This window comes from Pholcus phalangioides, unplaced genomic scaffold (assembly GCF_987345545.1).
Source record: "Pholcus phalangioides strain wild (caught in Gottingen) unplaced genomic scaffold, Ppha-v1.0 ptg000009l_1, whole genome shotgun sequence".
NCBI lineage: Eukaryota > Metazoa > Arthropoda > Arachnida > Araneae > Pholcidae > Pholcus > Pholcus phalangioides.
The window spans coordinates 10,592,000-10,664,088 of record NW_028301602.1 but is presented as its reverse complement, the minus strand read 5'-3'; the positions used below and the strand labels follow the sequence as shown (position 1 = coordinate 10,664,088).

Below are 72,089 nucleotides of genomic sequence, written 5' to 3'. Positions count from 1 at the left end.
ATTTACGGGGAAAAAAAAGAGATGATTAAGGAGAAAAATAAATCGATAAGCTTTACTCGTCATTAGTTACAAAAATAAATAAATAGATAATACATAGGAAAAAAAGCAATTGCTTTATGTGTTCGAAGCCCCATCTCCATTCTCAGCCTTTCTCAATTCCTGTTAATGCCATTGTACGTTGTTCCAGAAAAGAGAGAGAGAGATTGGCTGGCAGCTCTCTAATCGAAAAGGCGTCAATCGACACGAGATGGCGCGAGAGCCATCAACGATAAATGGTGCTCTCTCTCTCTTGTTATTTTTTTTTTTTGTTAGCTCTCTTTCTCCATTGTGTGTTTTTGTGTATTGGAACCCAACGAGCACATTCTATAAGCACCGGACGCTCTTAATCAATGCCAGAGAAGACCAAAAAGGGTATTAATTTCACATATTTGCTTAACACGGATGTTCACGCAGAATACCGTAAAGAGAGAGAGAGAGAGAGAGAAGTCAATAATGGGGGATCGGATAGAAAATAAATGAGCACCCTGCTTTTAGGTCAGCCTCGGAAAAGCGTGGATCCAAAGAGTGTGGGGGAAAGATGGGGGTGATGTCTCCCTCCCAAGAGTAGAATAAATATGGAGGAAATTTGTTTGTCCGTAAAATACGGGATGATCCAATGCACCTACGAATCGAGTCGCTTCTCCGACACGTTCCCTGGATCCCCCTGCCCGTATTCAATTCGCAGATGAAGGTGCCTGCCTTCACTGCATACGTAGCTGGAGACAGGACCGTCTTACGAGCATGTCCTAGGCCCTCGGGCAAAGTGATTTCAGGAGGAAACTACCCTGGCGAGACATGTTTATTTTCGAAAATTTTATCCAGATCTCATTTCCACGAGCCTCCCCCACCAGGGCCGTAACTTAAGGGGGGGGGGCAGGGGAGCAACTGCCCCGGGTGTCAAAGTTTAAAGGAGCGGCAGTTTTAGGTGGGAACGAAGAACACCATTACAAAATTATCGAATTTTAAAGTTGTAGGGGCGGCAAAACAATGTTTGCCCGGGCGGCAAAAATCCTAGTTACGGCCCTGAGGCCACTCCCCCTCTGCACCCCGGGGCAACCCATGCGTTAGCGTTAACACAATGGCTGAATATCGACCTCGCAGCTGAAGATGCCTGGCTTCACTCCATTCGAAGCTGAAGATGTCTACCTCGTCTGCATTCATGCCCGCATTCACTATATTCACAGCTGGAGTGCCTACCTCAACTCTGCTCGAAGATGTCTGCCTCCAGTCCATTCACAGCTGCATGTGTCTGCCTCCGCTCTATTCGCAGCTGAAGATATCTGCCTCAGTTTAATCCGCAACTTAATAAGCCTGATTCCACTTCATTCACAGCTGAAGATGTCTGCCTTGGAAGTCTGGGAGGGGGCAAGGTTATTATTGCTGGGGGGCACGATGATAATGATGCCAATTGATATATACACATTAGATCTGCCCACTTTACTTTTGACGCGTGCTGCCCCCCCCCCCCCGTATCTCCGCTCATGCTTCCCAAGAGCCGAATAATATGGAAAAATTTGTCTATCCCGAAAAATATGGGGATATTCAATCCTGCCCTCGGACTGTTTCCTGAAATACCAGAGCCACAACTACAGAACAGCAGGAGCCCTAGTGCCCCGGGCAACAAACCAGAGTGGGCGCCGAACTCCCCTCTCTTTAACACTACTTCGATTTTACACGGGGTTGCTGCATTATTGGTGATCAAGTCTATTGGTGCGACGACTCTGTAGTCTAACACACACACACACACACACGCTCTAAAATCGAAAGGGTCACGTCACTGTAGTTTTAAAATGTGTCGTGGGCATGGCCCCCCACATCCTGGAGCAGGGCCGCTAAGATCGGATCATTTGTGTTCCTCCAGACCATACTTTCTCGGGCCCCGTTATAATGAATTGATAACGTGAAAAAACAAAATATGATGGAAATTGTTCCGGGCCCCAACCCTGGTTCCCTGTCAGCCCCCCTCCCCTGTGAGGGCCGTGGTTGTGGCGTGGCCAACTTATGTGATCTGTATATGTGCCGCGGGCTACTTATGTGATCTGGAAATATACTGCGGACTATTTTATTGAAAATAGGATAGCCGCTGTTGTGGTCGAGTGGTCGTATCGAGGGAATCGCATTGCGAGCCATCTAAGGTATATATGTATATATGAATTGACGTCATCATCATCGTGCCCCCAGCAATAATGACCGTGCCCCCCCCCCCCAGACCTTCAAGTCTATCTCCGCCTATAGCAACAGTCTTAGAATGGTACAAATATTCAATTATTGCACTTCATTTCTGAAATGTAGGTGGCAGCTCTGAAAAATCAGACACAACACTATATACACGCAATCAGACTGTCAGCACGCGCACGCACGCACGCACGCACTATTCCGGCACAACTCACTCGGAAGTAAATTGCACATGGCGATAGATCTCCGTTGCACTCGGTTTGGAAGAAAGAAAGAATATATGATGTGCCCCGAGTCACTTCAATGATCTTTCGATGTTTCGCGGGTCACGTAAGTTTTCTGTAAATGTGCCGTAGGTCACTTGAATGATTCGGTGATGTGTTGCGGACCACTTAATTCAAGTAAGAATGTGAAGCGGGCCACTCAAGTGATCTGGAACAGCGCCCTAGATCAGTAAAGTGATCTGTAAATGCGTAGAGGGCCATTTGAGGTCTGATGACGTGGCCCGCAACCTCAAAATATATAATTAAATGAAAATTAAAAATAAATGGTGATATATATTCAACAAAACAACATACTATACGTGCAAAGGAAAAAAATAAATTGATTGAAAAAATGGTTTAATAATGGTAAGGGGGAAAAATTGAAAAATCGAATAAATTAAATATATTTTAATTTCATTTTTAATTTATAAAATAAAATTAATCAAGTATCCTCTTTAGTTCTACTTAAATAATGCTTACTGTAAAATTTATGAATGTAGACTAAATTTAAATGAAATGTAAAAATTTCATTTGAAATTGACTAATTAACTTCATAACAAATAATCTACATGATAACTATTTAAATATCTATTCTTTGGGTGTGTATATTAATAAAAGATAAATTTAAAGAAAAGACATAAATTAATAATTAATGACATGAATAAATTCTTTGTGACGGATGGTAAAAGAAATGTTTATAATTAAATTTATAATATTTGTTTGCAATATTTTATTTATTGAAGAACCATTAAATTTTTATAAAAATACTTAAAACATTCAGGAATAATAGACAAAAAGTTAAATATAAAATAAAAATTCATAAATTTAATATTCTCAAAAATTATTATTTTTTCGTGTTTTTTTCTAAATTCTAAAAAAAGGATAAATATGTATATATTTGAAAAAGTGTTATCATTAACTTGAAAAAACTACAATAAAAAACCATTTAGCAACACGTAATTATTTAAAAGTCTACCTTTTTCGAAAATATTTGTTCTCATTCATTTTTTTTCCTAAAAAAATGGTTTTTTTTTGGAATTTATTATTATTTTTATTTATTCATTCATTATATTATTTATTGTAATTTTTTAATGAAACTTTTATAAAGCTTGATTTAGGATTTTTTTTACTCATTTTTATTTTTTGCGTTAAAAATTAATTTTTTTATAAAATTGATTTTATTAAACAAAGTATTTATTGATCTTAGAAGTTTACCTATTATTTTAAAATTATTTGCATTTGATTTCAAGACTTTCGAAATAACTTTTTTGTGTGTGTGTGTGTTAAATTCAGAATTTTTTAAAGAAGCAAAAAAAATTCCCTTAAGGGAGCTTTTGGTATCAACGATGCATTTTTCAAAAAAAGTATTTTCTAATTTCGTTTTTTTTTTGTACTTATGCTAATTAGATACATTTTTGTTAGATTTGGAATTTTTTTTAGAATCGTTCTATTTGCGTTTGTTTTTAAATAAATTGAATTATTTTGTGATTTTTTTTATATACCGTATCTCCCCCGTGGATTCTTTGATGTTAGTCTAAATGTTTGAATTTATTTTCAATGCATTTTACATAGAATTGTTTGTGGGAAGGTTTGGTGTTTAGAAAGTGTTTGTAGAAAAAATAAAATGTAATAAAGTTGTGGATAAAGAGGTGAAATATTTAATGGTATACGAAGTATGTCAGAAAAAAAAACCCCTGTTTATTTCGAAATTGAAGTAAAATACAATATTAAGGAAACATTTGCAAAGGCAATGTAATAATTACAGTAGGCTGTTGTTGATCCGGCACATATAAGATAAGGGTGTGCCGGATTATCGAAATCACCGGATTATTGGAAGTCAATTGAAAAATCCCATTTAACAGAAGTATATTTACAGGGAAGCTCACCGGGCTATATATAGACCAGAGATTCAAATTGGGGGGGGGGGGTGAAATTATGGAATTTGTGTCAAAAAAATTACTGAAATGGGTGAAAGGTAGCAAAATGCGGACAGCCCGCAGGCGGTATAAACACCACCCTTGCGTAGAGAGTTAGGAACCAGGTCCGTGAGTGACCAAAAGAGTCACCTAGAGCAGTGTGTCTCAACCGCTGGGCCGCGTCCCAGTAGCTGGCCCTGGCATTAGTCGAACCGTGTGCCGTTTAATTTTTTCCCATTCATTTCCCATTAGTCGTGTTTATACCGGGTCTTCCACTCGAATACAATACTCAACTGGCCTGCGAGCTTATAAAGGTTGAGAACCACTGACCTAGAGAGTTTGCATGCATGTGAGTGATCAAAAGAGTTTGTACGCATGCGAGTGATCAAAAGAGTTTGTACGCATGCGAGTGATCAAAAGAGTTTGTACGCATGTGAGTGATCAAAAGAGTTTGTACGCATGTGAGAGATCAAAAGAGTGACTTAGAAAGGAAAGGAACGGGTCAGTGAATGATCAAGTAACTTAAAGAGTTTCACAAGCATGTGAGTGACCTAGAGAGCAAGGACCAGGTCAGTGAGCGATCAAAAAAGTGACCTGGAGTATTTGCAGGCATGTGAGTGACATAGAGAGTTAGCAAGCATTCCAGTGACTGAAAGAGTGACATACAGAGTAAGGCACCAGGTCGGTTAGCGATCAAAAGAGTAACCTAAAGAATCTGCAAACATGTGAATGACTAAAAGTGTTATTGATAGTATTTATACAAGCTGTGCCAGTAACCAAAAGAATGACATACAGAGCGAGACACCAGGCAGATGAGCAATCAAAAGAATGACCTAGAGCGCGTGCAAGTATATGAATGATCAAAAGATTGACTTGGAGACGGGCGGAGACAACATGGGCTATTGCCCAGGCCAGCAAATTCGAGGAATGAATGGTACAAAAAATTAGGCTAGAATGGAAGAAGGGTGGCAAAATTTGTATGGCCCACGAAACGGGCAGCAAAACGATAAGTAAATGCGCCTCTGCCATTTAAATGATATAAATTTCTGTGTACAAACATACAGTGACGTGTTTTCTTTTCCTATGCTCCAAGAAAAGCCGCCTAAAAAAATGCCGGATAAACGCACGGCCGGATTATCGAGAGTCTACTTTGATTGCAGAAATAATAAATATAAATCGAAATTTTCATGCATAACCACCACACTAAAAGAAATGTTAGCGCGCCTTTATAACGCCAGAAATTTCTCTTCTCAATTAAATGAAAATTCACTAAGATAATATCGGTGTCAAAAATTTCTTATTTTTTGCCACTTCAAGTATTTCATGGCATACTTTCAGATCATCTAAGTGGTCCATATTCTCCAAAAGGTTGAGCACCCTTAGATTAAAGCAGTGTTTCCCAAAAGTGGGCGATGGAAAGGTCAAGGTGGCCGATAGAAGCTACGGGTATAACGTAGGATCTTATAGGTACGCTTGAGTTGGGGGGCGATGAGAGAAAAAATTTCTTTGAAGAAAGAGGGGTGATGGAACAAAACGTTTTTGGGAAACTATGGATTAAAGCAAGGGTGCTCAACGTTTTGTAGAGTGTGGGCGACTTCATTGTGTTGGAAACATGTTGCGGGCTATACAATTGTGTAATCTGGAAGTGCGCCACGATTCACGTAAGGGACCTAAAAAGTGCCATGGACTAATTATGTGATCTGTAAGTGGGTTAGGAGCCACTCTCAAGTGATCTGGAACAATGCCGATGGCAGCTTGGGCTATTTGTAAAAGAACCGCGAGCCACGTTAGTGAATATATACAGTATATGCTGTATATTCACTTTCACTTTATACGCATCTAAACTATATCAAAAATACATTGAACATTGAAGGACCGGACACACCCCTCTTCCCATCTCAAGGAAACATCGAAGCGTTCCCGAAAGATGGGTGCATCCGGAATTTTATTAAATATGTATATGTGTATATATATCTATATAAATTTGTATAATAGAATGACAAGTCCAATTACAGGAGTATAAATCAACGGAATAATTATGATAAATCATGATCTAAAAATTGAAATATCAAAAATACAGCAACCCAATAAGAGCAATAAAAAGCAATAATTATGATCAAATATAAATATACTGCCCATAAAAAATTGCCATTTCCACATCTAAGTATGGATAGGCTCTCGATTCATCCCACCATGTCTGTCGTAGGCCTTTTTAAACGCATCAATTGTGTTATAATTCACGACCCCCCCCCCCCCCCCCCCCACCGAAGATAAGCCATTCCATTTACTCACAACCCTATTAGAAGAAAAACTCCCTGTGTCACCACAACCTATAAAAACAAAATTGCCCCTTACCAATCAATACTGGTATCCCGTTGTCGAAGCAGTTGATTGACGATACATTAATAGCTCATGGTTCATTCTATATCCATCCCGTTGATAAATTTTAAATACTTCAATCATATCCCCCCCCCCTCCCCCCCCGACACCTCGCGATGTTCATGTAAAAGTTAAAAAAAAAAATCAAGTCACTCTTCAGTTAAATCTCTCCCGTGTGCCATCAAGAGCATGCGTAGCTCTTCTCTTCACCTCCTCGATCAAGTCAATGTCCCTCTTCAAGTATGGTCTCCAAAACCCTACGGCATACTCCAATCCAGGACGAACTAAACCCCGGAAAAGTTGAAGGATCACTTTGGGAAGAACGAGAAGAGACCTTATATTGAGAATGAAACAGAGCGTTCTCTTTGATTTTTTGACCACCGCTGAACAATGTTCTGAAAACCTCAGCCGCTCGTCAATAAGAATTCTCAGATCGGTGATCCTAGTAGCACATCCGGAATACCAACACCACCACCACCACTAAACTTGAAACAATGTCGAAATAGGCGTTTAATCATAGGCACCGGAACTTAGGGGCTGAGGAAAGTTGAGCCCTCCCCCCCCCCAATAAATTTTATAAAGGGGCTGTGAACCCCCCCCCCTCTCCCCCAATGATTTCTGAAAAAACAATGCAGTGCACCTTTCTCCTCCTGCGTACGCGCTTGAGTCCCGTATATACGGGACGACCATCAATTTTCAGCCCCTCCAATGTTTTCTTCCCGTCGGCGCCCCCGGCATTTACGGCAGTAAATATTTTTTTTTTAAAAAAACGGCATTTTTATAAAAATTCTTGAAGATAGGCAAAAAAAAAAAGGAACTTATGGAATTCCGCCTGAACTTCCTGGCTCTGGTCATCATCGTCGCTATCCGCAATTTCAGAAGAATCCCCCCTCAAATAGTACCTGCGATGTCGGAAATGATGGCGAGCGGAGGCGGCTGCGGAGGGAATGAGAAAGTTTTTGAGCCATTCATACTTTCTCAGCCACAATAATCCGCCTTTATTTGTTTCTATGCTTGTTTTCGGGAATATATCTCTCCTCTCTAGTATATACTGTGTATATTCTCTCTCTCTCTATAATATTTTAACAAGGCTTTTTCTACGCGGTAGGTATCGAGTTCAATCTTCTTTTATTTTTTGTGCGTCTGCGTACGAACCACAAGTGATGTGTGAAAAGAGGAAGAAGAAGAAGAAGACGGAGAGGTGGTTTTTGGTGGTTTGTGTGTGCTGCTCGTGTGGGTATTGTATTATCTGGAGCCATCACACTTGTCACCCCCGGCTGTGAATAACGAGCACAATGGCGCCGCCATCGGTCGAATCGGCTTTTCCTTCTCGTCTATCCTCTCTTTTCTGCCATCATGATATTCCTAGTTCTTTTTTTGGAGATTTTTTTCTATTTTTTTTAGGCGGCGACAAGCGGTAGGAATATGAGAAAACCAAGAAAAGAACGCCATATACATACTTATACACACACACAGAGAGAGAGAGAGAGAAACAACCACACTGTTTTGTGAATGAGGATTAGCGGATTGTTAGAGGAAAAAAAAAGATTATCGGTACCACTTTGTGAAACATGAGATTTCCCTTGAACACGCGACGCCATTTTGACCAGTCCTCTTGGATTCTCCCGAAGAAATAAAATTTCATTGATGCACGTAATTGAAAATTCTCCCCCCCCCCCGCCTCCACCGAGAGTCGTGGGTCGTATTCGGACGTGGACGCTAGATGTAGCTGGCGTGGGTGGCAAAAATGGCCGTACCATCACGAAAATTGACCATAAATGAAACGCTTATACACATTAAAAAATATATAGGTGTAGGTTGAAGTCAGTGCCATCACTAGATACGTTTTGTTGAGGCAAATCCAGCGATACCCCCCATTCAAGAGAATCGAGCTTCAAGTTTATGAACCAGGTCGATCGTTTTGTACCGTAACAAGATGTAAAAGACATTCATGTCCAAACTTACAACAAACTATTGACTTTTTTTAGACTTTTTCTCAGCCCATATATCAAGGAGACAAGTATTCTCTGGATGTTATGCCGAGGTGAACTCGGAAAGAAAAGTCATTTGGTCTGCTCTGGAACTCGAACCCAGGCTCTCTTGCAAACATGTTACCATCTACACCACTGGAGACATGACCAAACCTTCTTTATTTCACGCACTGTAGAGTGAGGCACTGAAGTAGAGACATTAGTGGCCTCGCTTAACTTCAGCAAGTAGCTACCAGGTGGGACGGTAGAGAGAGAGAGAGAGAGAGAGAGAGGCAGCTTTTTCTTAGCGCAATATATATTAGGAATATATATACAAAGAAACAGATATTTTCCAGGTCCTTGTTTGTAAAAAATTGCAGCGGACCAGGGCCGTACAGTGGCCTACAACGACATGGGGGGGGGCATATCCTTCATCGGAGACACTGAAGTACATCATTCCATACGTAGTTACTGGCTTACGCGGGGGCCGCTGTGGTGGCCGAATGGTCATAGTGACTGACTCGCGTCGCGAGGTCCCGGGTTCGAACCCCACCGTCGACATAATGGTGGTCGGCTGAAGTTGGTTTTCTGTGGTTCCCAACGTCGAGGCGCGAATGCGAGCCACACAGAGCAACAGGCCTACAAACAGTATAAATATGTAATTCAATCATAACCATCACTCACTTCACTTCTGAAATATGGCAGCACTGAAAAATTAAACACAGCACTACATATACGCTCAAGACTATGTTGTGTTAGGTACATACACAGTTACACTTCCGGTACAACTCACTAGGTGGTAAATCACCTATAGATGGTGACAGACTTGCGTTGTGCTCGGTTTGAAAGAAAGAAAGAAAGCTTATATGGGGGGTGGGCCCTGAGAACATGCACCGTCTGCCCCCCCCCCCAAAATAAGGGCAAATGGGGCTCCAGCCCTGGACCGGGGAAAAAAAGATTCTCATAATTTTTTTACTCTATAAATCCACTATAGATGGGGCCTGTGAAAATCCCAACCTAGGGGGGCCCCTACTCTGGGATGTGAGGATGGGGCATGTCTGAAATGTCGAGGACCCATCGAAGTTATCCTGGGAAAGACTGACCACTGACCAGTTCCGGAAATTTCAGCAGAACGGAGGCGACTCTAGTATTGTAATTATGCTCATATTTATTCTCTGGATTAATAAAATTAATTAAATAAATACTTTAATGTAAGAAATCAATAAATTTTCTACGTGGAAAAATTCTAAAAGAAAGAACAGCATTTCCAACATAAAAATTTGAAAAAATTTCGGCCCACTATAGAAATGTTATTTAAATACATATAAAATATATTTTTTTTTATAATTAAATGTTTTTTAGATTTTTTTTTTGATACAATTAAAAAAACAACAGCAAAATATGTGTAACATTGAAAAAAAAGGCACTATCATTAAGTTAAAAGAAACATCTATAAAACTATATTGTTAAAAATTATGCAAATAATAATTATTTCTCAAGTACAGTATTATGCCATTTTGTCCTTCCCATGCCTAAGATTTCATTTGTAATATTATATTGTATTTATAATACATAAAGCATGATTCATTTTAACTAATTTTTCACTTCCTTATTCACAAAATGCAAAGGGTTTATTTCATATAACAATATTGAATCGTCGAAAAAAGAAAACTTGTATGCATTCAACGTTAACGAGAGAAAGAAAAAAAAAAACCAGGTATTTCATAGAAAAGAATGAATTTATTTCTATTATTCTTTTTAATTAATAGAATTTCTATTTGGATTTCTTTTAAAATAAAAACAAAAAACACAATGGAGTTTGTTTGAAATGGCGATCATTCGTGCTTACGGTAATATGTGTAATTTACTATTCAACTCGTGGTTAATGATGATGGTGATTTAAGCTGGAAGTCACTCACATACACACAGAAATTCTGTGCGCATTTTAAAATTCCAACCACGTTAAAAGGAGAAATAACAGAAAAAAAAGAATTGCATATAAACGAAAACGACATTAGCTCTCGCTTTTTTTTCTGTTTCTTCTATTGCTCGCTCTGCTCATTATTCCGAGCACAGAACCGAGAAACGTCCCGAAATCGTCGGATTTCCCGCGTACGCGAGTCACAAACTGACAGCTTAACTTTTTTTTTTCTATGTTATTTTGGTTTTTTTTGTTTTTGTAAAATTTATATTTATTTTTCCACGACGTGCTTTTTCTTTTTTTTTCCCTAATGATAAAAGGTAAGGATGGAATGGAATAAAAGAAAAATTAGAATGCTGCTGTCTTGTACATATTCATGAATCTGATATACAGTACGTCAAGATTTTTGTTGTTGTTTTTGTTGAAATTTTTCGAATGAATATTGTTCGAGCGTTTTCCATCTTCGTTTGTTGTCAGCGAAAGGATTGAAAAAATAGTGACTGTGTGAGTGGATTTTTTTTTTCTTTCCTTGTAAGGAGGATTTGTTGATTTGTGTGATTGAAGAAGAATTGATGAATAGGCCAGACTATAAATTGATGGGACCCCGGGCAAAATGAGGAATGGCAGGGGGCCTCTCGACTGTGGTCGAGGAAATTACATCAGCAAATATAGTGCATGTTGTTTGTAAACATATAAAAAAAGGATATGCAGTATTCTAAATGAGAAATGTAATGTAAAATTCTTCACAATATATGAATATATTCTTCACAATGAAATATCTTACAATAAGTTATACTTTGCCGCCTGGCAGTCGTGTGGTTAGGGAACTAGCTTCTCACTGTGCAGGTCTGGGTTCGAATCCCGGTTCGGACATGGATGTTTACTAACACTAACAAATTCCCTGGACGGGTCATGCTGATCCCTTGGGAATACGTGAAGATCATGTTGTTATTATAAAAAAATCCTTTTTCACACTCTCATATATGAGCAAAATCATTGATAACGCCATCAAAATATAATTTGTAAGTTATCTCAGCTTTAATACAGATGACAGCTTTTCTTGTAAAAGACTTGAGCGAACTGATGTTTTTATCCTCTTTGATAAGAAGAATGATCTTTCTCTAGAACAGTTTGATATTGGTGACGGTGTCAATGATGATTCAATGCTGTCTCAACATTGTGGAAACGCCTTTTCTAAACCTCTAGCGTTATTTAACATTTGTGGCATTGTGTCTCCAACCTCAACCAAGGAACCAAGGATGCAAAAAAATTGTTGCAGTTTGGATGAAAAAGTGTTTGTAAGATCAGATGCATAAAGTTTGACAATTTGCAAATACGCATAATCTTCATGAAGATATGAGGATTTTATATTGATCAAACATGCAAACTTTCTTGCCATCGTTTTATAAATCATTTTATAGTCAAAAAGATGTGAAATTGTGTGAGGAATCGAGCAAAGACAGTGACGAAACATTTTTGTCGTGGAGTTAATATCACACTAGGTGCATTATACATGCTGTGTAAAGTCTATTATTAACTAGTGTTATATTAAAATTGATTATTTAATAGGATTTGTGTTAACAATGAACACTTTGTAAGTAATATGATGTGATTTACGGAAAATTCTTTGATTTTTCCAAAAGTTTACCAAATAAAATTTATAGAAAATTTAAGTAAAATACCAACTGTTATGGATGGGTGGGGGGGGGGGCACCCGTGGACTCTAAAACATGGGGACCCTGGGCAAATACCTCTGCTGAAATCGGGTCTTGGATGAATAGTTTCTTGGATTTGTTGAGAATGATTTCGTGCATTTGAGAAAAATTGTACTCTCGAAGATCGTAAAAGGTATCAACGAAAAGAGGAAATGCGTACTCTTATGATGTATAATTATCTTTTATTTATTTATTTATACAATATTGTTGGCTCCAAGGCCTATACAAGAGGACGCGGTAGATTACACATGTACTTTGAAACATTAGACAAGAAATCGGAGATCGTGAGGGAGTTAACAATAGTAGAGGGGAGAGTTTGTTTCATTCAACTATGGTATTGGGAAAGAAACTGAATTTAAAACAATCTGTAGAGGAAAAAAATGGTTTTAATTTTTTGTGGTGGTCAAGTCTATTGGAAACATAGGAAGGGCTAGACAAAATACCGGACGTATCGAAATTTAAATTACCATGAATAATTTTGTAAATCAGCTTTCTCTATCTATTAAAAAGTAATTCTTTCGGAATTGATTTCTTCTTCTGGAATAATCTGAAACGTTGTAAAAAAGACCGTTCACATAAGATTAAAAAATATTTTAAATACGATAAGGATGTTTCTAATGCTGTGCGACAAGAATGTCTGGAATATGGCAAAAATGAACTTTACAAGAATTTCGTTAGAGTTCGCAAGAATGCTTGCTCTCTAGCTAACAAGAGTAGGCCGGCCCACTGTTAACTTTGCAAGAACACTTTGAAAAATGAGAATGCTGAAAAAAAAGACGAGGATGCTCTGAAAAATATGGCGAGAAAGCTCTTTAATAAGGCTAAGAAAGACAAGCATGATCTGAAATGGGACAAAGAATGCTTGGAATAAGACTAGGAAAGACGAGCAAGTTTTTAATGGATCTTATTTCAGAGTAATATCATCATTTGAAGTCTTATTTCAGAGCATTCTTGTCTTTTTTTTCTTCTTTTTTTTCAGCATTCTCATTTCAGAATGAGTATGAAGTACGACAAGAAAGCTCTGAAATAAAATTAGAAAAGACGCGAATGCTCTAAAGTAGCGGTTCTCAACCGGTGCTCCGTGGAGCCCTTGGGGCTCCTTCTGCACTCTTCAGGGGCTCCGCGGCTGCTCGAGGAAATTTAAAAAAAAAGCCAGTAAAATTTTCAAAATAGTTATAAATATTTTTAAATAGTAAAAATAAATCAGTAACTTTAATGAATAATTAAAAAATGGGCGTACGGGGCTCCGCCATAGAATTTTTTTACTAAAAAGGGCTCCCCGAGTCAAAAAGGTTAAGAACCCCTTCTCTAAAGTATGACAAGAAAGCTCTACAGTAAGAATAAAACAGACGAAGAATGCTCTGAAATGAGACTAGGAAAGACAATAATGCTCTGAAGTAAAATTGGAAGAGACGATGTGCTACGAATCAAGACAAGAATGCCGTCAGATACCACATTAATCTTCTCAAACACGACAAGAACATGATAAAAATGCTTTCCAAACATCACAGAAAATGACTAAAATGTCATGAAAAACATCTTCAAATATTGCAAAAAGAAATTATTTTGAAGATCATTTAGATCAGTTCCCGAGCTTTTTATTCCATCGCCTCCTTCTTCAAAAATTTTTCTCATCGCCCCTCCTCCGCAATTCAAGTAAACCCATAGGATCCCATGTTAAATCTGTAGCTTCTATCGCCCCCCCCCCCGCCCTGGAGCATTCCATCGCCCACCAGGGAGCGATATTGTCTACTTTGGGAAACACTGATTTAGTTGCTGCTAGATGATTCAACTACTTAAAAAAGAAAAGACGGTAGAGCTCTCGTCCTGCAAACGAGAGACCGGGGGTTCGAGTCCCCGTGGGGGCAGAGATGAATTTTCTTCCTTGTAATCATCATCTCCACAAATAACCAGTCTTTCGATGAATCTTGTACTAACAAGTGTAGAGGCCATTTCTATATGCTTAGAAAAAGTCTCGAGAAATGTTAAAAAATTGCTGTTAACATAATCATAAAAATATCCATAAAAAAATCTTAAAATTGTTTTTAATTTCTGAATTTTTTTTATTTCAATTATTGTTAATACATTATTCAAAAAAAAAAATCTAAATTTCTTCTGAGGTAATTACTATTATATTTGTGACCAATACTAGTTCGTAAAGTTCAATGGCGTGTAATAATCCATCATGATTCTACCGGATCTGTAAATGCTTATTCTGATCGATTTTTTGATGATTGCTTTTTTTTCAATCTCCAATCAAAAAGCAGGAGAATGATTGGTTCATGACTTGATTAGGGGCGTGGCGATCAAGTCCAATATATATATATATATATATATATAGCCAACGAAAATAAACAAATAAATAAATAATTTCTTTTCCATTTCGGAATGATAACTAGAACTCCGATGTTGATAACATCAATACCGTATAGTGTAATTATCATTTTTCTTCATCTATCTTAGGGGTTCTTAACCTATGGCTCGCAGGGGCTTCCGAGATGGGTCGTACAGATTCACTTACACAGTCAGGGTTTCTTGCGCTACCGGTCACGACACTATCCTGATTCTCGGGACTTTCCGAAATGGGTCGTTCATATTCATTAATAGCCAGGGGCTATTGGGCTATGGGTCAACTAAACTTAATTCCCAGGAGTTTCCGAGATGGGTCCAGGGCCGCAACTAGGGGGGAGGGGGGAGCAGGCGAGTCTCGTGCCCCGGGCGCTAGACCCGAGGGAGCGCAAATTTCATTCTGAAACCTCTCTTTCAACATTTCAAGGGGACGTCTAAGTGGGCGCTTGCCCCGGATGACCAAGCATCTAGTTGCGGCCCTGGATGGGTTATACAAATCCACTTACAGTCAGGGATTCTCAAGCTATGGGTCACGATCCAAACTTGATTCACAGGAGCTTCCATGATAGGTCGTAGAAATACAATCGCAGCCAGAGATTCTTGAGCTATGGGTCACGACCCAAACTTGATTCACCGGAGCTTCCATGATAGGTCGTCGAAATACAATCGCAGCCAGAGATTCTTGAGGTATCGGTCACGACCCAAACTTAATTCGCAGGGGCTTCCGAGATGGGTCGTTCAAATTCATTAATAGCTAGGGACCATTGAGTTATGGGTCACGACCCAAACTTGATTCACAGGAGCGGAGCTTCCATAATAGGTCGTAGAAATACAATCGCAGCCAGAGACTCTTGAGCTATCGGTCACGACCCAAACTTAATTCGCAGGGGCTTCCGAGATGGGTCGTTCAAATTCATTAATAGCCAGGGACCATTGAGCTATGGGTAACGACCCAAACTTGATTCACAGGAGCTTCCATGATAGGCCGTAGAAATACACTCACAGCCAGAGATTCTTTGAACTATGAGTCCCGACCCAAACTTGATTCGCTTCCCATTTTTTCTCCTTCCAGCTTAAGTCGCACGAACGCACGATTACAGTCTATTATACGTAAATGCACTTGCATCACAGATTTCACTAATTCCGGAGAACAAATCCATGGGTCACAAAGATGATCTTGGTGTTGATTTGGGTCGAGGCTGAAAAAGGTTTAAAATCCCCTGACCTATCTTCTTCGCGTATTTTTATTCGAAAAAAAAATAATTGGTAATTTTCATGTCAAGTTCAGGATGATTCAAGTAAAAATGAAAAAAAAATGTACAACCCAAAAATCAAAGTTTCTCCATCTTTTTTTTTTTTTAATTCTGAATTCTCATAATGTACATACAATAATATACAATATATTTTTTTTATGTACACATTACAACACACACAAATAGTATTTCTGAACACAATACAATATTGCTCACAAAGTACAAACGAACGAACGAACTAGTAGTATACATGTAAAATAAAATTGATCTCGTCATTTTCCCGTTTACCTGTCGATACCAACAAAACAAATGTACAGGAAAAAAAAAAGGAGGAAAACATACATTTATATCCAGTGACTAGCTGACATACGTACTTTTTTTTATGTATTATGTACACGATTCCATATAGAAAAAACACAAATTTCCATAAACCCTATTTTTATTCTTGACTTCCTTCCCCAAATAAAAGGTATCCTAATGGTATAACACAGGGGTCTTCAACGCATGGCCCGCAGGCCCACATTTGGCCCTCGGGGCTTTGTTTGTCGTGGCCCGCCGATCATTTCAGAAAATATTCGAAATCATTGGGAAATATTTAATTCCAGAATAAATGAAAGAAAAAGTTATAGAAAATAAAGGAAAAAAATAATTTTCTGGAATAAATGAAAGAAATAATTCTAGAATAAATGAAAATAAATCCAGAATAAATGAAAAATAAATCTAGAATAAAGAAAAATAATTCCAGAATTGATGAAAATTTAGAATCACTTGAGAGGGAACAATAATAAAATTTTTGAAACAAATAATTTCAGAATTAGTGAAAAAAATAACTTACAAATCAATGAAATAATTTCCTACTTTCCGATAGAAATTATTTCCCAATCAATAAAAGAATAATTTTCATAATTATTGAAAGAAATGATTCCAAGGTATATTGGGGAGCAAATAATTTTTTTTTTCAGAATTACCGAAATAAGCAATTTCAGAATCATTTAAAATGATTTCAGATTAGAATTAATCCCAGAATTAAGTAATTTAATCAGTAATTAATCAAAAACTTTTTCAGAATTAGTGTTAAAAAATGTTCTCGGAACTAATCAAAATAAAAGTCTTCAATTATTTGTATCCCTGTTTAACTCGGGACCCCAATTGGCCCCTTCTATTAAGATAAATTTACTAAATTACACGAGTTGGTGGCCCGCGGGCTCCGTGGGAAGTTTCAGTTTTTGGCCCGCCTCGTCTGAAAGGTTGAAGACCCCTGGTTACAACCAAATAACATATGTATATAAGCACAGAAAAGAGACACGATGACTTTTACCCCGTTTTCCTAAAAATATCGATAGTCTTCTGGTGTATTTAATTAGCTTAAAAGGCGACAAACTAAACGGTTATTTAGAAAGTGAATTACTTTGATTAATTGTACCTCGAGTACGTGCCGATATCAGGCTGCGAAAGAGAGGCATGTACCTTATTTATTAATGCTAGTATCCTTACTCGCCGCAAAACGCCTATGTGGTGGTGGTGATGATGATTTGCATGGGGGTTAATTAATTTTGATCTAAGACTCTTTTTTAAGATTCTCTTTTTTGAAATATCTGATTCCTCCTTGATTCCAATTTCTAATTAATTTTGTAAGTAAATTGAATAAACATAGAGATGAGTGTTTCCTTTAAATTAATTTACGAATAGATGGAGAGAGGATCGATATACAGCGTTTGAATGAGCCTCGGTCTTACTTACGTTAATGAGGCTATAATAGTGATGTGTATGGAGAAAGTATGGAAGAAAATCTCATGGAAGATTCTCGGAATTTTTTGTGATTTTTTTTTTTTTTTAACTGGATTTGATAGCTTGGATTTTAAATCCTAGGAATCGATTTGTTTTTATTAATTACAGTATAAAGCAGGGATGCACAACCTTTTCAGTCAGCGGGCCAGAAGCTTGCATGTATAGGATTGACCCATATTATATACAGTGGATTCCGTTTAAAACGTTTTTCAAAAAAAAAAAAAAAAAAAAAACTATCATGAAAAACGTTGTAAGTAAGAAAACGTTTTAAACGGGAAATCTTAATAACAATTTTTTATAGTGGGACCACGCAATAAAAGTCGTACTAAGCGGGAAAACGTTATAAGCGGAATACGTCCCAAATTTTTTTTTAGAATGTCCCGTTTTTCCACCGTATTCTCAAAGAGGCTTGCTTCATGTACACTCTTTTCACTGAAATTAATAATTAAGATTATTTTCAAGACTTATAAATTATATTATGATAATTATGACTAATTGTCACATGAACATACAGTGTCACCTCGGCTTATGAATTTTTCGCCTAACGAAAATGTTTTTCATGATTTTTCTGCTAAGGAGTACGGATTCGGCTAACGAACATTCCCACTGATATCGATGCACATACAAACCCAACACAGCCATGTTGTGAGCTGAATTATCACGCCAATCATCATCATAATTACTGTCACTCGAGCCCGATTAACCATGTCCCCCTCGGAATTTTTATGGCCCCAGGCAGAGAATCACTGGTGTACATAGTATAAAATAAAAATATTTCTTCAGTATAATATCTCCTCTTCCTGTAAATTCTTGTTTATTCTGTTTTGAAGCTGTTCATTTTAGCCTTCGGTCAGTTTTTTTTTATAACGTTCCTTAGTGTTTTAAAAAACTTATCTTAAAATTTTGGGTAGTAGATTACGTGAAACCAATTAAACGATTTCCCATAGAAACCTATAGGAAATTGCGTTTCGGCTAACGAAAATTTCAGGTAACGAATGCAACTCCAGAACGAATTATCTTCGTTAGCCGAGGCATCACTGTATTTATGTCACATATTTGTCACACACATGCTTTTTCTTGGTGAATTACATTTTAATTATTGCGAATTTCAGTAGCTCTTATTTCCCCGTGTTGTCATTCGGTTTTTTTTCTGCAATTTTGACAATTGTTGGCAACTTTACGAAACTTTTTCTATTTTTTTTTAGCTGTAATTGGTATTTTTACTTGCACCTGACATTTTTTTTTTCTATAATTGACAACATAACTTGTTTTTGACAACTTTTTGGCTATAATCAGTAACTTTACTTATCTGTGACAATTTTTTTCCGCTATAATTTGCAATTTTACTCGGCATTGAAAATGTTTTTGGCGATAATTGGCGATGCTTCGTATGGATTCCGGTTTCCCGGATTTTTATGAAGGGAATATGGTCAACCCAAGTATTTATCGTGACGAGATTGATACTTTTTTTTTTCTCGAGAACATCTTTTGCGGGCCGGATGAAACCGCTTGGCGGGTAGCATTTGGCCCGCGGGCCAGAGGTTGTGCACCCCTGGTATAAAGGAACTAGTTATTTTTTTCCCGATGGAAAAAAAAACCCCAGAATTTTTGGGTATTTTTTTTACGTAAAAAATTGTTTTTTTTAATACAAAAAGAAAAGGATCATCAAACTTTGGTTTCAGTGGCCGGTATTTTCACGGGGCTGCTGTTCTCCAGGCCAGGAGACGACGATGAACCAGTCGTGACGACGGTGTTCTCGTTAATGGTCGGAGGTGACGACCCACCGTTGCTGTTGTTACTGCTATTGAGTTTATAAAACGCCGAGTTTCTCGAACCAGGAGACACGATCGAATAAGGTGAGAATCGCTGTTGCATTTTAGGATTTTTTGGTGAGTGGGGACTAAGTGACTCGGACCTGTCGTGGTGAGATGGCAGGTCCAAGACGGGATGTCCGTGCGACAAATGGGCGTGCAGCTGACGCATGGCCTCCAGTTGCCTCTCCTGTAGAGCGACGTGGTGGTGGCTGGTGGTCGTCGTCGGGATTAGGGGATTTGCCGGAGGAACTAGAAACGGGAAATGTCCGACGAAGCTGGAATACAACGCCGCTGCTGGTGGATAAGGCAATGGCATGAACTTGTGCAAGTCGGTCGCGGCACCATTGCCGTTCATTTCGGCGATCATCCTTTCTTGTAGGAGACGGTCTGCTATCGGGCGGACGGGATCGTACATCGAGGCTCCTGGGGATCCGACCGGTGAACCTGGCGAACCCCTCGTCAGTCTTAGCTCGGATTGACGCGAAGGATCTGGAACTAGGACTTGGTGATGGTGATGTCGGCCGTTCAACATGTTCGTCGAAGACTCAGCGTTGTCTGTAAAACCCAAAACACATATATAATCGATTACCGCTGGGATATAGTTATACAATACCTACATGACAGGATACTAATTAAACTAAATCATAGCATAAATTAATTTTTACTTCCTGTTTTAACCCTTTTTAACGGCATAAAAGCAATCACTGAACCAGAGGTTCTCAATCTGAGTTGTGACACAAACATTGGTCACAGGGTCTTCCAAGATGGGTCGTTCAAATCTACTAACAGCCAGAGATTCTTAAGATATGGGTAACGACTCAAGTCCACTAACACTCAGGTATTCTTGAGGTATGTAACCAACGACCATAGGTAATTAGGTAATTACCAACGTATGTAGGTAACGATCCAAACGTGATTCGCAGGGGCTTCCTAGAGGAGTCATACAAATCCACTTATAGTCCTGTTATAATTGTACTTATGGTTTGCACGTCCCTGGTTTTACTAATTTCGAAGAAAACAAGCAAACAAAAACAGTCCCACGGGTCACGAAACAGATCTTGTTGATTTTGGTTGGCGGGGAAAAAAAGCCAAGAACCTCAACACGTCCCCTCTGTAAAATGTCATACATCTCTTTTTTTATGAAGTAGGCTTTCTTCCAATCTTCAGCGGGTGCAAAGTAAGGGCGGAGGGAGATCAGAAAATATGTTGCATTGAGAAATCATCTTCGCAAAATATCTGAACTTGCCATTATTAAAATAAAAGGTTTTAAGAATGCGAGATATCTCGTAAGTGCCGGTGAGAAGGTTCAGATACGTATTTTGCCTAATGATATTTTTTTTCAATGCTGCCGGAATAATATGAAATTATATTTGAGGCAATCAATTTCATATCGAAAGTGTCAGTATAAAATTTGACCATAAGATCAATTTCATTCAAGTTCTAGAAAATTTTTTTTTATCAGCGGTTCTACGAAAAAGAGGGATCTGATCTTTAAGAGATAATGCTGAGAAAGCTTATGCTATATCAAGATACCCTGTTGAAGATCACGAGCAGGAAAATGATTACAAAGAAACAAGGACATCACTAGAAAATAATCACCCAAGGTTTTCAAGTCAACTCTTTGTTGCAGGCAGGCCTATAATTTCTAAATGACGCGAAGAATTTGGAAAATATGTATAAAAAAGTGACGTTTAAAGGCTATCGGCCTATTGCCCAATCTCTATTCCGAAAGTTACACCCCTCATAATGATACAGTACCCTATTTTAATTTGCATTAAGGCAGAAATTTGGCAACGCCTCGATCCTGCGTAATTCCGAAAAAAGATGTTTTTTCATGGCTGCCTTAGTATGTATGTATTTCAGTATGACTAGATAGGCAGGAACATTAGTTGCAGAGAGGGCAATAATTATTCAAATATATAGACTCTTACCGTTATCAGGAGTGTCCACATCGATGTTCTCGTTGTCACTGCTGTCGTCACCGTCCTCAGCACGACAGCTGTCGTCCGGAGGAGATGCTGTAAGAGATTCTTCTTGGTAGCCACCGGATCCAAACATGGAATTCTGTCTTCTGAACAAAAGAGAGCATGTTGAAATAAACTAACCAAAATTAGGTATCTCTTCAGAGAAATATAACATTAATCAGGGCCGTAACTAGGATTTTTTTCGCCCCTAAAACTTTAAAATTTGATAATTTTGTAATGGTGTTCTTTGCTCCCACCTAAAATTGCCACCCCCCCCCCCCCAAATTTTTCCGCACGGGGCAGATGTCCCCTCCTGTCCCCCCCCCCCTCTAGTTAAGGCCCTGCATTAATCCCGTTCCATATTTGGAAAAATATTATGATGCAGAAATAGCACATAGAAATACCACATAGCTCACCTCTTATCTTTGCGTGCAGCTCCTGTATCTCGGAACCCTTTAGCGAATGGGTTATTATCTATTTTCAACCGGGTTATCTAAAATTTGTGAAGAAAAAACAAGGTTAGTAGTTACACCACCTATAATGAATGCTAAATATATTTGAAAGGGAAAAAATATACATATATACATTAAGGATAGAGAGGAATGGAGAGGGCTTAACTAGATCATTTTTAAAAGCTAAAATATTTCTCTAAGAATATTTCAAATATTGTCTTTTTAATTGTTTGATATTCAACTTAGAGATGTGAGGGAAAAATATATTTTCGGAAAATGAGAATAGTCTCTCGGATGTAAAAAATTGGAGAATATTCTTTTTCCTTTTAAATAATGAAAAATAAAAACTAATTTTGTTTATATTACGCAATATACAAGTATAATTAAGTTTTCATTGCCTGAATCATTCCTGAAAATCATTGCCTGAAAAGTAATCATTTTTGGCATAATTACTTCATAATAACACCTTTTAGTGTTAAAAAAAAAATTGTTACGAAGATTTTAGTAACCTTTTGAATTCAAAACCTTAAAAAAATTACTTTAAAATTCGATAGATTTTCATAAATAAGTTCAAAGCAAAAAATTAAAATCAAAGTTAATTGGTAAAGCAAGCTATTTTTATAATTATCTTCATTCTAACAAGATTTACAGAACTGTTATTTTCTTCAAAGAACGTATAGATTCTGTATGTGCCGTATTTCCTTACAAGTTGTTAGATTGAGCCACGCTGGTTATGTTTTCTTACATTTTTTTACATACAGCTTCAAGAATGATTTCCTCTTCATTTTTCAGGAGCGAAGTTAATAGAAGCTTTTTAAGCTTTTATCGATTTAAAAAAAAAAATGCATCGCCAACCATACCGATTGTCAGTTTGACAGATTCCAATACGCAATTAGACAGCAAATCGTGAATGTTTTAGACATGCGGTAAAAATATATCTTAATCTAAAATTTAAGAATTAATTTCTATTGTGAATAATTTGTCAGAGTGCCCATTGAGAACAATTCTGTGCCCTATGAGAATGGTGATATACTGTATATCAACTTAGATGTTTGTAGTCATTTTTACTTGTAAAAAAATCAAACAAAATATAATTTTTTCAATAATGTTATCAATTTACTATTTATTGTTTTTTAAAACTTATTCCTAAACAGATAGCATTTTTTATTAGCATTTTTTAGGCTTTCATTTGCAACTTGAATCCTTAAGATGAAGTTATTTATTTTAGCCCTTCCGGATAATATTATCCTCGAATAATTCTTCTTAATGGCGATTTTCAAAAGATTATAGCCGAGAATTTTACATCTCTAATTCAAGTTAAAGAAAACGCTGTTGGATCCCTTGAAACAAGAATTAGAATTGTTTGTAAAAAATTATTCTATATGTTTTTTGTTCGGTTTAACTAAATAGTTCAAGGATGGGTTGGAAATTGTTTTTTGTCACGCAATTTGTAACTACGGTTTTTTGACAATTCACGCGAATGCTAACTAAATATCTCAAACTTCTCTCCCAAGATTTAATCCACGATTGAAAAATTTGAGAATTCGGTGAATCGAGAGAAACAGTTCTCCAAAAACCCAGACCAAATCAATTGAGGAGATTCTGTGAACCCAGACACCGAATTGTTGTGTGTGTGTGTGAGGATTCTAAGAATCAAGATTTGAAGGCTTTTTAAAAACTCCGACTTATAGGCCTACTAAACAGTTTGAGGCGAAGCTGTGGTCACTGAGTGGAATCTGGGGGACCAAATCACACGAAATGTGAGAAAATTGCTGATGCATATTAAATCAGTTGGTTAGCTTAAGTACTGATTATTTTTGTTCCTACTTGAACAGCAGCTCATCCCCCCCCCCCCTCCACAAAAAAAAGTGTCATGGCTACAATATTTCGTTTAAGGACTTCGTTAGTCCAAACCAAACAACTAACCGAAGATTCTATGAGTTCACACCCAAACAGTTTTAAAATGGAATGGATATTCAAAAAATACAGTACTTATAAAGGGTTTGGTAGATTTTAATCAGATAAATCTATGAAGATTCCTTGTCGTATGTTCCCATCGGACCCCGATTTAATGCCACCATTTATTTCGAAGAACTCTGGTGATATAACGAGTTCGGCGTTATATCGAATCACAGTTGAATAAATGTAATCCCTATAAATGGAAGATTTATTCACTGAAAACTTCTGGCAATAAATTGGGGGCGATATAACGGGGTTCGACGTTTTAAAAAGGCTCTGCAATAAGAAATCGAAGTGTAAGTATTACTTAGGGATCCGAAAACTGAATATCTGAGAAATTTTACGATACCAGAACGTTGTCTTTTCTCATAACACAGACCAAAAATTTTTTTCTCTTAAGAAACTCGTGAATTTAAAATACAATATTCAATATGCAGAACGCAGAGAGAGAAAGAGAGAGAGAGAGATTTCTAATAAATATGAATGAGAAAAATCATTCAATTAAAAAAATATCCTGATATGCATTATTTTAATGATATTTAATGGGTCAAATTCACATTTAAGATATCGTTTCTTCGTCGACTTAAACATGAGCATTAATTGCGTTTTATGATAATTGCAAACTAAAATGACCTTTTCTTCTTAATAAAGCCCTTATTAAATTTATTATCTCTTAATTTGTGCTCTTCGAAGATCTATTATATAAATTTTTCCTCTCGGGGCCATTTGATAATAATTGCATTCGGATTCATTATTACAACAATATTAACTTTCAATCAATATCAAAAACTTTCACTAGAAATGAAATAAATCTCTAAATTTTAATAGTATTAATGACTCGAAATAAATATTATACTTTCAAGTATTTTACTCTAAAAATTGATATTCATTAGAAAATTACCCTAATGTTTATTTAAATTTCGTCCTCTGCTCCTCCCCTCTTTAAATTAAATTACTTTTATATGTAAATTTTTTTAGAAGATAATTGAACATCTCCATTAGGCGGAAAAAATGAGGGAGAGGAGAAAATAAAATATTTTGAGTAATGAGAAGCATATTTGCTATTAATTATAAAACCATCTCATCAAAATAATAAATTTGTTATAAGAGATAAATTCCTTTCTCGAAAACGATAATTATTATTCATATTAAAACAAATAACTCTCTGTGTGGATTGTGTTATATATATATTTCAATTAAATAATTTTTTTTCTTAAGTTAGTAATATAAATATGTCATAATAAATAAGTAAAGTTCATTTTTATGGGTATTTGAAGATAATTAAAATTTCCACTTAAAAAAAAATATATATTTTTGGATAAAGATTTATGGGTTGAATAATTTTATGATCTAATGTGGAAATTTTTAAATAATTTATTGACAGTGAGGTAAATGGAGTAGGCCTATATTAATTAATGGATTTTACTTACTTTTTCGTTTTGGTAGGCAGTTACAGCGATGAATTCGGTTTCCTTGAAGACGTAAGTGCGGAAAGTTGAATAAGGAAGCTTGAGGATATCGTTTGCCCTCACCAGGTGGAAACGTGGCTGGTACATGTGCATTGAGTTCAATATTGTCTGCAATCAAATACATACCATATAATATATCTGATGAAAAATGCTGTATACTATAACTAACATAATACTGTATACTATAACTAACATAATACTGTATACTATAACTAACATAATACTGTATACTATAACTAACATAATACTGTATACTATAACTAACATAATACTGTATACTATAACTAACATAATACTGTATACTATAACTAACATAATACTGTATACTATAACTAACATAATACTGTATACTATAACTAACATAATACTGTATACTATAACTAACATAATACTGTATACTATAACTAACATAATACTGTATACTATAACTAACATAATACTGTATACTATACTGTATACTAAAAATACGTAATACGAAAAATACCAAGTGAAAATTAATTTTTTTAATAACGTAAACTTAAGTGAACGGCGAATTAAAAAATTTTCGTGGATCACTATTCGAATCTTTCCTTAAAGTTGAATTTTCTTGATGAATTTTTGTCATTCTTGATGGAAAATTGAAATAAAATTTCAGTCATTCATTGTCTCAATTTGAGAGAGAGAGAGAGAGAGTCATTAATTAGTTAAATATTTTTTAACTGATAAATGTTAATATTTTTTTTAACGAACTGAAATTTAATTTCATTTTTATTCAACATAAATTTTGCTTCTTTTATTCAATCGATTTTTTTTTATTCAGACAAAATTTGAATCTTTTTTATTGAATCACAATTTGAATTTTGTTTATAAAATCGCAATTGAATTTTTTCAAGAAAATCGATTGAATTTTATTTATCGAATCACACAATTTAACTTTTAATGAAAATCAAAATTAAAACTTCTTTATCGAAATTTAATTTGCATCTCTTTATCGAAAATCGAAGTTTAATTTTCTTTATCATATCAAAATTTTACTTCTTTGTTAAAATGTTATTTCTCTTATCGAATAAACATTTCATTTTGTTTATCAAATAAATATATGATTTTTTTCATCCAATCGAAATGGAAATTTTTTTTTCATAGAATCGAAATTAGAATTTTTTACCAAATCGAAATTTTGATTAGTTTTTATCGAATTGATCATTTCCATCAAGTATAACTTGAGTTTTTGATGAATTAAAACATGATTTGCTTAAGAATGTGAATTTGAATGTATTTATATGAACTTTAGTTTAAATTTTTGATTCAAATAGAAGGTGATAATATAAGGTGATTTCGAAAGTTTTGTCAAAAGAATTCAAAGTTACTCCTTTTCAGGAATCTAATTTTTTATTCTTCCAATTCACAAATACGAGTCTGCTTTTGATAAATTGGTATCATTTAGTATTTTGAAATGAATATTAATTACTCATTTATCCCGGAATGTATAATGTTTTTTATACAGCACTTGTTTGTAATTATTTACTTGCCACTGTAATTCTAAACCATTTGGAATTTTTATACACTGTACATAGAATGCACAGGCACACAATAATGTTTACTTCCCCCATAGCACAAAATACAAAAATTTTACATGTAAAAGAAACGTTACAGCTTAAAATACACACATGAGAAAAAGAGGGGGGGGGGGGAGAGGAATTGTTAAAAATCACTCATCGCTATCATTATACACAGTAAATTCACTCACCACTCGCCCCCGCCATTGCTTCAAGTGGGTTTCGAACCCCCATGTGCGTGTGTGTGGGCTCGATTCGTGCACGTTCGGACAGAGGTCACACGATCGTGAACTCATGCTCCGGGCTAAGGCCGATTATTTCTTACCAAACATTATTCCCCCGTAATGTTCACGTAATAAAATAGAAAAAAAAAAAGTAATATTTTTTCTCGAAAATTGTAATTTTAGTAATTATAGCCTTTATATATATTGTGTAAGAGAAAAAAAAGATTGCTATCATCGACTTATCATGGTGAGTTCCTGGTGGGATAAATATAATGTCTTCCTGGAAATATTTTGTACAAAGGCGAGAGATAACAATATTTTACTTTACTCATAAATGATCGTTTGAAATTCCATATTGTTCATGTCTTATCAATTATTATTCGATGAAAACTAAAGGGAAAAACTAAGGATTCTAAGTTCTATACCATAAAATACACTTATTGCCATAAATTAGTATTTTTTCCCCCGAATAAGATCCAATCGGAGAGAGAGAGAGATAAATTATTTTACTTTTAAAATTACATCGCAATTGCGTCAATAAACCGAATCTTTAGGATAACATTGCATTTTAGACTACATGTAAATGTTTTTTGCATAAAATATTTACTCCCAAAACTATCAAAATGATAGGTCATATGAAAAAACATTACCTCGGATTTATAAACAGACACACATTCGGAAACATACCCTTGCCTGCCTCCTCAAGGACGGGGGGGGGGCCCTTGGAATGGGGCCTTAACAACTGACCGGGCCCCTAGATTGAAATTTTTAGCTCACTTTAAATTGATTTTTTACGAAAATTTATAATAGAAGAAAATATCAAGGAAACAAATATTTTCTGGGTGTTATGCCGAGGTGAACTCGGAAAGAAAAGTCGTCCTGTTTCTAAGCCAGGACTCGAACCCAGGATCTCTCGCATTCCAGGGAGGAATGCTACCATCTACACCACTGACGTCACAGCCCTGCCTTCCTTATTGTATGCTTTTTCTTTCCAAGTCCACCTCGACATAACAACCGGAAAATATCCCTTGAATATTTCCTTGACATCTTGGGCTTGAGAAAAAAGTCATCGGTCTATTAAAAATATAGTTAATCAATTCCTACGCCTACTAGGCTAGTGTACTACCGATAGCCAATTTCAAAGTCTTAACAGCGCATTATCAGCCCTCCATTAAAAAGATTCTCTGGGGTTCCCACCAACCAGACTTAAATTGCAACCCAGCTCAGTTTACAAAATACATGTATTGTATGATGTATTAGAAACTATTTTGTTTTGCACATGGTCTCGTTAAAATGAGCCCCCTCCCTCATTCATCCGAGGCCCACGCGTTAAGCAGCTCTGGTGCATGCTGGAATATATACAATCGAATCCCGTTATAACGAACTCCAGCAGACGGGAGAAATCACTTCGTTATAACAAAATTTCGTTATACAGGAATTCCAGGTTTTTGCATTTCTTCCTATGTAAAATTATTTGGGGGCATTTTTTAACCAACGGAGTTGCATGCTACATCGCTAGCAGTACCGCGCAAAGTGCACACCCTGCCTTGGACATCTGTAACGCCATCGATAACATCTGATCGTTAGATTTTTACGTCCTGAACTTGCAACAGAAAGTGGGGCACGGTAGTCCAGGTCGATAAGATACTCGCCTAAAGTACCAAAGGATGTTTAGAGGTGTTGCGAGTTCGATACCCGGTTCGTCCTTGTCAGAAAACTTTCCTGACACAGGGATACAACAAAAACGGCGACATGACCACAGAAAAAAAATTGCTACCGCAGGGTGTCCCCCATCAAGGGGCTGGCTCACCAACCTGTCGATGAGTATAAAAAACAAGCCTGCCGTTCGGAATCGGCAATAAATTGTAGGTCCCGGTCTAATTAGCCCTCGTGTGCAGAAAATGATCGTGGTGCGGCAAAAATGATCAAATGAACAACAGAGAATTTCATCAGTATAAAGCAACAAACTTTCATTCGTAGCGTCATATATCCCCCATATCGGTAATTTATTGAACAATCCTTTACCTGAAAAATCGTTTCTTCGTGATACAAAATTCATAGTTGTTTTGCTCACTGATCCCTTTTCCACAGCGTCACCATTTATAACCACCCAGCACTTGCTCATCACCGATTCAGTCCTTTGAATTTAAATTTCCCCTTAAAAATGGCTATGATTTTTCTATCACCATGAAAAATCACTCCCGAAATCCAATGAAAAATGACCATTAGAACTAACAACCCACAAAAAAAAACACGAAACAGGAATTTATTAAGCATCGTCACACACACAGAATGCTTTATTCAACATGTGTATATTATCATCATCATCATCGATAATCTATAACATACTATACATCCATTTATTAATGGACACTGAATAAATATAACCCCCCCCCCCACCTTCTCCTAACTCCCACCAAGTAGAACACGACCATCGAAAGACAGTTAAAAACCATTACTCAAAATAACGATTTATTGCCAGTAGAGGAAAAGATAATAATAACCATATATATATAAAAAAATGAAATTATCACCTTCATCTACGTGTTCAGGTATTCGATGTTATGGTAAGCGAATGAATATAAGAAATCATCATCATCGCATCACCACCACGTGTGTGTGTGTGTGTATACTATACATCATCAACACTGAACACACGGTGATGATAGTGATGATGGGGGGGGGATAAACGATAGATAAAACATGCCATTGACAAACATATCACATGGGTAAACTACTTGTGACAGGAGGGGGGGGGGGTGCCCGGAAAAAAAAAACACTCTCAATTCGTTGAGAAACGACGTAATGACACACGTTGTGCAGAGGTAGCAATTTCCATTTTAACACTACTCGACGGGTATCAATTTCTTTTTTCCATTCTATCTAGAGGATAAGGTAATAGTCCCTGACAGATGCCCCCACTACTAGAGACTATATTATATACTTCATCGTTGAGTATTACCCCCCCCCCCCCTATCTCTCCCCCCGAAAAAAATTACCCATCGCCCCTCTTCTTAGAATAAGGGTTGGGTCCCGTTTTTTTTTTTTTTTGGTGTGTGTGTTTTTTGATGCTCTCTCCCCTCCACCATTTTGTGTGTTTTGCCAGCAGTGACACGACTTAAGTAAGCTGGAGAGTTGAGAAATAGTTCTCTTTTCTTTCTTATAATAATAATCTGGCCATCCATCCATCCGCCCTTTCGAAAAAGACTTGACTGACTTCTTGCCTTGTAGCTCATTACGCTTAAACAAAGAAGCCCCGGGCTAAGTTACTAACTCGGCAATTACGCCCGAGTGTCTCGAGAGTCAGCTTCACCTTCTCTTTTTTTTCCCCCCCTTAACCACCTGCCCCTTCTTTACCCATTTGGGTAAAAAAGACGTGAGCGAATAATAAGAAAAGTACGTAGTCTATTTTTCTTTCCAGACGATCTCTTGAGACGTTACCACAATCCCGTTTATTTATTTATTTGTTTGTTTTATACGTATTCGTTGCGATTGGGATTTTATTCGCTTTATTTATTTATTTTTATTTCTGAGGCGATAGATGATGGTTATGATCGTTATTGAGATTTTGAATACGGCAGCTTTTGTTATTTTTCTGGTGTCGATCAAATGGAACAGAAAAGAAACAAGACGCTGGGAGTTTAGTATTTGATCTCACAGGACTGGAATTTTGCTTCCCCCCCCCCCACAAATAACACTAGTCTACGTGGTTTTCCCCCTAACATGGAAAAAATTTATCTGTTCCTAATTAATTTTTGGGTGTTGATTCCAAATGTTACCTAAGAAAATGGCCATCACGTCTAGTATTTTTTTTGGTATATGGACGGCTTTTATATAAAAGAAACCGACGCCATTAAATCAAAACTGAAAAAAAGAAGATGTTTTAAATTATCTTCGATTCAATTATTTCTTTAGTTTGGTAGTTGGTTCAAGTGCACACAGGCGGCATCAAAGCATATATGTCATTTGCATAGGTGCCAATTCACAGAGACGTTACCGCAATTTATGTGGTAACGTCTTTATTATTAACGTTTCAATTATTAAGCGCAACAAATTTTTCAGCTAGTTTTTGGACCCTCAAAACCATAGGTTTTAGTTATATATTTCCTTCCTTACATACATTAAAAAATGTCTTTTTTAGAGCCCATTTTAGGCCTTTTTAGAGCTTTGTTGCCTGCCCATTTTGACCATTTTTAGTGCCTAAACTTCCGGGTTCTAGTGATTGGTTTTAGCAGAAAGAAGAAAACATCATACGTAAGAGAAAAATTAATTATTTTTTTATAAAATACTGGAGAAATTAGTATAAATTTCATTTTGTGTTTGCGCATGTACACTATGGATATTATATGTATGTGTATGAGGAAAAAAAAATTTTGTTTTCTATTTTATGTATAACGATGTATGGATATGATAAAATAACTATAGTAATGAATGCATTATAGTTTGCTATTACGGATATACCAATTATCTTTATTTTCAAGATGTGTAACCTTTTCACATAGTGTAGGTCTATATGTATTTCAAAAAATGACCATCATGCATGCAGAGAAAACAGTACGTGATGCAGATTTTTTGCATTCATATTTGAATTCAGCACCCCCCATAATTGGTCCTAAAAAACTTATTTCGCTCGTGTTAGGAAAAAAAGTTAAAAATTGTTGAACACAGTGTATTTGATTTAAATATTTAAGTTAATTTATGTAGGGTGAAAAGTAAAAAAAAAAAAATGAATCCCGAAATTCTCGGAATTCTACTACGTGCAGCCGAAAATTTTAAATTTTACTTGTTTCACCGAAATGCATCACGGAATTTCCTTCTAGTCTCAGACAAAATAAATAATTCCAGGTGCCACCAGAATCCAGGTACAGAATTCAGCTGAAGTTCCTCACCTGACATATATTCTAATCTTTTGTGGAATGTAAAAATTTTGGCCGGACATGTATTTTTTTTTCACCCTATGGCCGACGTTAGCATATAAAATAATGATTCGCGGACATGTATTATTTTAAGTTGGGCATGTACATTTCTGGTCATTTGTTCAGCCCTGGAGAAGAAGTCCATACATAATACAGGGCTTGATAAATCCCATTCTCCCAGTCACTATGACTACTAGAAATTCGGCTTTGGCACCTAAAAATGTTTATATGTTGTGGCTGAAGGAGTATGAATTTTATATGTAATTGAGCTTAAGAGAGAGAGAGAGAGAGAGAAAGAGTCGAAGAGAGAAACCCAAAGTATAACCCATCTTAGAAAAAGATCATTAAGTTCTGGGAAAATCGCAAAAAAAAACCACACACACACACACGCACACACATATATGTATGTGTATGTATATATATATATATATATATATGGGGGGAGGCTCAATTTATTTATTTTTTTCGTCAGGAAAGAAACGCTTTGGCTCCTAAGAAAGAAAACTCGCCGGTGACTATATTTCGCTTGTAATATAATAGGCCCATGAGGTTTCCAGGACCTCTTAAATGTAATGAAGGAAAATCACAAGTAATTGATAGAAATCTGGCTGAACCTGTGAAATTTTCCCAAGAAACACTATTTAAGCTGAACTTGAATGCAACTGATTTTTTTGTGAAGCATGCAAATGTGAATATAATGAAATTAAATTCACAGTAAACATATTTCTGTCAACCAAGTGAGAAATTCAGTGAGATTTTTCATCTGAACCTAGCGTGATATTTCATCGATATTTAGAATTATATGATGCTTCGGCTGAAACTAGATCAAGAATTCTCAAGTAGAAGAATTCCGGGATTTTTCGAGGGAGCCTTATGGAATTTCGTCGCTTTCCAGCTGAAACTAGTGGAATATCTCTGCGGAATGCCAAAATACTAAGTAGGCCAAATACTGGGAGGTTGGGGTACATCACTGAAAATTCAAACCCTTGCATTTTGAGGACAAAGCCCCAATTCTTTAACCATCTCATTTCGTCAGATTTCCAGCACTTGACCATAATGCTACACAACTACATACAAAAAATCGTTAAAAAAATTTTAGATTCTGGCGAAACACGTATAATCTCTATATATAAATCCATCATTTCCACCGAATTAATTGTCTACAATCATTGTTTCACTCTACACAAAACATCACACAGAACAAATTCGTATAAAAACCATCTGCGAGCCCCCCCCCCCCCTTCCCTCCACCTAAAATAAAAAACAAAGAATCATTAAATAAAAAGTTGTCTTTAAAAGCTGGGAAATGAAAAGGAAAGGTGACAAAATCGAATAGGGCAGAGCATAATTGGACAGGTTGTCACAATTCACTTCTCGGCCAACTTAACAATTGTCACCGGGGCAGTAGAAGAGCCCGTAAAAAATAGAGGGACTGGATATTTATTGGTAAGGGAAGCCGCCGACAACATACAAACGACATCCTTTTTTTTTTTTACCTCTGACCCACGGTGAAGTCATTTGTGCCGCAAATTCTCTTTTCCAACATCTTATCAGCAATATTCCGCTAAAAAAAGGTGGGATTTCACTTGACCTTATCATTCGAAGTCTTTGGCTTTGGCAGCTCGTTATCTAAACCTAAAACGAGTCTGGGGGGGTTGGTTAACTAGCAAGAAGATTTCAATCTGAAAATGCAGGAGGAGGAGGAGGAGGGGGGGGGACACGTATGAGTACAGTCAGACTCGGTTATAACGACAAGTTGGCTATAGAGTCAGCGGTCCAAGCCGATTTCCTTAGAGCAGTGGTTCTCAACCGATGCTCTGCGGAGCACTTGGGGTCCGCGTGAACTCTCCAGGGGCTCCGCGGCCACTCGAGGAAAATATAAAAAACTGTAAATTTGAAAAAAATAATTATAAATGTTTTTTTAATTATAACAGTAAATCAGTAACTTTGATGGAGAAATAAAAAATATGTCTAGGGCTCCGCCATAGACATTATGTTCTAGAAAGGGCTCCGCGAGCCAAAAAAAGGTTGAGAACCGCTGCCTTAGAGAATAATATAAATGAACCTTGCTTGTTACGTCGTTGAAAATGTCACAAACTCGGATATAACGACACATTTCTCGTCGTCTTTATTCCATATTTATGGTATTTTCCCAAGAAACTATGAGCTAGAATTAAAGCTCATCGTATATAGGTAATGTCTTTCTGTTCTATCGATGCCTCAAAGGATTCATTAGAAGTTTGACGCTCTGACTTCCTCCTCATCGACATGACTCGTATACGGGACATTACTGTAGGCTTATTTTCCGTAATTTTGCAATTCCTGGTGTGTTCTTCCTTTTTCTTCATAAATTTTTTTATGTTTTTTGCCCGTTTTTATCAACGAAGATTACTTCAATATTTCATCTTTACCAATTAAAATTCTTTACTATTATTAATCTTTCTTACATAATGTATGAAAATTGTGTGGAAAATGTGTGTGTGAATATGACTGTACATATTACTGAATTATAATTTATTTGTTAAATTTTTCCCCCCTTGCCATGAAATACATTTTAAATTGCTGCACGCTTGATAGATTTGTATTTCTCACCAAGGATTAGTTTTGAGGAATATCTGGTGATTTCACCAGGAATTGGCGAATTTTTTTTGGTGAGAAGTTGTACGGTATCTCGTACAACACAATTTTCCGTATTTCTCATCATCAAATATCGTCATCTCTAAAGAATATGAAATGACTTCATGCACAGTATTTGATCGCGCCTGATTACATTTTTAAAAGTTCTAGAAAACTTAAATATCGGTTATAACGACAAAACTCACGGAATCATCGATGTCGCTCTAGCCAAGTTGACTCAGTTACAACGACATTGAGGAACGAATGAGCATGCCAAAGCGTCAGACATGCGTAAGTTGTTTTTTTTCCTTCAAGAGCCAGACGTTGCCTCACCTCAATGTGATTGGGTCCTATTTTATGATATTATTGGAGGGGGGGGGGGGCTTAGAAACAGAAGCAAAAGTTGGGAAAATGTGTCATTATATCCGATATCGTTACGTTTTCATCGACGTTAAAAGCAAGGTTTATTAACATTATTCTCTATGAGAATCGGCCCGGACAGACAATTACTGACGCTATATCCGAGTCGTTGTTTCAACCAAGGTCGTTATAACAAAGTTCGGCTGTATTTAAAATGGACGGCATGCACCAACTGATGATGGATTCCAAACCGAATCCCAGTTTGTCACATTTGTGTAATATTCAGGTGAGAAAAACAGAATTGGAGAAGAGTTATTATTCTCTTAAAAAACCAGACTCGAAAGCGTAATCCTAATGCTAAAGGGGGGGGGGGAAAGGGGGGTTTATGTAATGCATGTTAATGAGCTTGATTCTAAAAACTGATACGCGAGGATGATATAATAACAATAAAAAAATAGGAATATGCATTATTATTTTTTGTCAAGTGCAAGGTTATGTTTTATAAGCTCTTTGTCTGTTCGCGACCATGACGTGTTTTGTCTGTGGTTACTTTGGTGACGCTGAGCATGCGCGTTATGGACCCAGGGCAATAAATTTCCTGCCCAATCAGATATAGTCACGCTCGGATACGCATGCGCGGGGGGAAGTTCCATCTACGGAATACGAATGACTGTCTAATGAATGTGATGTTGGTAGACAATAAAAGAATTACATAAATGTATAAAGACTATAACTTTTTTTTTTTTTCAAATGCATTTGTCTTTTATTTTTAATGGGCATTTCCGTGATTACGTAACATCAACACCATCAGTTGTTCTTAACGAAGGAGGATCCACGGACCCCCGTGGTGGTCCTGAAAGAGATTTTAGGGGGGGAGTCCGTGAGCTTTGAATACTGTTTTATATTACACATTATGTGCTGAAGAATATGCGGGAAAGAGGTCCGTAGCCTTCATCTTATTGGCAGGGGCGTCCCTGGACTTTGTCCTTAGCACAAAAAGTCCGCGGAAAAAAAAAGAAAAAAAAAGAACTATCACGAGAACTGAAACGTTGGGAAGTTCTGTGTAAGAAATTCAACGTAGGAAAGGGGCCTCGCTAAACGCTTTATTATTATAAATTATTATGTGAAGGGGTCTGTGGCTTTCTTCTTACACGTTCGCGACTATAGTAAATCTACTGGGGTCACTCTGAACAAGGCCGCAACTAGATGTTCGGTTAGCCGGGCAAGTACACATCTTGGCTATCCCTTGTTATGTTGAAGGAGAGGTTCGGTATCCGAGGCACTAGACCCGTCTGCTCCCCCCCCCCCCCCCAGTTGTGACTCTGTCTCAGAAGTACGCATTCTTTGTTTCAATTATTTTGTCTTTACATTTGCTGTATCCGAATTTGTGTTTCGTTGAGATTCTTAGTTAAGTAATCTGACCAACAAAGCCGTAGATACAATATTTAAAGCCTCTGATATAGACAGAGACTTTCAGAAGCAATGCCACATTCTCTCAAAATAGCACGTGACCCACTAGTGGTCACACACGCGCAGTAAGAAAATACAGTGTGGGGGTGGGCCACAAACGTGTTCATACATAAAGGGGTCCGTGGAACACAGAAGTTTGAGAACTCCAGATCTACATAGCCCTACACGTGGAGATTGATGGGGCTCTATCTCGGGAAGGCGGAGGAAGAGGAGGGGGTGGGGAGTTCTAGGAATTAACATCATTATTTAATTTTTTTCATAAAATAAAATTACTAGAATAAGGCACGTAAAAGATTCTGGCCTGTATGTCAGCGTATTATTACAACCAAATTGTCAAACAATGAGGCGCGATTCCTTGAGAAGACAAAAAGTAATAAGAAGGAGGAGTGAGACTTACGAATTTCGAAAAATATTATTACTACTGTTACTTAACCACATATGCACCTCGTCCATATTCCTCTGCAGAACTACTAACGAATTGGTACAAGTTGGGAATGGGCGTGTACGGGAACCTAACGTGAAGTTTGTTTCTGCGTAATGCTTGTTATAGTGCTGGCATAAATTTTTTGAACTATCAGTGAAGTGTACTCATAGGTTGAAAACTTGTACTGTTGTAGGCCTGTTGCTCTCTGTGGCAAGGTTTTTTAACCGGGAGATCAGCTCACGTTCGCACCTCGAAACTTCTGCCAAAAGTAGAAAGATTTTTTTAGTATGTCTTGATAGGATAGGGATTCGATTGTATGTTTCAGGTGCTCAGTGGTGATTAGTGAAAATTTTGGAAGCTCGGTGGAGATGAAGGTGAACTTCGGAAGCTCAGTGGAGATAAGTGCAAATTTTGAGAGCTCAAGAAAGTCACGTGCATAGTTTGAAAGTTTGGAGGAGCTGCTATTGGAAAAAGTTCAAATATAACCGTGGTAACAAATTATTCCCGCTGACCCCTAGCACTCCGGTGAAATGCTCAGTTCTTGTCTTGGTTATTGCGGTTCCCCAACTTCGAGGCGCGAATGCAAGTCAATCTCTCCGTTAAAGTCTCGCCGCAGAGAGCAACAGACCTACAACGTTACAAAATTATTCATTCATTACACTTCAATCACTATGAGTTGAGAAAAAACTCATAGTTAAAAAAAATGATTGAAGATGGCAGCACTACACATAACAAGCAGTACACAGAAGCAAACTTCACGGAAGGTTCACTATACGTGCACACACATTCCAACATGTACCCATTCGTTAGAAGTTCCGCAGAGGAATATGGACGAGGTGCATGTCTGGTTTAGTAGTAGTAATAGTAGTCTTAGTTATTCCCAACCTATTATCGTTGAATTCATATCAATTGCAGTTTCGAAATCGAGATTATTTTGGTAAAATATTTAAATTAAGACACTACTTACAAAGCTGTGCTTGTTTGATATGTTGTTGGTGATCTTGAGCTTGTGAAAGGACACGACTTTCTGCATCCACTGCTCTCCCGTCGAAGGAGAATCCGGATGAATGTACATTCTTTTTGGCATTTCCGGGTCGGCTTTACCGGCCACTACCCAACGGCTATTGTGGAACTTGTACCTGCAATCGTCGGCCGCCACGATGTCCATCAGCAAGATGTATTTGGCTTTCTTGTCTAGGCCGCTCACTCTGACTTTGTAAGCCGGGAACATCCGCCTATATAATAATTATATATATATAAAAGAAACGATATATATTAATACTTGTGTTGTATAAATATGTAAAACGGTATGTGTTGAACTCGTAATAAAACAATGATCAAACTTATTCCAGGAAAAATACTACACGTATACAGAGAAAATGATAAAAATCAGATTAAATGGAAACGACGCGTTAATATCTATCGCTAATTCTGATCGGTGCACAGAAGCCATTTTTGACTCACGAATGCCTTAAAACAATTGGAGAAATTCGGCATTTCTTTTATTCATACCACTTTGAAACGGAAGAAATGTACCTTCGGTGGTTAAGAGAGAGATCTTCTTGCATGAGCGGTTTCTGCAATTGCTTTAGATAACATCATCCAGTTGAGTCGCATTGTTTCTTATATAGTCTGTATGCTGTTAGACTCGTAACAATATTGCATTTGTATTCTAGATTCAAGATTACGCGTTCGTTCATCCTTATATACTTAGTGTAAATATGTTTTAGAAAGATGCTTTTAAAGGTAGGTGAGATGTTACTCCTATAGATGACACGGAATTATACGGATTTCCTTGAGTTATAAATTCCTTTCGGCCATGAAACGGAATTGGATACCGAATTTTGACAGAGTCGTTGACTTATGGCAATTTTTCTCAAAATGTCTGCCGCTAACTTTTTTTAGGGGTGGTGCTGTGAGCTGGTGATATTGGTGTGTTACTGTTTGATACAGTCGAATCCCGTTTTAACGGATACCGGAGTAAAGAAAATCTCATTAAAAAAAACGAACACTTTCCTAATCCCCAAGATAAGTTTAAATAGGAACAATGGGAAACACCTGGAATCCCTTTATAACGAAATTTCGTTACAACGAAGTGATTTCTCCGGTATCTTGGAGTTCGTTATAGCGGGATTCGACTGTTCTTTGGAGCGGTTCTTTGTTAAACTTTCCCGGCAAACCGTAGTCAAACGTTCTTGAAGGAGCCATGGGCTCCTAATGTTTTAGAACCACTGACTTAGGGCCGCGATAATACATGCTACTAAGTAGTGCAAAAGCATGTCACTTTCGAGCATACGCAACCAATGAGATTATTGGCAACATTCGTGCAAACGGTACCAATAATCTCATTGGTTGCACATGTTCGATGGCTTTTGTACTACTTGGTATGCGTATCAGGGGACTTATGGTACCGAATCGGAGGTTTTTTTTATCGTATGGTACTTTCGGAGCTTTTACAGAACAGGGTTATCAGAAAGATATACAGGAGTATTTCCCTGATCAAAACTCCTGAATAAAGAAATATAGTTCTCAAAATCTTAACTTTCCAAATGGTTTTCGAGTTTTAGTTTTTCCCCCATACAAAGAATATTTTCTACCGATCTTATCTAATACTGTATACTGTACTTGCATATTTCCACGACTTTTGTGAAATATTTTACATTTTCCTGTACTTTTCAGGTTGGAAACCCGGCAGTATATGCATCCTTGGAGTGTTATGGACTCAAAAGCCTACAGCCTCCATGGCGGAAGGCTGTTCGGGCTATGTATACTGAATAGTCATTGACTCTTGTTTCGATGATGCGAGCTAGGGTATTCCATTGTGTGAGATATCGTCTTGAAGATTAATTTATAGTCTTCTCACTCGTAAACGAATAACCCCAGTCGCAGGATTGACCTTCGAAAGAGGCACGAAATGCTTGAGGGGAGGGCACAAAAATTTTCAGTTTTCCACCCATCAAAAGCATTTAAATTACCAGAAATTGGATGAAATAGAATATAAAAAGTATTTTCTTTCGATATTTCAACTTTTTTTTACCGAAATATTAATTTTTTCTGCTAATTTTAGGTTGACTTAAGGGGCACAGTTCCCCTATGCCCCCTCTCTTGCGTACGCCTCTACAGGGTCGTATCAAAGTCACGTAGGGCCATATCAACAGCGTTACGGACCCACTTTGTATGGAGATGTTTTCCAACCTTGTGAGACCCCATGTGCTTTGAAAGATATCTGGGTCGTTACCGAGAAAGTACAAGCATTAAGGCGGGCCTAAAATTTTACTAAAACCGTAGAATACATCTTCGTAGAGCCGACTGCCTTTGGTAGTTAAATTATAACCTAGTTTGGATGCAATGCTTTTCAATCCTGAGACTTTTTTTGAATGAGTCTGTTTTTGGACTCGATCCGAATCATAATCGATCACAGTTTGGTCCGTTGTATTTGAGTATGCATATCGAACCACACGAAATATTTGGAACCACATTTCAGTATTTCAAAGATGCGGAAAAAGACGAGTGGTGCAATCTACAAGAGAGTGAGTATCAGACTCTGCTGATCTACAAGTATCAGCAAGCTTATAACGAACCGCCCCATCTCACTCATCACGATAATAATTACAATTAGGGAGCCTTGAAGATTATTTTCTAGAGAAATAAAACACAGTTTATTATGAAACACCGTTTTATCAGTATTGAAATGTTTATTCATCAGAATAATTCCGCCGCTGAATGAGGCGGGATGTGTATATAAAAAAAATATAATAATATAAAACGGCGCGATAAGTAGGAATGAAACGACGCCAGAGTTCTGTAATAAAATATTAACGAGCCGTCAAGCCTTATGGCCACGGTCGGAGCCCAAACAGGTCGCGTGTTATGTTTATGAGACCCTTTTTTTTATAATTGTGCGTTGAATGTTCCGCTCTTCCTTTGCTTTTATTCTAAGGCAATGGTGCTGCTCAACTTTTGGAAGAGTGCGGGCCACTTTATTGATCGGGAAAACGTTTCGCGGGCCACATCATTGATTAGAGAGAAAATGTCGAGGGCTATTTAATAAAGTCATTCTGAGAAACGGCGCCGCAAGAAGAAGATACTAAACTGATCTGTAAATTTGTCGCAGGTCACTTCAGTGATCTGAGAATAAAGGCCTGTTTAAGTTGTCAAGTAAATGAGTAGATAAACCGGATTCAATTTTTCGGTTATGTAGACCCCTTATGCTCATGTGTTAGTGCTCGCGGCCTCGTATTATGATCACTTACGTTTGGGCAGTTTTTTGAGCACGCACGTGACGACTTGAAATTTAGTTAAGTAATAAACCACTTAACGCGTGTAAATGGGCTTTAAGCTGCGGGTCATTTAAGTGATGTGAAAGTGCACCGCGGGCCACTTGAATGATTTGTGGAATGTGTCGCGGGTCATTTAAATCCATCTTATATCCCCTAGGGGGACAGAGCGGGGGCCATGGTTGGTCTGGAGGAGGGTCATTTAAATGATCTGTAACTGTGCAGCGTGTAACTTGAGTGGTCTGTAATTCTGCCGCGGGGTCTCTTGAGTGCTCTGGAACTGTTCCACAGGCCACTCAAGTGATATGGGAAGGTGCCGCGAGCCATATGTGTAATCTGGAAATGTGTCGCGTCTCTTGAAGTGATTTGTAAATATGACTCGGTTTACTTAAATGATCCTGGAATGTGCCACGGATCACTTAAAAGATGTGTAACTGCACCGTCGGTAATCTGGCGTGGGATACTCAAGTGATCTCGGAATGTACTGAGGGCCATTTAAGTGGTATGGGAATATGCCAGGGGCCACTCAGTTGTGTGGAACTGTACCGCGGGTCACTTAAATGATCTTAAATGAATCGATTTGTTTCGTTTTACAAAATAATGTTTGAGGTCGTGGGCCACATCAGATAACTCTGATGGCCACATTTGACCTGAAGGCCATAGATTGAGCATGTATGTTAAATTATCGTGGCTTGTATATAGATACACGTAGGCACCTATATACAGTGAATCCCGCTTATAAAGTTTTTTTCAAAAAACCGTCATGAAAAAATGTTGCAAGTAGGAAAAACGCTTTGAATAGGAAATCTTAATGAGAATTAATTAGAGTTGGGATTATACGGAAATAAGTCGTACTTAAGCGAGAAAACGTTCTAATAGGGAACAATATAAGCGGAAGCGGGATCGTCTCTTGTCGCCGCCATCTTATAGATCGATCGATTACGGATCAATGAAGTTTCTTTCAATAATATATAAATACGTCTTCGTAATTCTTCAATGTATCAAATAACATGGAACTATGAACTATGGATGGGGGGATATTTTTCTCTCATTTTTTGCCCAATATGTTGAACATACCCGAGGTTGGATTTCAATCACGCTGCAAACAGTTGCACAACACCAACAACAACAACGAGAAGCAGCAGTGGTAGCAGCAGTAGCAAAAGCAAAGCATGGCTCGTTAATAAGAATCTCAGTTAATTAAAAGCGATCGCCGTAATCGTGATTGATGGAAATCGCCGAGTCATGGCTGTCGGTAGCTTGAGCTCTCGTTTCCTTTGCTCTTAATTGTATTATATGAGGCTTCAGTAGAAAAAGAGAAGAAGAAATAATAATAAGAAGAGAAAATATAAGAAAACTTATAAGAAAATCTATGTTTCGCAATAATTGACAACATTTGCTTCCGTTCCCTCTGGAGGTCGAATTTTTCAGACTCGATTTCTTCCATGGTATGTGTTTGGTTGGTTCTATCGTACTTATAGTTATGCCCCAGAGTCTATTTTTTAAATACTTTTTCTGGTGATGGTTCATTAGTTTGTTTGAAAACATAATAATAGTGGGATCCCGTGCTTTAGCGATCAGTGACATATTCCCAGTTCACTTAAACGACCCACGGTGCAGATCCACATCACTCAAGCGGCCCGCGGCACATTCCAAGATAACTTGAGTGACCCGTGGCACATTGTTTTGGCATCGCCACCAGGTGTTTGACACTCATGAGAGGTATTCGGCCGACCTGCAGCACAATTCCAGATTATTTAAGAGATCTACACCACATTCCCAGATAACTTGAGTGCGCCCGAGTGACGTAGTTGTAAGATGTTCGTCTAACACCACAGGGGCGTAGCCAGAAATTTCGTTCGGGGGGGGACCACTTTCATTTCGGGGGGGGGGGGACCAAAGTGACAGAACAATGGATTTGGCCATCTTTTTCCCTTTTTTCGGTCATTTTCTCACATTTCGGGGGGGGGGGACCAGACCCCCCCAAGTCCCCCCCCCTGGCTACGCCCTTGTAGCACCATGAAGGTTGCCGTCACGGTCCCAGGGAAGAATATAGATAACATATATTTTTCTAACGAGCTTGACGCGACAACCGATAGATGGCGCCTTCGTTTCCAACCCAACTCATTAATGACAGTAAATTGCAATATAGCGATATGGCTAGAGTTGGTGTTTGGTGAAGTAGATCACTTGAGTGATCCGTGGCACATTTCCAGAGAATTCAAGTGACACGTGGCACAGGTTGCCCGTTTTTGTTGGTCATCGAATAATTCGGAGGTTCCGAATATATTCGATGACCAAGCATCCCATTCACCAAGTCACTTGGAACAAAAATATAAGCACTTTGCTCACGGCTCCTTGAAGTGAATGGAGCCTGGTTTTAAGAAAAGTATTGGGACATCAGAAAAGGAGTGAACGTAAAAGTCAGATATACAGGGTGTCTCAAAAATTCGTAAATGTTTAAAAAGTTCATAAAAATTGAAGGAATTGGTTTCTTTTTTTAAATTGTTTTGTGAAAAAGTTGTTCTGGCGAAGGGGGGGGGGGGATTTATTTTGGTGCAGATAACAATAGTTCAAATTTTTGTCAACAAAGGGCGCTGCACGAAAGCAAATCACTGGGAAATATGCATGTAAGAGTTCTGAACGAAATGCAGGGTGTAAGATTATTAGATCATTTTTCAATTTTCCTGTTGTAACTGGCGCTTTTTCATAAGGCTTTCGTTGTGATGCTGACATTAGAGAAAAAAACACTATTGGTGGAGCTGTATTTTCCCAGCCACGAATCACCGGCTGAAGTTATACGAACGTTTCGGACAGAAAATAAAGTTTCATGTATAATCACTCCTGCCGAACTGGTTTCGCTGAGACCTCTATATATTTTTGAACCTATTCTATAAAATTTTAATTAAATTTTTTTCTGCACCCTAAAAAAAATTCCTTTAGTGAGAATAAGTTTTTCGCAAACCACAATCAAATTCCTTCAATTTTTATGAATTTTTAAACCATATACGAATTTAGGATAACTCCGTATATATTGGGACTCAGAAATTCAATGGTAAGGATTTGCATTGAAAATACTCGAAGATATCAAAGGATCTGACTCTATATTTGATGCACCCCCCACTCCCAGTGATTATATAGTAAGGATCAATCTAAGAGAATTATTTTGAGAGAGAGAGAGAGAGAAAAAGGGCATATGCACAAAATTTCTAATAACTGAATAGTAAAAATCATCGAATAAGTTGATTGTGCCGAGTTTCAATAATCGTCTAGTTCAGCCAAAAGTAAATCACGAGATTTTGATTGAGAAATTGACCAAATATTTGATTCCAAGTCTAATATCGAATCACACTTATCAAGTTCTAATTCTATTTCATACCCTTGATTGGACACTGAATCTTCAAATAATTCATAAATTGATTATTCAGTGTCTATATACACCGAGTTTAAATCTTATTCTAGATTGAAACTATGGCTTTTGTAATACCCTGTCAATTAGAAGGCTTCGTATATTATGTACAAAAGTTAAGTACAAAAGGATGTTTAGTTTAGAGGTGTCGCGGATTCGAGACCCGGTTCGTCCTTGTCAGAAATTTTCCTGCTACAGGAGTACAATAGAAACGGCGACATGACCACAGTAAAAGATCGCTACAGCCGGGAATCCCACATCGAGGGGTTAGTGCATCAACCTGTCGGTGAGTATAAAAAATGGCAACCGTTCGTAATCGGCAATAAATTGCATGTCCCGGTATAATTAGCCCCCGTGTGCAGAAAATTACCGTGATGCGACAAAAATGATCCAACCCGATATCGTTCTTAAATATGCATCCGAAACGTGATTGGCATCGCAATACATGCAAAGGAATATTTTTTAAATCTCCTAATAGTACGCCCACCTAAGTAAAGTTTTTCCCAGAAGGATTGCAGTGCGAGGTAGTGCCTTCAGATATATTTGGAAATAGAATTGCGCTGCATGTAGTGATAAAGGCCGAGACTTCTAACCAGTGGGCCGCAGAAATTTTGCTGTTGGCACACTAAGATGACACCGAATCGACTGGACATCAAACAGCAAAGGTGTCGTGAGTTACTTGAAATTTGTAACATTTAAATCTACCTTGGTGTTGGAAACGTAAATTCAATTCAGGTAATAAAAAACTCGGTAATATTGTACCAGAACCAGAATTATAATGCCAATGCCGGGCCCCTGAAGTGGGTCCGTTAGTTGACTTAAGGGCTGCCCCCCCCCCCCCCCTTCCGTGAAGACATAAAACTCTGTAATATGGTAAATCTCACTGAGCTGAAGATTCCATTTTCAGGTCTTCGACCGAACTTCAACTCGAGGTACAATCAATATTGAACGACAAACAACACGATCAAAATTGATCGTATAGACACACCGAGGCATAAAAAAAAAAATGTCAAACTCATGACCTCGAGTCTTTCAAGCTAAACACACAACACCAACACAAAATTTTCTCATCTAAATATCCATAACTTAGAATAATACAGCCTATATAATACTTCCTCTTGGAAAAGACAAGTAAAACGAAAAACTTCTTGTTTGTACAGTTTATAAATACCAAATCGGTGCCATACGAGACTTATTCCAAAACCACAAAAAACAAAAAGAAAACCATCCGTTTGAAATACGGCCACCATCGACGACGATAGTCATTGTAATTCGAACGCATAATACTGAATAAATATAATAAAATACACAGAGAAAGGGGGAAGCGGAAAAAAAGTAATTCAGAGAGTATTTAATTTACATTTTCGTGCATTTTACAATTTCTCTTCCCCCCCTCCCCACGTTATTTTCCATAAGAAATGAACGAACCATTTTTTTTTTCTCGAGAGAGAGAGTTCGTGGGCTCTCTCTCTCTTGTCGTAACTAGGCGTTGGTAATTCGCACATTCAGGTGCGGTTCTGACAGCTTTTGCTGCATTTTTTTTTCCCATCACCACCAGAAGAGACGTGTTTGTGTGAATATGTACGAGTCACACCAGACGAAAAATAAAAAAAGGTAAAAAAGAAGTCTCTCTCTCTCTTTTTCTTTCACGCTTCAAGGAAATGACCACATTTTGAATTACTTCATGGACCTCACGCAATAACGCTATGGGCTCCTTCTCTTCACAAGAAAAAAAACAACAAAAACTTCTCTCTTTCTTTTCCACACGTTTCCAATTCCACACCTTTCCCGTGAATGGTCGTTTAGTTTCACGCCATTTCTCTTCTCTTCCATTATTGCTACGCATCTAATCTACGCCACTGCCCACACTGCTTCTTTTTTCTTTTTTACTCCACTTGGAGAAACCATATCCTTTCTACTTTTTAAAACTTTCGAATCGTTATTATATATATCACACTTCACCGATTATTATTATTTTTTACCTCTCTAGCTGTATATGTGTTATTTCAAGATTTTCAGATGATTAGCGTATGAGAGTAAACTAATAAATTATAGACCAATGGTTTTTTTTTTTTTTAGAAGTTTCATGCTTCGAGTACCCTCTTTGAAACGATTAAGAGACTTGTGTACCGCCTTGAAATGTGCAGGAAGCTTGCTTACTCTTAAAAATACGTGTAATGTTAGCGAATATAGTTGGAAATCCGTAGGAACCTGCTCGAAAATCTTCGAAATTTGTAGAAATCTCGCGTGATACTCAAAATGAGTAGGGACCTTTGCGTAATACACTTTTCAGGGTCTAGTTCGTCATGGAGTGGAGTTTTAACGGGGTGGGTAGGATGAACTATGAGTTATTAATACACCATCAATAGTGTTCGACAAAGGAACACAAGGAAGAGACCCCATCACTTTGTGCGCATGAGCCTTCTAATTATTTCTAATAAAATAGTGCATTTATTCATTCTTTTTCCAACCCAGGAACATTTTTCCCAACAATTCCCAATCCCACCTCATCTGTTATCTCCACAAAATCTGTTAATCGCTACAGTAGTCTACCCAATCGTCTGGGGAAATATATTGTTACATTTTTGAGCGTTTGGTTTTATCCCCCTTTCCTTTTGACTTGATAATAAAGTGTTTCAGATTCTATTACGAAGCTGGGCTGGAAGAGATCTGGGGCTGTCATAAGTCCGGAGGCAGAGTTCTGGAGCTCATTCATTGCGTATCACTGGGGAAGTTTAGAAGGCTTATACGTATCTGTTGAGCGTTGAAGGTTTCAACACCACCAGAAATGCGAGGTGGATTTGCATAATAATAGAAAAAGCCGATCAGAGAACATTGATGTGCGTCTGCTATTGATAACAGAGGTTAGAAATTGGGTGACACGTGGACTAAATGCGGCCCTTAAAAATTGTTCATATACAGAGTTTTCACTAAGAGCACCCGAAACGAATTAAAAATTCTATGGTTGATTTTAAAATGAAAATGATCAGCAAATATGAGGGGAAAAAAAAGTAAAAAAAAGTAAAAAAGAGGATTGAGGTGTGGCAGTAGCAGTTATGTAAAATATTAATATGGGGCTATATAATTATAAAACCAAAACATATTTACGTAAAATTTCTTTTACGCCCCCCCCCCCAAAAAAAAGAATTCAATCAGAAATTTTGGCAAATTTCTATTTGCATGGAAATTTACCGAGATATCTGTGACTAAAATCGTATTAAAATTGCTTGGTTTTTGTTCGTTTTCAACTGCTAAAATAACTGTCTCGAAAATTTTCAAGGCTGAAAAGAAGTGGGGAAAAAAATCAAAGAATTTAAATTACCGATATCCCGGCAAATTTTCCTTTCATTCTAATGTTATGGGGCAATTTTTTTTTCTAGTACATTATGTGCTCATTATAGTATATCCCAAATCATATTAATCGAAATTTTTCTGATTGTAGTCCATATAAAAATTAGAATGTTTTTAATTTCTTTTAGCTCAGGGGTTCTCAAACTGTGAGCCGCCAACCTTTTTCATAGTCGCCGTGGAGTGGCAGCCCGACAAAGGTTTCTCGAAGAACTTCTTTGTTAAATTGCTCTGGGGAACCGAGGATAAGGGGCTCCATGGGTGGAAAAAGTTTGAGAACCCCTGTTTTGGCTACCCTTGTTGCTAATGAAATAGCAGTGTAACTCTGCCATAGTTCAATTCCATCTTTTTTTTTTAATATCAAATTTTAAAATCAACCGTAGAATTTTCATTTCTTCCGGATACTATAGGTACGTATACCAGTATACAACAAAGAAAAAGTTATAGGCTATTTATATCATTGAGGCAAATGCCATAAAGTCGGCAAATTTTTTCCCTGTTCTCAGTAATCGTCCGCAATGAAATCAAAACGTCTCAATCTATCTTCAAAAACGGAACCATGATCATACGGAAGGAATTACAGCGAGTTATTTTCGATGAAACCTTTTAAATTGAGCAAAATCATGCTGCAAGCCTGCCATAAAAATATCTGTCATTTCTTCCTTTTTCTCAGGTGTTGATTCTCCTTAAGTAAGGCCTTCAGTTTTATAAGGAGAAAAAAAGTGGCAGAGTTCTAATTATTTAAAGTGACATTATAACGATAAGGTCATATTAATGCAAAGATGTACACATCACATGTACAGTATATATGTATGCATTTCTGAGACTTCCAGTCACGTATTTAGCATACCAATCCTTATTTCATACTCCGGTTAAAACTGGCTCAAAGCTGAAATTTACAAACATATGACACCCCTAAATCAATCGACTTGGTACAAGAGAGAGAGAGAGAGAAAAGAAAAAGCCTTTATTTATTTTTATTTATTTATTTCGTTTCATGTGATGAGCAAAACTTTTCATTACCATGAAAGTGTCTATTGTGCTTGGAACCAGTACGGTAGATACTTTCTGGGAAGTCTTAAAGGGACGTAATTATGAAATATTAAGGGTTTTCCTCTTCCTTAAACACGAGGTAAAATCCTAAACATTTAATTAAAAACTATAAAAGATTGAATAAATCGGTAAAATGTTACCGGTGAGATGGTAGTTTAAAGGTTAATTTATAAGATTTCACTTGGAAAATGAATGAAATGCACCCCAATATAGTCATGAAAGTCCCACTTGAACGTAATTCGAGAATATAAGACTGAAAATATTCTTGAGATTCGGGATGTCTCTCCTGATTCCAGACAAGTGGTTACTTCAGACACTAATTAATAGGGATTGAAAAAATCGAATAGAAAAAAAATCTAGTCGCGAACCAAATTTTTTAGGAGCCAAGCGCATCTTTTTTTTTTTCCAAGGAGAAACGGCTAAAATTTAACTTTTCCGGGACGTAATGGCCCCATTCAGTGGACATGCTTATATAATTCCGAAAATTTTATATTTTGCTCCTAGACTCTAATTTAGTAATTACAAATGGATAATTTCAGGTGCCAATACAAAATTTATAGTCGCCATGGTGACCTGATACTAGACATTTGTCAAGCCCTACATAATAGTATAAGGAATTGAAACAAATTTTGATGCCGTGGACATCGACAATAAACGCACCGGCCGGTAGTGCTTTCTTATAGCATAGAATATATGAAATGGGTAACCCTACCAGACAGAGATGATCTTGATGTCATCTAAAATATTTTGGGGATAAAAAAGTTTTTGGACGCATTTGGCAATTTATCGGCTTGTAAGAGCTTTTAATCAGCTGTATACAGTCCATAAATAATTTTTCAACAGAGAGACTTTAGGACTGGTCGTCCACCGTAAGCTACCGCGAGCAAAAATAAGTCGCGTGTATGCGCAACACTATAAGCATCTTGCGCATACGCGCGACTTGTTTTCGTTCGTAGTAGCTTCCAGTGGGCAACTGGCCTAATGTTCAGCTGCAACCTATCAGCTGAAGAAGCTTCCAATGCCGTTGAGAACCTAACGGATGGTAAAAATAATTCATTACTATCGACAATCTATAGGCTAAAACAGTGATTCCCAAACTTTTTTCGAAACGTGACCCTCCTTCTGACAAGAATTTTACCGGTGACCCCTGCAGAGCGTGACCATATGTCCCGTTTTCCGGGATAATTTTTGTTAGTGACTTCGAATCAATGATAAATGAAATCAAATAACTTTTCGATATTTTGTTGGCAGAATTGGTTTATTATGAGATTTTCAAACTGCCCACATGTTTTTTTTTTTCATCCTGCTTTGAATTCTACGGACGGTGTGATCAACAGAGCCGCAAGTTAGGACGGAATGCGTACCAAGTGCAGAGCGGATAACTTAGTGACCAAACTCCGGGCCACCATTGCCAAACGCAGGACATAGCGCAAAAATATTCTCGGGTTCCTTCGTAGGAATTTTAAGAGATTTTTTTATAATATTTTGAATATTCATATCATTTTCGTAATTGTGGCACAGCCACTCTTGCTTATTCGTACAAAATTACGTTTCAACAACAGAAGTATTGTCTATTATAACGAGTACCCGTGGTATACTGCCCACAATATTTTTAAACCTCTTCCCGATACTTTCGAGCTCTCCCAATATTTTCAATGACTTCACTTCATCAAAAGAGCTTCATAAACGACATAATAACGTTATTAATTGATCATAATCTAAAATGTATACATTTTCTCTATACATTCACATACGAGAACCACCGGGCTAAAGGAAGCTGATTAGGCCATAGATAAAGCTACACCATTGTATCAATCAAAGAACTTCGAATGAATTGGACCTGGCAATGACATCGATAAAAAACATATTTTAACGATGGCATCAAAGGAAAATTCTACAAGAAGCATTTTATTCCTACTTTAGGGTCAATGAATTGACCAGGTCTCTTCATCAACATCTCGACCGACAGACGAATCAAAGTTATTTTACATCTAATCCTATGGTCATACCACAAGGAACATTGCAGCCCATAACAACCTGGATCTGTCCGACCTTTACGCATGTTCGATCTACTTGAGAGCGATGGAACCATAAATCTCAAACCAAAGAAAAATGGCACGAGGTGTAAAAAAATCTCTTGAGCACAGAAATAACTTTACCACTATTACGTTGTTTTTTTTTTTTGGTCTATATACTTCGCGGTACATTCCCTCGAGTAATCGGGTAAAATACTGAAAAATCATTATAACATACATATTTGACTTCCCCCTTTCGTTTTTTTTTTTTTCATTGTTATAACGATAATATAGAAATAATAGGCCTTAAAAGGGCGCTTGTCTAAATTATTTCGGGAAAGTCTCCAGAACTAATTGGTCGATGAGAGGAGAGGTTTTTCTTTTGTATTAATATTGAAAAATAATATATGAAACTCTTCTATACTCTTTCACGCAATAACTGTTATTTAGTTCGTAAAACAATTTTCAGCGTCACTTCCATAAAATGGATAGATAGCCCTAGATACTTAGTAGCTAGCGGACAGCACCTGTGGTCATCTGTGGTAACGCCCTATGGGGCTCGCTCTCTTTGCTCGCAAAAAAAAGTTTTTCCGCGCTCGAATGCGTCCATTGTGATGGCTGATGGCGTTCATTGAACGAAATCGTCCTTTAAAAAAGCTCACCTATTTTCTCCCCCATCAAATTTTGGCTCCTACCTAATCATCATCAATAATATTTCTTTTTTCTGGCTATGATTCCAAGAAGGATATTCCACCTAAAAAAATTGCAATTTTTTTTTCCTTCGTTGAAATGATACCAAACTGCCAAAATCGTATCTGCACTACGGTATTCGCTAATGATGAGACAATGAAAGAAATTCCGAATGTGATATTGCATTTAAATGAGCATATCTATTTTTCATGCAACGGTGAGTATATACAGGTATTCCAAAAGGCCAATAAGACCCTACTCGAGATCAGTGTCATCGGAAAAAAAAGCAATTTTGAAGAGTAATTTTACTCCTCTCAAAAGAGGGGGGGGGGTATCTTTTATGAAAAACAAGAGGAAAAAATCGCCGCAAGGGCAGTTGAAAATTTTCTTTCTTTGCCAAATTCATCTTCTCATCTGCCAGCTGTTGAAAACCTTCGTATGGACAGCAGAGACCGACAAAATCATAGGATAAAATAACTATATAAAATCTATCTTAAATTTGAAGGAATACTTTCACTCCTTGATGGAAATTGAAAATTTTGATGGCATTGGTGAACACTGTTTGGGATCATCTTGATATCCTCAATCAGGGTTTTACTGGGGTCCCCCCCCCCCAAAAAACCTGACATTATTGGTATTAGCTACAATGCAAGATGAAATTATTTCACCGGCCGTCTTGAAGGCCATATAGGCCCTCAAGATACGTGATGTTATTATGCCCCGCCCCTCCAAATGGATCTTTATCTGTTTACTAATTTACATCATTCAATTGTTTATAGTCGAGATTCCAACTTCGGATATCATAGTATCAAATCTCATAAACCCTTTGAGTGGCATTGACGAGATATCTCGCTCCCTTAAAGGCCTCTAATTTCCCATATTTTGTAAAGTTGATTTTTCCTCAATGGAACACAATTCCCTCCTCCCATACCTCTTACTTTGTTCCTGCCTTTACTTTTTACTTTTAAACCGTACACTACCCAGGCTCTGTCGACATTAGTCAATTTCAGCCCTTGCTCCCGTTAAGGGGCTGGGTGGTGTCGGGGAACTGTATTTTCCATTTACATAGAATACATACATAAAAAAAATTTAAAAAGAGAAAAAAAAAAAGCTTACAAAAGAAAGAAAAAAAAAAGAACTGACAAAAGAAATCCTAGATTAATTACAATATATACAAATCATGATGATAGATAAGCTTTGTATCTGCTGAAAATCCGAAGAAATCCTTCTTAATTAAAAAGATATATTTTGAATGGGGGTTTAGTGATTTCTGCTGTGCCGCTTAAAGGGGTTAACACGAAACTTCGTATGCACTTGGGCCACTTGTTAGCCCTGGGCCGTGTCCAAGTGGGCTCATGCGTTAAGATGGTCCTTTGTGAACCAAGGACACTGCCCATGCGTTAAATTGACAAAATGCATGGATCCTAAACCCTCTTTAAAGTATAGTGACGTATACCCAGCGGGAACCCAAACCAAATCCAACAAACCTTCAGGGCAGGACTTGGGGAGATGCAAAGGGTGCGACCGCATTGGTCCGTAAAAAAAATATTAAGGGATATGAGAGAGAATTTACAAAAAAAAAAACCATAACTCTCTCTATTGATTATGCATATCTTATATATAAATGTGAAAGTATGTATGTTTGTTCCCTATACAAATCTACTATTTTAGACTGATCGTCCCCAAATTTTGCATTAAATCAAACAAGACCGGGACTGAACGATAATAACTATTTATATGACACTCATGTCATATAAATGGTTTCTTGGCCTCAACAATCACTCTCGGAATGTTTGCTCTGGTTACCGTGGTTCTCAAACAATGCGTTTCAGACATGTATAGTATATGCCTTTACAATGGTTTGTCACATCTTTAATCCTGCCAGTATTAGTATAACAGTTTATTACTTTACAAAGGTATGTCACTTTTTCAGTATTTGAAACAATTCAAAAGGTAGAGTATAGCGCCAAAGGAAGCCGTATGCACATAACTAAAAATTATAAAATTATATAAAATAAAATTAATTAAAATAATGTATATATCAGCCACCTCGTTGGGCATTTTGCCTGTTGTGGCGTTGTATTTGTATTGTATTGTATTGTATTTGTATTGTATTGTATAGAAGAAAAATGAGAGAAGATACGAAAAATACAAAAATAAAATAAAATGGGAGAACAATGAGGAGGTCCTTCTCGAGGGGGAACCCCCCCCCCCCAATGCTCCAAACAGCAAAAATGTATCTAATGATGGTAAGCCAAGAATAGGCATAAATTTCCCATCAGTTCCCCAGACATTTTTGAGAAAAACAAGCTTTGGAAGTCAAAAAGCAAGTATGAGAAAATACAAAAATTAAAAAACCATAAAAAACCACGAAAATACATGAGTAGCACAATATTGTGTTAAAAACACACTTTTGTGGAGGTGTCTATTTAATATTGTGCTACTCATGTATTTTCGTGTTTTTTGTGGTTTTTTAATTTTTGTATTTTCTCATACTTGCTTTTTGACTTCCAAAGCTTGTTTTTCTCAAAAATGTCTGGGGAACTGATGGGAAATTTATGCCTATTCTTGGCTTACCATCATCAGATACATTTTTGCTGTTTGGAGCATTGTGGGGGGGGGGGGGTGGTTCCCACTGATGAAGACCCACTGCATAGGTTCTATTTCACTCTCATAAAATTCAATTTTTTTCCTTTTTCTTAAAATAATTCTTTTTTGTAAAATATATATATTTCATTTTGACATCAAATGTGTATCAAAGTCATCAATAGCTAAAATTTCAATGAATTTATATATTTGTATACAAAAATATATGTTGGGCTTTATTAAAAACACGTCTAGTTTGCGTAGATAGCTTTATGTCTGGGTTCTTAATCTTTTGCGTTGCACGGACCCTTTATGCCGATCAGATGAAAGCCAGGGACCCCTTACCACAGACCCATTTCCAGAATAATATAAACCATTTAATAATGTAAACATAATAGTTAATTGTTTTCTCATCCACGCTAACTCACCATCTGAAATCTCTCCGAGTATCTCTAAGGGGGTACGTGGATCCCTGGTTGAGAATCAATGCTTTATGGTTACCAGGACTTAACAAACCCCAGGTGCCAGGTCTCCACGGTGGCTGAAAAATCGGCGTTGATACCTAAAATTTTCTTTGTGATATAAATAAATTGGAGTCTGTAGACAACGCAAAATTTTCAGAATTTATGTAATCATTTGCACCAACAATGGGACAAGGCCACCAAGGCCCAGGAAAGCATGAAGGGAATTATTTAAGCCTTTTTCATAGGAAAAAAGTATTATTTAGCTCTTGAAAATTTGGCTGGCGCCTAACTTTTTTTTCGATTTGTCAAGCCCTAGATCAGTGTTTCCTCAAAGTTAGCAATATACCCCCCCCCCCCGTCCCCCGCTGAGAGATGGAATGGTCCTGAGGGGCGATAGAAACTACGGGTGTAACATAGGATCTTATGGGTTTGCTTGAGTCAGGGAGCGATGAGGGAAAAAAATTTCTGAAGGGGGGGGGGGGCGATGGAACAAAAAATTTGGGAAATTATGCCCTAGATGGTTACGGAACACTAACAAAAATGAATATTTCTAAAATGTAGGGACAGTATTTTTATTGCTACACAAAATGAAAAATTCTACAAAGGATTTGAAGTAGGTAGAACCTATGTTCTCTCCAGTAGTAAATGTGAAAAGCTGAAAAGTTTCATTACTTTCCCCCTCCCCTATACTTTTCGGGGGAAGGGGCACATATACGGGTATTATGGGGAGCGCGCAAAATAGTTTTCACACCGGACCGCAAAGTATTTTTACCCGGCCTGCAAAGCCGAAGTTGTTGGGCAATAACTAAAAGGATCATTTCTCTGAGATAAGAATAATCCTTGTATTAACTCTTTTCGAACCTTAGCGAAAACATTTTTTTCCAAAAAATATTGTTTTAATTAATTTGTGTTTATTGTATGTCAAAATGCCCTTTAATTTTTTTTATTTAATTATTTTTATTTAATTATTTTTATTTTTTTTAATTAATTAATTTGGCTCGATATCTTTATTAGCACCACTTGAGTTATGTAACCTTACGCACACCTCAAGCCTTTCTTAAGTTGAAAAAAATTCATTAAAATCATTTAAAACCGTTAAAAATGAGGTACACATATTTGCACCTCTAGAGCAGTGATTCCCAGCGTGGGTGTTAACGTCCCCTGGGGGTGGGGGGGGGAAATAGAATGTTCCAGGGAGGCGGAAGAAGCAACGAGTATAGCATAGTATCCTATGAGTTGGATTGCGTTGGGGGGCGATGGGAGAAAAAAATTTCTGAAGAAGGGGGCGATGAGACAAAAAAAGGTTGAGAAACTATGCTGTAGAGCAGAGGTCTTTAACCTTTTTCCACTCGCGACCACTGCCTTTACCCATCATCAAAAGAAGAGCACCTTTACGGCAAGTTTAACATACGAATGCATGAAAAAAAGATGATTTCAATCGTTGAATGCAATTTTTACTAGGTGTGTTAAATGGAACATTGATCAAGTGCTCGCGAGCACGAAATTGAATGCGAGCACTTTGGGTACTTCAGGGAGTAATATATGTGCTCGCGAGCAACGGAGTGACGATGGCTGCTCTAGAGCGAAAAGGTTAATATGGCGAGATTAATTATTGTCATTGGTCACATTCGGGAAGAAAACAAAAAAGATTAAGAAAAGAAAATAGTATATCACCGATTCCGAATAGCCTAATTAATAGGCTAAATACACTAGAATCCAGCTAATCAGAAAACCCAATTAATTCATACAACTAAGAGAGAAGGAGAAAGAAGCAAAACGAAGAGAACACCCAACACCAAGACATCTTAACATTATAATACCCCCCCCCCCCCACAAGCCTATCATAATTGATACTAACTGCAATGAAAGGTTATCATGAGTCCCTTCACATGTTTCTTCTTTCATTAAAATGTAAGGCTACTATATAACACCTAGGGCACCCACTTCCAGGACCGTAACTAGAATTCGCCGACCCCCTAAATTTTAAAATTCTATAATATTACAACGGTGTTTTCTTTGTTCTCACCTTAAACTGCCCCCTAAATTTTTCCACCCGGGGCAGCTGCCCCCCCCCCCCCCAGTTCCAGCCCTCTTGCTCTGCCATTACTTTTTAAAAGTAAAAAATCACATTCAAAAAGACGAAACCCTCTAATCCGAATTTTCCGATAATCCGAACAGGTCCCGAAATTAGTTCGAGAATTTTCGCGGGTTTTCACTCCACAAATATGGCAAAAACCTCTTATCGGTGAATATCATCATGAGGATCGCGTTAAAATGAACATAATTGACGGAGCAAATTGCTATAATTTACTCTCTTGTATGAAAAGAAAGTCGGCGAATTGCATACAAACGTCTTTTTCTTGTGCGTGTGTATTGTAATGCAATTACAAGAGACAATTTAGAAAGATAGAGAGAGAGAGGAAGGAAAGAGTAAATTTTTCTCTTTTTTTCCCGGTCGGGTAAATTAAATTGAGATTCACCGAAATCGGGATCGTTGAAGTCGTCTCACGTTCGGAAATTACATTTGCCGTCTCGTCGTAATCGTGTGATTCTAATTGATTTAGACCGATTCCTCCAAGAAACAATCAACCTCGTCATCACAGAAGACAGAGACTAAAATGGAGGTAAACACTTACAAAAGGGACATTGACTTTTTTTTTTTCCTTGATCTAAAGATTGCACCAATGTTTATCGCATTTAAATATTAATTTAACGTTGAATGAATGCTGTTTTGGAGGTAAAAATGTCTGTTATTTATAATGTCTCTATCGGGGAGAGTGATTGATATTATTATTATGGTTATTGGAAAAGCCGTTGTTGCGCTACTCTGAGATTTTCAGAATTTTTACCGTTTCGGCTTCGATTTTTATCACTTGCCGTGATTGACACACCATATTTTCAAGCCATGGTGGATTCGGATTGAGATCTTGAATTTACAGCTGATTATAAAGATATCTGAAATCCCCCAGCTGGGATCCAAATCAGGTATTACAAACGAAAAGATGATGTGTCAACCGGAAAGTGTAAGTACAGTTGAATCTGTAATTACACTTTTAGGTGTGAAATTTAAGTTACTGATGATGAATGAATGATTCTGGTATTTTTCGAATATATTCCTACAGGAACCAGAGTCCTTCAAGCTAGTGTTTGCTAGCAAAATTCTCACAAAATTTTGCCACCCTCGCCTGAGAGAAGAGAGAGAGAGAGGGACTAAAATATGGAGGTAAACACGTACTAACTTTGAAAGGGACAATGACTTTTTTTCCTTGATCTAAAGCAGTGATTCCCAACGTGGGCGTTAACGCCCCCTTGGGGGCGATGGAAAGTTCCAAGGGGTGGTAGAAGCTACGGGTATAACATAGGATCCTATGGGTTAGATCGCGTTGGGGGTGGGGGGAGCGATGGGAGAAAAAATGTTCTGAAGAAGGGGGCGATGGGACCAAAAAGGTTGGGAAACTGATCTAAAGATTACACCACTGTTTATCGTATTGAAATATTAATTTACCATTGAATGAATAAGCCTACTGTTTTTGAAAGAGATGAGAGTATGTATTGCGGAATGCGAGAGTATTTGCCGAGACCTGCCCTCAGGGCTATTTCAACGGCTTACAAAAGGCCTGGCGGGCTGATGAAGTATGTATTTTTGAAGGTAAAACACATGTTATCTGTAATGTCTCTATCGGAAAGTGAACGTTATTGTTATGGTCATTGGGAACGTCGTTATTGTGTCACTCTGAGATTTTATCAGAATTTGTGCCGTTCACCGGTTTAGCTTCAATTTTCATAATTTCCAGTGATTGACACGCCATGTTTTTACAGCCAGGACTGAATTGTATTGAGATGTAACATTACGAGCGGATTATAAAGATCTCAGCTGCGATTCAAATCAAGTCTTGTAAACGAAAAGATTTTGTATTAATCGAAAAGTGTAACTATATCTGAATCTGTTACGCTTTCCGGTTTGAAAATTAAGTTATTGATCCTGAATGAATGATTCTGGTGTTTTTCGACTAATGAACATGTCCTTGAAAGTATTATTTTAATCCAATGAGTCTTAAAATTTTGTTATTCGCGGCTCCTTTGCTTTTTTGCACGTTCGTCCGCGGCTCTTCAGAATTATATACAAAAGAACCACTTCAAAGCATTGGATGGACACACAATATCGACTGCAATTTAGAAACTTCGGCACAAACTTTGAGAAACACTGTTTTGTGTGCTCAGCCTCACTTCATTTTATTCATAGCGGTCGTCCTTCGTTCGATAAGCTGTCTTTCTTGAAAACCTTTTCAAAAGATGGTCCACGGATCCCCGGGGGTTGGTAAGAGGTTGTAACGAGATCCTTCGTCACTAAATTTTCACTCTAATTTCTGTTATGGGGTTCGGTGTAGAGGCGTAGGAAGGATGGTACGGCTTTGGAGGGGCCACAAGAAATCTCTTAAAGAGAAAGTTTCAGTTAAAATAATCTTCAAAAGCATTTTAAAATGAAGTAACAGAAATTGATTATAAGACACAAATACAAAGACCCCAAAGACCGGCCAAAATGCCCAACGAAATGTGCTGAAAAAAAAATGCTCATGAAAAATATGGACGCCAATTACATAAAAATACAGCAACCTAAAACAATAGCAATTATCATGAAAAAACCATAACTATGACAAAATATAAATATACTGCCCATAAAAAACTATGGTTGTCTCATCTAAGTATGGGTATTTTCTAGATTTATCCCAATATGATATCGTATTTCTCTTTAAACGTGTCAATTGTGTCAGAATTCACGAGCCCCCCTCCCCTCCCGAGTATAAGCTATTCCAATTATTTGCAATCCTGTTTGAAAAAAAAAATTCCCTGGAGAGTTGTCCTCTTATAATGAATACTGTGTGTCTTATTGTAGAAGCACTCGATTGACGGTGTATTAATAACTCATGGTCCATTCCATCTATCTGGTTGAAAATATTAATCATTTCGGACATCCTAACATTGGCATCCGCAAGGGGGGTTCTACTAACCCTCCCCTCAAGCCGAGATTATAGTGTTTTTTTACAGGAAAAAACGTAAACCCCCCCCTCCCTTGAGAAAAAAAAATTGAACCCCCCTTTGAGAAAATTCTGCGTACGCCTATGCATCCTAATGATCGTTCCTCCAATGTAAACATGTTCAAAAAACAAGTCTCTCAAGTCTATGTCCTTCTGTAACTATGGTCTCCAAAAGTCCCAAGAAAATTTGAAGGGTCACTTTAGGAGAATGCGAAGAGACCCCCTTTTAAGAATAAAATCGAGCATAGGGGGGATAAGATAGCAGCATATATAAAGGTATTTTCATTCGATATTTTAATTGTGTTTACAAAAATACTAAAAAAATTTTTCAATATTTTTGATTCTCTTCATATATACCAACTACGCCCCTTCCTGCGTACGCCTTAAGTTCAGGAAGATTCACGTTTTAGCCAATAGTTGGGGGGGGGGGAGCGTCCTTGGTTCTTTCGGTCCTGAAGTAGCTGATAAGCGAAGAATAGAATTACCAAAATTATTAATCCATCTTCATCGTAAGTAAACTATCAACATCAACGCTCTCTTTGCATTTTGAAAGTGAGAAATTTGTCAGAGGAAACGTTCAGCCTGGAAGGTTGCTTCTCTGATATGGCAGCGGCATATGAGATAAAAATGCGCGATCTCAGGAAAATAGTAACAATTTTTTTATTTGTTTATTCATTCATTCAACAGCCGAGAGACTGTTATCTAGATGTATGAGTTAAATTCATTCCCCAGGCCGGTATTACACTATAAAAGTTTTCTAAAAGTCCTTTTATAAAACTTGAAAAATTCAACCAATAAGCATATCGGTTAGATTCGAGAAAATGCAACCGATGATCTTATTGGCTGTGTTTGTCAAGTTTTGTAAAATAAATTTTATGAAATTTTTATAGTGTAATCACGGCTTCAGAGGTTTACTGCTCGTCTCATAGAAAACGTATTTCGAAGCAAACTCTCTACCATTTTCGATAATGAAGATTTTAATTCGTTCCTACATGTCCACAATATCGATAACGTCTATTGAAATCAATGATTAGTGTTCTGTACAATGTATTTCAAAGCAGAATAGAAGTAATTTTGTTTGAAACATGAATACAGCATACGGTATGCACACGGAATCGCTGTCGGCTTCAACTCATAGGCGCAAACTTGTATCCGACATGTGGGCTCGAACTTAAGCTTCCCAAATTTATAAATTTTCACCATCGATTCCATAATACTTGCAGAAAAAGTGGGTTTGAGTCCCCCTTCCCCAGAGATACTTTTGAGCTCTCCCAATGTTTCCAGTTAACCTTGCTCCTATGCTTAGACTCATTTAAAGCACCCTGAGCGTTGGAGTATAAAATGAGATTTTTAGCGCGAATTTCAAGTTCTCTCTTCGTAAGTCTAATATTTATTCTCAAAATTATGAATTCCATCTAATATATTCATTACTCGTAACTTGGAAAGCTCACAAGTCAAGCTCACTCCGGGAACTTGAGCTACCACTCTATTTCTGTTAATCTCCGTTATGTTCGGTAGCCTACAGGCACTACTTCTCTATCTGCTAATTTTTGAATATTCTGATAGATAAGCAGATTGATAAGGGACATCTATGATGAGAACGGTTAAACAATAGAGATTAACTGAAATGGAATGGTAAAAAAGGTATTCTCCTGTTGTTTTGAATTACGAGTTTCCCAAGTTACAAGCGAGAAATATACTGTATGTTAAGAAAAAAATTGTTTTGTAATTTAGAAAAATGTGTTTTGAGAGCAAATACAGATGATTTGCGAGCTTGAAATTCACGTGGAGAAACAGATTTCAAATTCCATTCGATACACTATTTACTTTGGCCGAGATTACACTATAAAAGTTTGACAAAGTTTCTTTGTAAAACTTGAAAACTGCAACCAGTTTTTTTTTTTTTGAGTTTGTAAAAGATCTCTTATCAAACTTTTATTGCGTAATGCTGGCCTTTCTCGCATTTCCTCGTATATGGCCGGTATCACACTATAAAAGCATTGTAAAAATTCTTTTATAAAACTTTTAAAATTAAACCAATACGCGTATCAGTTACATTCCAACAAATGCAATCAATAAGCTTTATTGATTGCTTGGTTGGTTTTTTTTTTTTTTTAAGTATCGTAAAAGAAACTTTTTAAAAAGTTTTATAGTGTAATACCGGCATAACACAAATTATATTGAAGATCTTAATAGGAGTACAGTATTATTCCAAATGCACATCACAATATGTAATTCGGATAATATCCATTCTACAGAAAATATAGGCATATAATTTACAATTAAAATACCGTCGAATCCTGTTTTAACGAATGCCGATATAGCAAAAAAATCTCGTTTTAACGAAACACTTTTCTAATCCTCCATTTACAACATACGAACAATGCTAAAACCTGGAATTCCTTGTAAAGGAATTTGTGTTAACGAAATTGATTAATATTTCATAACCATGTAACGAAATCTTGTTATAATAACGAAGTGGTTTCTCCTATCTGTTCGAGTTCTTTATAACGGGATTCGACTGTATATAATCTCTTTTAAAAAAAAATTAAATTGCTCGCCATATTTTCTATAATAATAATAATAATAATTTGAAGAATGCTTTCATTTATTAGGAATACGATCAAAATTTTTCCTTTAAAAAAAGTGAATAATAATTCTAATAATCAATTATTACGTAGGCTACTCTCGATCGTAATAATCGCTGAAGAAAACAACAGGAAGACGTGCCTGTCTCTAAATATAGATTATCATCAGTTGTCCTTCCGTTACGTTCATTTTCAATGAAGTCTTTTTTTTTTCCCGCCGCCGTGTAAAGACGTTCTCCAAAAAAAAAAGTAATAATAATTCACCCCTAAAGGGTTAAAAAGTGCCGTAGGAACGACGTATTTCGGACGATAACGATGAAAATTCTACTCTTCAAAAATTTTTCATAGACGTTTTAAAATGTCCTGTATCATAAATATCGTCCTGTATCAAACGCAATACGATAACGATTAAAATGCAAATATGGATAAATACCAAAATACAGTCGAATACCGTTATAGCGAAAATATCGTTTAAACGAACACTTTTCTAACTCCTCAAATAAGTTGACGTAGGAACAACGGGAAAAACCTGGAATTTCATTATGACAAAGTGATTTCTCCGGTCTCTTGGAGTTCGTTATAACGGGATTCGACTGTAATAACTATCGAATGAATATATTGATTGACACCGTAAGAGAGGGTGATATTTTCAACTTAAGAGCACAAATGTTGATAGGCTTGCGGGACGCGTTTTGCACAGGGGTCCTATTTGACCCATGATTATTTTAGTGTGAAAAAAGGGCTAAATACGGGTCAAAAATTTTGTACTTTTAACAAAAAATTATTATATTTATTTTACAATATAATCAAAATTGTAGAATAGGCTATATTTTGCATTGCGAACGTGATATTATTCTAGAATGGGTCAAAGGGGTGGGAGTGTAGTTTGTACTCCCACACTGAATAAGATCTAGGTCTGATTGGGATGGTAATGATTGATTTTCGTGTGTCGTTCTATGATTGATTATATTATTAAATGAATTGATTGAGACTCACCGTCCAGATTTTGTGACGATCATTTCCGTCCCGAGCGCGTGGAATTTATCCCAAAGATCTTTGGATTCGAGGGTGACTTTAGGATCGTCCTGGACGCCATCGTCCTCCGGTTCTATAGTCCTCAGTGGTCGGAAATGCGCGGCTCCCTGAGCCGCCAGGACGTCCTCGGCGGTCAGATGCGGCGGGAGCTTCGGGTACAAGCCGACCGCACCAGCTGCTGCTGCTGCTGCTCCCGCGATGCCGGCCGTGCCGTAGACGCCGCAGGCAGCGGCCGCCGCCGCGGTCAGCGCCTGCGGACCGAAACCGGCTTGCAGGGCCGCCGTCAGGTAGTGGTGGTGCTGCGGCCCGAGGATGGAATTCATGCTGAAGTCCGTCGTCGTCACCCCGGGCGTTCCCGTCGACGTCGTCGAGGGTATCATCGACGGGGCGCCCCCGTTGTTCGGAGGGGGCGGCTGCCTCGCTCCCACGGGCGGCGGGAGCAGGAACGGGTGGTGGTAGGCCATACCCGGTCCGCCGACGAGATCCGTTGGTTCGAATCTCATGGGTGAAGATTCGTAGCTGTCGAACAACACTTTTGCGAAGTTATACCGAAATTGTAAAATAAATTTAAAAATAAATAAATAAAAAAAAAATTATACGTTGTCCCAGTTCTAAAAATCTTCCACTTTTTCAACAAAAAAAATTATCTCAATTAAATCCGGTTCATATCATCAGTTAGTCGTCACATTTGACGTTCCAGACCGGTCGACAGTACGATGGATTCGTCAGGTACACTGACCACGTCCATGTCCCGGAGGGGATTGTGGCACCATCGAAACACTAGACGGGAATCACCCTTCCGAAAGCTTCACCTTCCTTCTCATAACGCCTATTTATTATTATTATTATTCTTGATGGAAAGACAACAGCTTGGTCTTGCTTAAGCTCCTGGCTGTGGCTCTTCAGCAAACTCAACTGATCAGTTTGGGTGGCAGGACACTCGTTTGCGCACCTCGCGCTCTCACTTTACTTTCGCACTCTCTCTCCTTTTACTGATTCTGATGCTGCTGCCGTACGCCAAGAGAAAGACGGCGGAGGAGGAGGGGGGGGGGGTAGAAAAAAAACAATATAGGAGTAAATGCGAGAAGGTGCGGGGAAGAGAAAGAGAGAAGATGCGTGAGTGTGGGAGGGGTGGAGGAGAGAGAGGTTAGAGGCAGAAAAAGGCTGGCTGGTTGGGTGCAAAGGCGGCGTGCCGGAGCTGGCGTCGGTGGGCGCCATGGAGGCGCCAGAGGGAAGGAAGACCAAGCAGTTATAAGGAAGAAAGACGGGGAGCGGGGGGTAGAGGAAGCGTTTGGGAAGAGCCTCTATAGCTCCACCTTTCCCTTCGCTGCTGCCCTATGCCCGTCCTGTTAGCTACCGCCCTCTGGTGGTCGGATGGAGAAAAACTGAAAGAAAAACTTCGATTTCGGAAATGTTTTTCCTCTTTTTCTTTCTGGTTCCGTCAACGTGATGATCGTCGTGGTTGTTTTTTTTTTTTGGATTTTTTTTTAAAGGATTTATGGAATTTAAATTATTTTTTTTCGTCTTCCCGAAGGTTTGGTGTGTTTTTTTCCCCTTGAGTTTTCGGGGGAAACGAAAATGAGTATTGAAATTCGTGTTTATGTAATAATTAGAGATGTTTGAGGTGAGAATATTTACGGAGAGCAAGAATATATTCTCCTGAATGTAAAAATTGGAGAGAAAATGGTCGAGAATATATTCTTTTTTCTCTTAAATAATGGGGAAAAAATTTAGTTTTCATTGCCTTAGAAATTTAAAACAAAATAATTCTTGGCATGTAATCACCTCATAATGACAACTTTCAGCTGAAAATATTCTCAGAATATTCTCTCGGTCATGGCGAGAGGTTTCAAAAATTATTTCTCGTGGAGATTTTGGAAAACTTGGATTACATTTTTGTCCAAATTTATTAAATTTAGTAATAATTTTATTCCTGTAGAGAAAATATTCGTCTCCTCAATGAGACAGGTAGCAATTTTATTTGCACTTTTTAGACATTCATTCGTAAGCTTAATCCTTAACGGGTCTCATCCCCTTTTAACATAGTGAAAAAATATGCTCTAATAGAAATATCATTAAAAATACTAATTAACAATTGATATATTTGCAATTTTTCACACATGTTCTTGATTGTATGTGCTATGTTATAATTAATTTTCAGAAAACTAATTTGCATTAAAAACAGCTTGCGCGCATAATAAAATACCATGACATCGATGTAATTTAATAAAAATTGATTCAAAACAAAGGAAACTTAGTTCAGTTCATGAAATGAAGCAAAATTTTGAGAATTCATTGACTCAATAAAGTTAAACTTTAAATTTAAATTTTTTTAAAAATTTAATGAAGGATTTACAGTCAAGAACACGTGTAAGAAATTTGAAATAAATTAAGGGTTTATATATATATAAATAGTATTTTTAATGATATTTCTATTAGAGCATCGTTTTTTACCATGTTGAAAGTTATGAGACACGTTAAGATGAAGTTATTATTTTATTTTATTATTTTAGCCCTTCCCCGGAGAATATTCTAGAACGGTGTTTCTTAACCTTTTTTACCCGTGGCCCCCTTTTAGAACATTTTTTTTTTTCGTGGCTCCCCGTCTTACCCAGGGTCTTCGACCATCATCCAGAAGCGAGATTCTTTCTACGTATTGAATTGATTTTTTTCAGTAAATTTATATTGAACAAAATTTTTGTAAATAAGATTGGACTCCAGACCACTGAGCTAGAATTTATTGAACACCCCTCTAGTCCGAGTTCTATTTAGAACAGTCTCACCATCATGGGCCCCTAGGCAAAGTGATGTTCTATAGTCCCATACTTAGCTGGAAATAACAGTCTACAAAATTACTACAGTATTTACCATTTATCTTCGAAATTTATGAGGTGGGGGTCGCATGAGACCCTCCCCCCTGGCGTGGTCCCTCACAGGAATGGGACTGATAGAGCTGCAGACTGGCACATGATATTATTCTCATCAATTTGTGTTTTTTCACAGCGTAAATTTAATATAGTGGAACTCGCGAAAAATCTACCCAGGATACCTATGAAAGACCCCATCCTGCGGTCCCTGCTGTAAAATGTAGAGGGTTAGACAAGGATGGGTAAATGCCTTGAGATGACCCTGGATTTATGGGTGGTTTTGTTAGATTCTATAAGTAGTCACACCCCACCATATATTTCACGTAAAACATACATGCTCAAACCCGTGGCCCGCGGGCAAAATGTGGTCCTCAGAGTCATCTGATATGGCCCGCGACCTCCAACTTAACTTTGTAAAAATGAACGAAGCATCACATTTAAGTGGCCTGCTGCACATTTACAAATCAATCAATTAACCTGGAGCACTATTATAGATAATTTAATTGACCAACGGCACATTTCCAAGTCACTTGAGTGGCCCTCGACACGTTTTCAAACCAATGAAGTGTGGCCCGTATTCTTGAAAGGGTTGAACACCCTTGACTTGAAAGCTTCATTTCTTCGCACTTAAATTTTTCTTCTCAGCTCTCTCTGGTGTCCTAAAAACTACCTGGCCTCTTACCACTTCATTTTCTTCCGTGGCCCCCTGGAATGTCCCAGTACCACAAGGGGGCCATATGGCCACCGGTTAAGAACCACTGTTGTAGAATACTCTATTCAATGAGAATGTTCTCAAGAAGATTATTACAGGGAATTTTACATCTCTAGAACAATTTTGTTTATGTTACTACTGTAATTTGCTGAGTAGGCCTACTTATTTTGTGGTGGCAGCGTGTAATCCGCAGATGGAAATTTCGCTACTTTCAGAAAAAATTTTATTATCTAGTTCACTTATGCAAATTCCATTCGTTGATATCAAAGAATGGAATGTGTTGCTGGATCACGTTTTTGTAGAAAATAATATGTGTCCATTTTTTTTTATTCACTTCTATACTCCATCTCGGGGGAAAAAAACTATTTTTTGCAAATTAGTTTTATTTAAATATTTATTTCTATTCCAACCTCTCCAAAAGAAGAAGAAAAAAACACGACTAGGTAAGACTCAGTGGTATATGAGCCGCACTAAGAAATTCCGATTTTTTTCAACGTATAATCACATGAAAATAGTTGCTGTATCCAGAAGCGGATTTAACGGCGGGAGCACCAGGCACGCGTACGGGGCCCCGACTTCTAAAGAGCCCCGAAAATCCAAAACTCATCCAAATCCCATATAATCAGGCTCTTGTGAGAGGAGCGGTCGTTTCCCCTCCTTCCCCCATCATTCTCTTCAGAATCCACCCCTGAGTGTAGGCAGACATCTTCAGCTGCGAATAAAGATGAGGCAGACATCTTGAGCTGCGAATGAAGATGAGGCAGACATCTTCAGCTGCCAATGAAGTCGAGGCAGACATCTTCAGCTGCCAATGAAGCCGAGGCAGATTCTTTAGCTGTGAATGAAGTTGAGGCAGATATCTTCAGCTGTGAATGGAGCAAAGGCAGATATCTTTAGCGTCGAATAGAGCCGTTGCAGATATCTTCAGTTGTGAATGGAGTAGATTAAGGTATCTTCAGCTGTGAATAGAGCGAAGGTGGACATCTCCAGCTGTGAATGAAGCGGAGTCAGATATCTTTAGCTGCGAATGAAGCGGAGTCAGATATCTTTAGCTGCGAATGAAGCCGAGGCGGATTTATTCAGCTGTGAATGGAGTGAAGGCAGATATCTTCAGCTGCGAATGAAGCGAAGGCAGATATCTTTGGCGTCGAATAGAGCCGTTGCAGGTATCCTCAGCTGCGAATGAAGCCGAGGCAGATTTCTTCAGCTGTGAATGGAGAAGTGGAGACAGATATCTTCAGCTACGAGCGAAGCAGAGAAAGACATCTTCAGCTGCGAATGAAGCGAAGGCAGATATCTTTAGCTGCGAATGAAGCCGAGGCGGATTTATTCACCTGTGAATGGAGAAGTGGAGACAGATATCTTCAGCTGCGAGTGAAGCAGAGAAAGACATCTTCAGCTGCGAATGAAGCGAAGGCAGATATCTTTAGCTGCGAATGAAGCCGAGGCGGATTTATTCACCTGTGAATGGAGTGAAGGCAGATATCTTCAGCTGCGAATGAAGCGAAGGCAGATATATTTGGCGTCGAATAGAGTCGTTGCAGTTATCCTCAGCTGCGAATGAAGCCGAGGCAGATTTCTTCAGCTGTGAATGGAGAAGTGGAGACAGATATCTTCAGCTACGAGCGAAGCAGAGAAAGACATCTTCAGCTGCGAATGAAGCGAAGGCAGATATCTTTAGCTGCGAATGAAGCCGAGGCGGATTTATTCAGCTGTGAATGGAGTGAAGGCAGATATCTTCAGCTGCGAATGAAGCGAAGGCAGATATATTTGGCGTCGAATAGAGCCGTTGCAGTTATCCTCAGCTGCGAATGAAGCCGAGGCAGATTTCTTCAGCTGTGAATGGAGAAGTGGAGACAGATATCTTCAGCTGCGAGCGAAGCAGAGAAAGACATCTTCAGCTGCGAATGAAGCGAAGGCAGATATCTTTAGCTGCGAATGAAGCCGAGGCGGATTTATTCAGCTGTGAATGGAGTGAAGGCAGATATCTTCAGCTGCGAATGAAGCGAAGGCAGATATATTTGGCGTCGAATAGAGCCGTTGCAGTTATCCTCAGCTGCGAATGAAGCCGAGGCAGATTTCTTCAGCTGTGAATGGAGAAGTGGAGACAGATATCTTCAGCTGCGAGCGAAGCAGAGAAAGACATCTTCAGCTGCGAATGAAGCGAAGGCAGATATCTTTAGCTGCGAATGAAGCCGAGGCGGATTTATTCACCTGTGAATGGAGAAGTGGAGACAGATATCTTCAGCTGCGAGTGAAGCAGAGAAAGACATCTTCAGCTGCGAATGAAGCGAAGGCAGATATCTTTAGCTGCGAATGAAGCCGAGGCGGATTTATTCACCTGTGAATGGAGTGAAGGCAGATATCTTCAGCTGCGAATGAAGCGAAGGCAGATATATTTGGCGTCGAATAGAGTCGTTGCAGTTATCCTCAGCTGCGAATGAAGCCGAGGCAGATTTCTTCAGCTGTGAATGGAGAAGTGGAGACAGATATCTTCAGCTACGAGCGAAGCAGAGAAAGACATCTTCAGCTGCGAATGAAGCGAAGGCAGATATCTTTAGCTGCGAATGAAGCCGAGGCGGATTTATTCAGCTGTGAATGGAGTGAAGGCAGATATCTTCAGCTGCGAATGAAGCGAAGGCAGATATATTTGGCGTCGAATAGAGCCGTTGCAGTTATCCTCAGCTGCGAATGAAGCCGAGGCAGATTTCTTCAGCTGTGAATGGAGAAGTGGAGACAGATATCTTCAGCTGCGAGCGAAGCAGAGAAAGACATCTTCAGCTGCGAATGAAGCGAAGGCAGATATCTTTAGCTGCGAATGAAGCCGAGGCGGATTTATTCAGCTGTGAATGGAGTGAAGGCAGATATCTTCAGCTGCGAATGAAGCGAAGGCAGATATATTTGGCGTCGAATAGAGCCGTTGCAGTTATCCTCAGCTGCGAATGAAGCCGAGGCAGATTTCTTCAGCTGTGAATGGAGAAGTGGAGACAGATATCTTCAGCTGCGAGCGAAGCAGAGAAAGACATCTTCAGCTGCGAATGAAGCGAAGGCAGATATCTTTAGCTGCGAATGAAGCCGAGGCGGATTTATTCACCTGTGAATGGAGAAGTGGAGACAGATATCTTCAGCTGCGAGCGAAGCAGAGAAAGACATCTTCAGCTGCGAATGAAGCGAAGGCAGATATCTTTAGCTGCGAATGAAGCCGAGGCGGATTTATTCACCTGTGAATGGAGTGAAGGCAGATATCTTCAGCTGCGAATGAAGCGAAGGCAGATATATTTGGCGTCGAATAGAGTCGTTGCAGTTATCCTCAGCTGCGAATGAAGCCGAGGCAGATTTCTTCAGCTGTGAATGGAGAAGTGGAGACAGATATCTTATGGGACGATCACCCCATTGTCACTCCCCCACCCTCTGGGTACGCGCTTGGCAGACATATAAATGACCAAAATAGTGATCAATAGAGAGTGTAAGCTTGTTAGTGACCAAAGGAGCGATTGACTATGTCACAAAGAGTTCGAGTGACCAAAAGAATGACTTAGAGACAGAGGTGTGTATTTACAGGGGCGAGGATTAAGCAGACAGGGCGGCAAACTTGAGTAATGAGTGGGTCAGAAAAATTAGACCAGAATGAGAGAAGGGCGGTAAAATTTGTAATGCCCCACATGGGGCGAAACCTTAAATTCACCCATGGGTGGGATTAGTCTACGCTATAAATACTTCACAAATGTTCTTTTATACAACTTGAAAAGTTTAATAAATAAGCGTATGGGTTACATTCTAGCGGATGTAACCAATAGACTTTTATTGGTTGTTTACAAGTTTTGTAAAATATTTTATCAAACTTTTATAGTGTAATCGTGGCCTTCTGCGTCAATGTAGAAGTTTGTGAATAAGCCAGTTTCTTAGAGAAACATCGAGCAAAAAATATTTATAATTTTTGTCCGTGCAAAAACACCATAATGAAAAAATGAGTACGAGCTTTTTCACGGAAATGATTCCAGTGCGCAAAGGTTTTGTGGAAAAAGACGTAACCCGCGCGGCTATACCACATTTTTATAATATTTCCAAGAGGGAATATGATATCACATAATTTATCATGGATTTGTGTGTGTTTTACAGTTACACAATTCATTGCAACACTTGCATTGTATCGCACAATCAAACGGAGGATTACAATCGGGTTTGTGGAATTATTTTATTGTTATTTTTTTGACGTTGGAGATCAAAAAACTGTAACTGCGGTCACGTTCACGACATTTTTTTCTTAAATCCGTTTATTTATTAATCCATTTCCAGATTATTCCACCCTAAACATGTGGTTTTTTTAGCATTTGTGGCCAAAAAAATGGATGAAATGTGTATTACAAGGGTGCCAACAACCTTTAAAAGAGAGCTACTTCATCGATTCGAAAACGTGTCGCGGGCCATTTAATTAAGTGATATGGAACTGTATCGTGGTTCATTTAAATCAGTTTCCCTAAGTGGGCAGTATTGCCCCCAGGTGGGCGATGGAATGGTCCAGTGGGGGGGGGGGGAACCTACTGATTTAACATAGGATCCTTTAGGTTTGTTTGAATTGGGGGCGATGAGAGAAAAAAAATTCTGAAGAAAGGGGCGAGATGGGGGGAGGGGAAGAAAAAGTTTAGAAAACTATGATTTAAATAATCTGTAATTGTGCCATATATGGAACTTTTAAGTGATCTGAAACTGTATCGTGGTTCATTTAAATGATCTGGAACTGTGCCCTGGGTCTTTTAAGTGATCTGTAAATGTTCCGCGGGGTCACTTAAAATATCTGAAATGTGCTGCGGTACGCTTAAGTGAACTGAAACAGCACCGTCGGTCATTTAAAAGATCTGATAATGTGCCACAGATCAATTAAGCGATATGCAAATGCGCCAAAGGTCATTTAAAAAATCTGGCAATGTCTGGCGTCACGCTCAAATGATCTCAAACAGCACCCCGGCCATTTAAGTGATCTGTAAAAGTATCACTGGCCACTTCAGTGATCAGGGGATGTGCTGCCGGCTAATCAAGT

At 37.9% G+C, this 72,089-nt stretch overlaps 1 protein-coding gene across 2 annotated transcripts; it reads right to left on the bottom strand.

The window, feature by feature from the left end:
- Positions 1 to 19,020: 19,020 nt before the first annotated feature.
- On the bottom strand, positions 19,021 to 64,472 carry LOC149081727 (uncharacterized). Of its 2 annotated transcripts, none has more exons than XM_089237147.1 (6): positions 63,434 to 64,472; positions 37,939 to 38,206; positions 25,388 to 25,534; positions 21,963 to 22,039; positions 21,514 to 21,650; positions 19,021 to 20,137 (listed from the first exon to the last, which is right to left on the bottom strand). In XM_089237147.1, the coding sequence occupies exons 1-6, from the start codon at positions 63,973 to 63,975 to the stop codon at positions 19,434 to 19,436; spliced, it is 1,875 nt and encodes a 624-aa protein (XP_089093273.1). In that variant the 5' UTR covers positions 63,976 to 64,472; the 3' UTR covers positions 19,021 to 19,433. The 2 variants fall into 2 exon arrangements, with proteins under 2 accessions (XP_089093273.1, XP_089093272.1); XM_089237146.1 differs by having other exon boundaries at positions 21,514 to 21,653; positions 63,434 to 64,466.
- Between the last annotated feature and the right edge of the window lie 7,617 nt (positions 64,473 to 72,089).

Coding starts and splice junctions, on each gene's coding strand:
- LOC149081727 (XM_089237146.1), bottom strand. CDS start 63,975: ATGAGATTCGAACCAACGGATCTCGTCGGCGGACCGGGTATGGCCTAC. Junction 38,207..63,433: donor ATCGTCACAAAATCTGGACG/GTGAGTCTCAAT, acceptor ATTATTATATAG/GCGGATGTTCCCGGCTTACA. Junction 22,040..25,387: donor CTGCCTACCAAAACGAAAAA/GTAAGTAAAATC, acceptor CACAAATTTTAG/ATAACCCGGTTGAAAATAGA.